Source organism: Mytilus californianus, unplaced genomic scaffold (assembly GCF_021869535.1).
Source record: "Mytilus californianus isolate M0D057914Y unplaced genomic scaffold, xbMytCali1.0.p SCAF_9, whole genome shotgun sequence".
In the NCBI taxonomy this organism is placed as follows: domain Eukaryota; kingdom Metazoa; phylum Mollusca; class Bivalvia; order Mytilida; family Mytilidae; genus Mytilus; species Mytilus californianus.
In genome coordinates this window covers 16,611,659-16,683,747 of record NW_026262745.1, presented here as the reverse complement: position 1 = coordinate 16,683,747, position 72,089 = coordinate 16,611,659, and the positions used below count along the sequence as shown (strand labels likewise).

The window sequence follows — 72,089 nt, the reverse complement described above, 5'->3', positions numbered from 1 at the left end:
TATTATGTTTTTATCATTTCAGTTCGATTTTTCTATGCATGTACAAATATTACAAATAATTAAAATTTCCAACGATTACATCCTTCACAATTACGTTGACATATATACAGCGTTAAAATTTAAAAAAATATATATAAGCAAAGAGGTCTGAACAACCTCGGGTTGTTTAATCAATTACGGAACTATATATACTTATCTTTTAAATTATTTACAATCTGGCAATAATTTCTGCTGACATGAACTTATTAAAGTACCTTCACATTTGTTGTTTCGTTTTTCATAATGTCTGCAACAAAAATTATCCTCTGCAATGACAGTTCCATTTGTGGTATTCACACTACAAAACGAAACACATATGTGAACTAAAACTACATCAAAGATATCAAAATTAAAATTTGGATAAATTTTGTCTGCATAAAACTCATCAGGGATGCTTGATTTAAAACAGCTAAATAAAGAAAAGTTTGTCAATGATATAGCGGCAAATTATACAAATGAGAAATACATGCTATTTCTAGTGCAACAAAAGTTACATAATGAAAGTAAACTAAAATGGCTGATATTTTTGTTCGAGCATATTGTTTTTCTTTAATTGTTTAACATTTCTTACCGATATAACATGTTACTTTTATTATTCTTCCCTTAGTTTATTTATTTTGTATTTACATTGTGTCATAGGTCAAATTTATTTGTTCAGTGTATGTTCAATGGTGTTAATATGTCCTTTGATTGAGTTAAGCTATTTCAGTTGATATTTTATAGTGTGTCTTTCTATGTTGTGATGTTACACTATTGTTTCAGAAAAAGGGTGAAGGTTTGGTACCATTAAAACGTTTAAACCCGTTGCATTTATTTGCACCTGTCCTAAGTCAGGAATCTGATGTTCAGTAGTTGTCGTTTGTTGATGTGGTTCATAAGTGTTTCTCGTTTCTCGTTTTTTTGAAAGATTAGACCGTTGGTTTTCCCGTTTGAATGGTTTTACACTAGTAATTTTTGGGGCCCTTCATAGCTTACTGTTCGGTGTGAGCTAAGGCTCCGTGTTGAAGACCGTACTGTGACCTATAATGGTTTACTTTTATAAATTTTGACTTGGATGGAGAGTTGTCTCATTGGCACTCATACCACATCTTCTTATATCTATATAAAAGATTTGTAAAAGAGTGGCGAAAGATACCAGAGGGCCATTCAAACTCACAAATCGAAAATAAAATGACAACGTCATGGCTAAAAAAGAAAAAGACAAACAGACAAACAATAGCACACAAAACACAACATAAAAAACTGAAGACTAAGCAACACGAACCCCACCAAAAACTGGAGGTGATCTCAGTAGCTAAGCCAAGTAACAGAAATATTGAAAAAAAGACAAATGTTTGCGATAAGCTTCAAATTTATACAATTATTTACCATGATAATAATTCACTTACTTTCTGTTATGTCTACAATATCCGTATTCCTTTGTTACTTGAGTGTGAATATAATTCATTCCAAATATTAAAAGAACAATTTTTTGGCATATGCATAACATATTATAAAACAATGAATGGTTGATTGAAATGGCGTTATTACATGGAATAAATAGATATACATAATTGAATTAAAGGAAATACCTCTATTTCATACATCGGACATTGATACCAGGAAATACTTATTACGTGCATTTCTGTATAATGAATACACATAACTATATATATATGGTTTATATTGTGTCAACAATTGACTTACTATGTAAACCGTACTTTAAAATAAAAATCCGCAAACATGCAGTAATAAAAAGAAGAGAGATAATATTCCAGCTATATAAGAATTGATCCCATCCACTAGGAATGTAATATAATGCTCCCATTCACGACATACAAAACGAACGAAGAATTAATAGTTCAAAAAATTGACGGATCCATCGCTTACAGTCAGTATTGAGTGTTAATGGTTTTTAACTATTCTGTAGTGATCTTTAAAAATATGAATAAAAGGAGATATGTGGTAAACGCAAAGTATACAGCAAACCTAATTCACAAAACAGATATCTAGAGGTCAAGACTGATCTGCAACAGTAGATAAGCGTCTACAGAAAATATAAAGGTCTAAACCGAACCAAGACCAGAAAAGATGTGTTATGTTCATTAACGTTTTATTTATAGAGTTTTTCAAACGTTTTGTTAAGAGCATACATTATGAGGGATTTTATGAGGCATGCCTGTCATGTACAATGAAATCGTTATAATAAGTGTGCAGAAAGAATACAAATGCACAAAGTATATTAAATACAATATCAGCGTTCAAAATGACTTTATGAAGCACTAAAACCAAAAAAAAAAAAAAAAAAAAAAATATGAAAAAAAATATGCAATGCTCTAAATAGAAAAAGGAAATCGTTACATGGCAAAGATAACATGAATTTACAAAGTTATTGAAAGGGCAACAGACAATACAAAAAAAAAAAAAAAAACACTCCTAAAATAAACCAGTCTTATAATTTTGTAAGTCAGACGTGCGTTTCGTCTACATAAGACTCATCAGGAACACTCGAATAAAAAAGATAAAAGCCAAATTTATAACAAAGTTGAGGAGCATTGAGGACCCGAAATTCCGAAAGGTTTTTCCAAAATAAAGCTAAGGTAATCTATCCTCATCAATAGAGCTATTTATCTAAAACAAAGGAATTGCATGAATACTACATGTATTATACTTATATAATAGTGGTTTTCGTTGGTTGGTGGTTGTTATATTTGTTTTTCATTTTTTGGTTTGCCTAAAGCAGGCGGTTGGTTTTCTCTTTCGATTGTTTTGTATTTTGTCATGTCGATACTTTTTATAGCTGACTATACAGTATATGTTTCGAATTGTTGAAGGCCGAACGGTGGCCTATAATTTGTTGCTTACATCCATGTCAGTTGGACTCTGTTGGTTAGTTTACTCATTGGCAATCATACCTGATCTCCTTATTGTTTTAATATTAATATTAATGCTGGGTGTGAAATACAACTTCTAGATTAAATCTTGCAAGTAATCTTTTTTTTCACGCAATATCAGGTTTCGATAAAAATTTATTAAAAAAAAAAAATAAAAGGTAATAAAAATACATTCATAGAAATCAAAAACGTGCCTACATACATTGTGTACCACCATATATAAAACTTACTGAAATATCCCCTAGGTTAAGAAACCAAATAACCATCATTATCAAGGAAATGAATATGTAGTGGTCCAGTTTGTCTTAAATTTTGGAATTAAGAATTACCGTGAGAAATTCTATAGTTAAGGTTAATAAAGGGCGAAGGCGAAATAGAGTAAATTAGATTAGTTAATAAATATCTTTATCCAGGCAAACCTGCTTTTATTTGATCAAGATTCATTATTTCAAAGACGTCCAGTGGTATTGGATCATTTTTTCATGCACGTTTTACTCTCCCCTCGTCATATCATACGAAATACTGAATTGCAGGCCCCTGCTTTTGGACAGGTTCATACAAAATGTGGCGGGATTAAAAATGTTTAGGAGCAACCATGCCATCCGCTTACTTGTAACTGGTTCTAGAATGCTTGGATCAAATTACTAAGAAAATTTTAAACTGATGTTGGGATTTGTGAATGCTGGCTTGCTTTTGACGTGAAAATTTTCTGGTTTGTTGTTTTTTTCCACCTAACTCATTTAAGGCAATATTCATATGCATGTTTTTTTCTACAGAGCCATTTAACTAATTTCTGATAAGATGCCATATAAATATTTCATTTTGCAATATGCACAGGACGGGCTTATCACCACTCTTGACATTTATTTAGCTCACCTGGCCCAAAGGATTGTTGATTTCGACCTTCTGTCTATTTACATCTAAAGTTTCAGGCAATTTCTTATAGGAATCATTGCACTTAAATCACAATTTTGACCCATTTCTGGCATTTTTGCCTACTATCTTGAAAATTATAATAGATAGAGAGAAACTTTGAAAGCAAAAATGATCAGAAAGACAAATTCTGTAAATAAATAAACATTCAAAAAATTGTCAGTCAACTCCTTATTGAAGTTAGTGTCCTTGGCAATTTTCACCATTTCTTTTTAGTTATAGCCTATCATTTTGAAATAATATTGGATCGAGGAAAAACTTTAAATAGCAAAAATGATCCACAAGGCAAAATCTACAAATGAGTCGATATTGATGAAATCGTTGGTCAACTCTTTATATGAATGATGCCCTTAAAGGAAAATTTCTAATATTTAATTTTGTTATAGCCTATTATCTTGAAAAGTTATAAGAAAGATAAACACTCTAAAAGAAAATATGATCAGCAAGACAAGATCTACAAAAAGGTCAGCATTTTGAAGTTGTCAAATGTCTTTTTATGACAGTGATATATAGTTAAAGGTATTCGCATTTCTGTACAAAATATAATTTAGAAAAAGTGGAAAAATGAAAGATATACATGTATGTACTTGTTGAGTCCTGGACGGTAAACTATGTTATAAGTTCTCTAATTCTGTTTGCCATTGTAAACGACAGTATCAATGTGTAATGTGCTGAAAGGAAATCATCAAAGATAAAAAAAAAATCATTAAACCGAATATATTCAGTTGCAATTGCATTTATGTAAATGACTTAATGCCCATGTGTATCTTAATTTTAACTGCCGTTGTGGCAGCGTGATTCGAATGTATGCCTACAAGAAAAAGTAATTATTCATCACATATAAACGTACATCAGGAAGTGCAAAACCTGTGTGAGACGTGCGTAAATTGATTTTTTCCTTGATACATATACTGCAGCCTAAATTGTCGATATATATATATATAGCTGATCATTAGACCCACAGTTTGCAACATTTCTAAGAGAAGGCGTTTATTTGGGAAAAGAAAATGCCCCAACCTTGGCTTTGTAGATGACGTAGAAGAGGTAGCAGCAGCCAATAGGCGTTCACATCAACAGAGAGTTAACATGCTAGTACTAATGATATCGAAATCGCCAATTATTGTCCCGTGATTTCAAGATACACAATATTGAAAAATTCTACTTCCGTTGAAAATCTATGACAAACTATCTGTTCACGTTATGGCTTCTAGTACACTGGAGCACGTTTTATCGACTGCTATACGTTTTAAGCCCGACGAACGACCAGATGATCTTTATCAACGAACAAACGCTCCTCCGACGTGATACCAAATAACTCATCATGTTCGCCGATGCAGAACTGACACCGTCGATTGACAACTTTGTCTTTTTATCATGGATAAGACTTATTCACCCGGATTTTCCATAACTTTTTAAACAATGCTTTGGTACAGAGTTAAGATCAGGAACATTGTCTTCAATAAAACCGGAAGTGTCACAAGGTCATGAGTTATTACTTGAGGAACTCCGGACTTTCGAAGATGCAAAAGTCATGGGAGCAGCTGTTTCAAGCTTTCCATCTAAGTCTAAGTTTGTTCATGGAGAAAATTAGAAATGATCTAATCCATGCACCTTTAAAAACTGACCTTTGTGCAATAAAGCCGGTAGACCTGATCGCCACTTCCTCAGTAAGTGTTCTTTCTTACCTAACAGCGATCGTAAATACATGATGAAAGCTAGACAAATCACAGGAATACTTGATAATATAGAGGATGAATCATCAGACGTTGACGTCGAAAATACTAGTGTTCCATGTACATTTTAACACTCGTTTTCTTATTGATAGCGGTGTAACCGGCAATATAATACGTGCTACTGCAGCAAAACGAATAAGTATCTAACTAACAGCTAGCTTTCAATCAGCACATCAAGCAGATGGATGTTCACCCCTGAAGGTCATGGGGAAGTACACACTTACTTCAAAATTGACGGACACGAACTACACTTCGAAGGTTTAGTAGTCAACTTTGGATGTAGACATCTTAGCTGGTAATCTTTCATGGAAAAAAATGACATTTCTATCCGCCTTGCTAAACGCCAAGTTATACTGGGTAACAAAATGTTATACATATATGGCTCAGTTTAAAACACTTCGAACCATCATACAGTTCGCAAATATTTTTCTTACTCCTGCTCAATCTACAACTATAGTTATTTGGCAAGGCGATTTTCTTGAAATACAATTACCATCTGATATATCCTTTACCGATTATACATTTGCTATTGAACCAAGACTGGAGTCACACATTTCAGCAATACATGCAGAAAATGACTCAAATCTCTGACCTCCTGCATTAACTAACGTTGCTTGTAGAATTCGCATTCCAAATTTGACAAAGCAACCTAATTGTTTAAGACGCAATGAACATTTTTGCCAAAAAAGATCAACATATATACCAGATATAACAAGAGATGCCGTCGAGCCCACTGAACAAACTACAAACAAGATAAATAACTCCCGAGCTGTAAATCATTCACAATCAGTCCAACTGGATCCAGATAATTTATTGTCTCCAAAGATAAAGGAAAAAATTCAGAGATACATGGAATGTATAAGATAATGTTGTTGATCTGACTTTTAAAGATTATAATGGTGACGCCATTCCCTTTCAAGCAAGAAACTACATGGGATCAGTGCCACACCCACAGCACAAAGACCGTGTTTCACAATATTCCTGTAATCAGCTTGTAGAATAACAACAAACATTTATAGCTTGCTGTTCGGTGTGTGCCAATGCTCCGCGTTGAAGGCCGTACCTTGACCTATAATGGTTTACTTTTATAAATTGTAACTTGGATGGAGAGTTGTCTCATTGGCACTCATACCACATCTTCCTAAATCTATTTGATAATTTTGAATCAATCGGTGTTTTCAAACGCCCAGAGGACATTCATACATCAGTCTTTTTTGGTGAAGAAACTTAACAGATGTTAACGTCTAGTAACTGCATTTGCTGACGTCATGCGATACAGCAAACCACAGCCGCAATCATTCCAGATGTTTACTTCACTGAACTTTAACGAGAAAGGTAAATATGTTAGATATACTTACTGGAGGTGTGATGAGATGATTACAGCCATAAAATTTTCTCCTTGACAACATTGATGTACGTTTTGCCAATAAAATTTAATGACAGATTGTAGGTATTCCTATGGGCACCAATTGTGCCCCTTAAATAGCAGACTTGTTCCTGTACTGTTATGAATCACAGTTTATGGCCAAACTCAGTAAAGACCCGTCTAAATTCCATTTAATTGATAAATTCAACAACACTTACCGTTATCTTGATGATATTTTTTCGTTAAATAATCAAGAATTCTCTAAAAATACTGCCGAAATTTACCCAAAACAACTTACTTTAAATAAATCAATTATCAACAGCAATAAGTGTCCTTTCCTATATTTAGATATTTCAGTTTTACACCAGAAACTTTACACAAAATTTTCGAGAAACGGGATGATTTTTCGTTCCCTGTTGTTAATTTTCCCTTTTTGGACGGTGATGTTCTTGAAGTGACGTTTTGGATTTCAATGAGCGTAATCCATGTATTACTGGTAAATTATCAAGTCAGGGATTTCGTTACCACAAATTACTTAAAACGTTTACTAAATGCTTCCATAGGCACAAAGATATTGTTTTGCAAGTTTGGCTGTACCTGTAAAAAACTTATTTCAGACGGAATAGAACATCCTAAATTTACGGTGATGTTGTTAACCGAGCCCGGAAATTTATATACGATCCGGGTAAACTTATCAATACTTTAAATAAAATTATTCTAAAGGATTACCAATTCAACACTGTAATTAGATCTTTGAATATTGATTTTATTGGTATAAATATTGATTTTGTTATCAGTAAATTAAAATCATACTTATAGTTTTGTTATACACATATTCACTTTAAAGGTACTACAATCTTTCGATCCTTCATTTTGGCATTGCACAAGGTCATGTTTTTCTCTAACTGTTAATGACCTTTTTACAAAAAATCCATTGGATGTTGAGTGTGTACTGATTGATATTTTAGTCTTAGATACATGATCTGTTTATTAGTTGTTATTGGCTTTGAACTAGCTGTCAGTAACTGCGAGTTCTCTCAGATCTGTACTTAGTGTCTTTATTTTTGTTAGGGATGAGGGATGGATAAATACCCTGCCACGTCCGGTTTGTGTTTATGTTTGATGTTTTCTGCTTTGTATTGATTTGATAAGTTAAGCCTTTTTAACTGATTTTTTATAGTTTGTTCTTATGTTGTGCTGTTACACCACTGTCCCAGGTTAGGGGGAGGATAGAGCGCTCACAAACATGTTTAACCCCGCCACATTCCTTATGTGCCTGTCCCAAGTCAGGAGTTCAGTGGTTGTCGTTTGTTCCTGTCTGTCACATTTGTTTTTCGTTAATTGTTTTGTTATTAATTAGGCCGTTAGTTTTCTCAATTGAATTGTTTCATATTTTTCATGTCGGGACCTTCTATATCCTACTATACGGTATGGGTTTTTCTCATTGTTGAAGGCCGTACGGTTGCCTATATTTGCTTACATCCACTTTATTTGAACTTTGGTGGATAGCTGTCTCATTGACAATCATATCTCATTGACAATCATATCTCATCTCCTTATTCTTATATTCAAATAGCACACTGGAAATATATTATAGCTACTGACCATATCAAATCCACTGTCATGTGATTCTATGAATTATTGTGGTGTCGTTAACCCCTTTAAGGGTGTACATGTTTATGTTCGTTATGCAATGGGCAAACCAAGTTCTGAAACAGCACTTGTGGAACTTATGTCGTGTTTTGGGTGACTAAGTAGAAGAATGTGTTGTAGCTAAAATAGTTGACGATCTTTCTTGGGGAGGAAATTCAGAAGGTTATTTACTACTAAACTGGACAAGGGTTTTACAGCTCTTATAAAAACAGTTTAACTTTTTCTGCTACAAAAACAGTCATCGCACCCAAAAGTACAACTATTCTGGAAGGGATTTGGCAATCGAGAACTATTTGAGCTTACCCTCATTGCATTTCTAGTTTATCAGTTTGCCAACTTTGAAAATATGTGGGTACAGTCTTGTATAGGAGCATAAAAAGTTCTAGCATGAGTAACTGCTGATTAGGCTTCATTACTAGGTAAACTTGATGGTGTTGGAGCCGGTCATGAACCTAAGGAATCCATACAAGGTAAGACGAAATGACTGGAACGTTTTCACAGGCACAAAAAGCTCTTTCCACTAATCGTTCAATAACTTTGCCGCAACATAATGATCAGCTGTGAAATGTAACCGACGGTTCCGTCAAACAACATAGTTTAGGTGCTACTCTTTACATTACACGTGATAATAAATAAATGTAGCAGGATCTCCCAGTGCAAAGCTGCGTAAAAGCCAATTAACCTGGTTGCCGTGTGAAATTGATGTTCTGTCTATTGCATCAGCTGTTAAGCATTTTAGTCCGTATATCATACAATCAGAACATGCACAGGAGACGTTGTATTTAAGTATCAATATAGAGTGAATTGTTATGTGTTTCGTATATACACTTGTTATACTTTTTGTTTGTATTAAAATGGGCAGAATAATCCCCATCATCACTGGAGGGCAGTCTACCCTATCCAAGTGTTATTTCAACTAGTAAGAATATGTTTTCCTTGCAATCCAAATTCTTATTAATATTTAATGTTTCAAAATGAAAAAAAATTAGAAAAAATGCTAACGCCATAATAGGCTTAATTTTGATGTGTTGAGTCCGTTACTGTTAACTATGTTATAATTATGTTCTCTCTCTCTGTCTGTCATTGTTAAAGGCAGTACCATTGTGTAATGTGTTGATAATAAATTACTATTTAACCGATTATATTCAGTTACATATATGTAAATGACTTAATGCCCATGTGTACCATTATCTTAACTGGTAAAGACATGTAGGAGGTCTTGGGTTCGAAGCATATACCTTAAATTGGTATTTGCTACCTTGTGAACTAGCACGTTAAAATCAGACTCAGTGTGTCGGTGTAATACAAAGCAGGTTTAATATTCATATTACATTTATATGGTTTTGTCCTGAATATGCATTTAATTTGCCGCTGGGCGTGAAAAAGCCATCTACCACCATAGTTCTTTCATATACAAATAAATGCAGATTTTGATGTATATAAATAACATTATAGCATACAAAAACAATAAAACCAGGCACAAAAGAGAAGCCATTTTGAAACCAACAGAAGGCCATAAACAATACCATGTCATTTGTTAAGCACACGGTAGGATACTGATGTGAATTTAATGTGCTGTATGTGTGTTTTATTTTAAATTATAGTCTCATCACTGGTACTTTAAAATGTTCTCGACATTGAATTGTTATAAGTGAAATACTAGTGAATAAGATGCTACAAATTATATTTTGCAACTGTGATGCCACTAATACATGTGGAAACTTATGTTTCGTACATATGTTTCCGTTTTTACTGAAGACAGTGCAAAGAAAGTGCAAAATTGCTCATTTTAAGAAGAAACAGTGTCACTTTGCTTGTTAAATGTGATGCCAATAATATTAGTTTGAACTGCTTTAATGAAGCCTCAGTATATCTACTGGTATTAGAAATGTATGCTAGACATTGCTTCTAGCATTGGCAGCTAAGTATATATTTTGCGAACAGATCTGCGACAGTGTTGAAGAAAAGGGTGAAAGTTCAAAATACAACTTAAAATATATGTTAACCAATTTATTGGTGGAGCCGTAATCACACATACAGAAGATCAATACCAGAAGTGAATTTAGAAGTTGCATCTGCATATATCAACAAGAAGTACATAGATTTCATGAAAATTGAGTTGAAATGGTGAAGATCAATCGAATGTAAACTTATTGGAAGTTTAATTACATGCAGTTTACATAATTTTATTGATTTTTACCTAGATATTTATATTTATTAGAGCTTTGCCTTATACAAAAGTTCAATACAAAAAGATACCATACAGATACCGATCCAGGATTTTGAAAAGGGGTGGGGGCACAGTAGGCAACAGTAGGCAACTTTGGGGGTGGAACAGGTAAAAAAATTGAATTAACCATAAACGTAACTCCATGAGGGGGGCTTCTTCCATAATGATACTCAAAAACTATATTTCCAAATTCCAGTGGTGCTAAATCCAAAATATTTTAAGACAAATATTAGGAAACAATAACCATGTTAGTGCATAACTTTATTTTCTTTATTTACAAAGATTTCACATTTTTTGCATGCAGCGGAATGGCAAACTTGTCCCGAACAGTGTTTAATACTTTATTTTTGAAGCCTATGAACCATTTTGTAATGTGAAATAATTACTTTGAATAGTTCCTATTCAAGATACGATTATAATAATATTATTTATTCACACTGTGAATGTATTTTTAAATTGTCTGATAACAAAGATTAAATCACACACAGAGAGAGAGAGAGAGAGAGAGAGAGAGAGAGAGAGAGAGAGAGAGAGAGAGAGATATGTGCAAGCCTTTATGTACTGTACTTTTTAGATTTAAAAGTAAACAATAGTCATGCTTAACACAAAACAGTCGTCCGGTTAATTGTAATGTTAACGATTTAAAAAAAAAGTAGGAATGCGAGTCCAAAGCATAGTGAAAAAAGCAGACATTTTAGATAAGCAAATGTCGTCTTTTTGGGGACTAATATCAATTTCCTCATTGAAAGTCAATAAGCTAAGGAAATTGATATTGGTCCCTACAAATAAAAAACATATATTCAACAACATCAACACAATTATAAATTTTGGCACCATGGAATACAAGGACATTTCTGATTTATGATCGCTTAATATACTATTACCATAAAAGCTGAGTTTGAAATGCCACTTTCTATTAATTCTTGCGAGTGGAATGATATTTCTTCAGTAAATCCCTTTGTTGTAAAATTTAATAGAATAATTTGTATTATCATAGATCATTTATGAAAAGGTAAATGATCAAAATCGTAAACCTAACTACACACAACGGCAGTGATACAAAAACTGACTGCGAGATGTTCAAAAATGAGAAGGAACCAACAAGTCGACATCATAATGAAAAGTCGTCCTGTTTTTAATCAAATTTAGCGGTAAGGTTACGTAAGACGTTAGGATTTGAAAGGACAACGATCTCTAGCTTAAGTTCTGGTGAAGAAAATGATTTGCTTTATCTAAACAAATTATATAGTTTAAATATATTATATCTAATTTGTGATGATTTAAACAGGTGCAGGTGTTGTTATTATTAAGTAGCTTTTTGTTGGATCTGAATGAAGTAATTGTGTATTTTAATCCTTATATGATGAATGATATTTAACAAAAGGTTTTGTATTAAATAATCAACAGTCTATTTGTTTTTATGCAGTAAAGCTAACTACAGAAAAAGTTGTTGTCCCTCTTTTGTTTTATTTACAACTTACTTTTTCAGTTTTTATTTTTGATCATGGGAGTTCTCCAAGTCCGTCAATAGAAGTTTCTTTTTGAACCCAATAAGTTTTTTTTAGCCTTTTTGTATTTTGGTGTAATAAATGTATTCTTTAAATCACATTCAACCAAAACCTAAAATAAAAAAAAGTGACATTAATACAAGTCGAACATAGGAAATTGGACGTAATGCAGTTTGATTATTTATTTGTTTTACGTTTATAATGATCGTTCTTGCGACAGTTATTAAGGTATTATAACATATGTACGTAGATACTGTAAACATTTGATCAGTTTATTGCATATACAATGTGCGCAATGAATTTACTACTACACATTTGTTATGTTTCCTTTCTTCGTAAGAATAAAATAAACAAAAAACAAATTGAAAATTTGAAATTTGGCTGATTATTTGTCATGGCATTTATTCAACAATATTCAACAATATAAACCAATACAAATTATAGTAACATCAACAAACTTGCCAAAAAGTTAAAACTTGATGACAATTGATCACTGAAGATAAAACAAACAGTGAATGCAAAACAATTTCTAGCTGCTGGGCAGATCCATATCAATGAACAATATTTGAATAAATCACTGCCAATTGAATCATGTTGATGATGACATCCAACGTACTTTCCATATTGACCTGAATGCCATGAAGATAGATATATTTTTTTCATTTTTTACTGCAAATTCCTTGAATTTTCGGTTTTTATTGCATCTGCCGATGCATGTTGATAATTCGGACACTTTTGATGAAACATGATCATCTAATTGGAACATTCAATACATTTGGATCTGTATCCCATGCAACCTGAGAAATAAACTGAAACAGCAGCAATTTTGTTTATTAAAGGGAGGGAGGGTGAGTTGTACTATCTTGTTTAAAAATTGTCGTGGAATGAAAATTGAGCGGGAACACGTGTTTATATATGACCAAAGTCCACGAGGCACTTCAAAGCATATTCTTTCGTATCTTTATATATATGGTTTAAATGGCAAGCCGAAATAACTGGACTGTACATTTAAAACACAATAAACAAATAAATGTATTTTCAATGCAATAAAGCAATTTAATTATTACATCAGTAAATTTTAATAATCAATACAGCGAAAAGAACACAACGGCTAACATTACGGATGAAGGATAAATAGTCAGCATAATAAATATTTCAGTAGACTGACATGTTTTATTGATACCGTTTATTGAACAAGTTGTCACAGATGTTGTTTACGATTACAAGGTTTTAAATGGCTTCCCAGTACTTCGGATGCAGGTACAAACTGTACCAAAATTGCTGCAAGAAAACAAAATAAACAAGTTAATGTGTAAGTACATACTTTTTTTTCATTTGACAGTAACACGGAAAGATTTGTGTTCTCTTTTTCCACCCAATATAGGTTGCACTTCTGTAAATAAAGATAATGCAATTTCCCATAGGAACTCGCCTTACGACTAAAACTGTGCCTCGTTTACTATGAAGATTCGTAAAAAATCATATACTGGAATGGAAAGTTCATGTGCACTACTATTTGTTTTGTTAGGTCAAAATATAAGGTTGTGCGGCATATTTTCAACATTTATATGCCTTGAACTTGTCAGAGTTTAAACTTGTACTAACATTCTGTACTACCCTCCTTTCACTCTGAGTCTGCCTGAGAATTAAATTTTCCGCTATCAAACAGTATTTATACTGGTAAATTTCCCAAGTTGTGTCTCTATGAGTTGAAGCATGGAGATCATATCTGCAAACCAGTAGGTAAAAACGCAAAACATCTTTGAAAAATTAAAATCTTAAAAGAGGCGTGGTTTGTGAATCAGCAGTATTTACAAATGAAACCTACAACTAGCTTAAACACAATTATACAACAGTTGTAAAGAATAATTTGTGAAAGGATTTTTAAAGTATGTATGTATTACAAATAATGTTTATGTACAATAGATTTGGCAAACAAATAGTGATTAGAATAAACAATATTACTATATTTCAGTTGATTGAAATTGTATATTTAAACTGATTATTGATAAAGTTGACAAATGTTGTCGACGGTTACGAGGTATTTTAAACGTTATTCAAATACAGGCACAAAATGTATTAAAATTGCTGCAACAAAAACCAAATAAATGGGTTATTGTGTAGGTACATATTTTTGTCACTTAAAAGTAACAAGGACAGATTTGTGTACTGCAAATAAAAACTTCCTGAACGTGATGTATTGCATACTTTAACCGTATTTTTGTTTAAGATAAAGGCCACCAATAGAAAATCATAATACATTTTCCATAGAAAGGTAAGCAAATAATGAAAGATTTTCGATTCCTTCTATCAAACCAAACGTTCTATATAACATCAACAAATGTATATGCATGTATTTAAATGAAGAAGTTTTTAAAGCGCATTTTTGTGTTTAAACGTATAAAAAAAGTAACATAACAAAAATGCCGAACTCCAAGGAAAATTCAAAACGGAAAGTCCTTTATCAAATGGCAAAATCAAAAGCGCAAACACATCAAACGAATGAGAAGCAACTGTCACATTTCTGGCTTGGTACAGGCATTTCCTTATGTAGAAAAAATCATGGATTAACCTGGTTTTATAGCTAGCTAAACCTCTCACTTGTATGACAGTCGCAACAATGTGTGAGAAAAACAAAAAGTCATAAAAGTAAAAATGACAAAAATTTGGGTACAGCAGTCAAAATTGTGTTATAATCTTAATCAAAGAAAAACAAAATGGCATATAGACACTCTATAGAATATTGGAACTTTTTCTTTAAATGGTGAATTAAAATATCCTATAGTATGCTGTTAAACAAAACTCATTTCATTTACCGAAATTATTTGCTGAATGCCATTTTCATCCCAATCAATTTGAAGTATAATGCATTATCAATATCATACATTACATTGTATATTGATGAGAATTATTAATATACTGGTGCTACGGATGGAATAAGTCTTATTTCCTAAATACTAGCACATGTCGTGTATTTCCTGGCAAGTAAAAATTTGGGGATTAGTCGCATTGAATGATGTCATAATCAAGCAAAACAGATCGGGATTGTGGCTACAAGTTTAATGAACCCGTGATCATCTCTTACTTAGATATTTTATAATGGTTAACAAAAATACTATCAATTTTTGAAGGGACGGCTCAACATGATTGTACCAAACTCTTGGTTCAAAAGCTGCCTTATAAGTAGCAACTATATGTTCAAGAAAAAACAGGATAAGAAATAGATACAAGTCCTGGAATATTACATTAACTTGGAAATATTTACCAATAATCAATTTCCTTGCCCTGTAGGAAAGTTGCTACCCCGAAATGGCAAGTTCTAATAGAATCGAAGATTTTTTTTTATCGTAAAGTTAATTTCTCAACCATCCCTCATTGTCCATTTCTATATTTATGTCAAGAAGCCGATGTAACTGTATGCTTGATGTCGTTTGAACGTGATCCTGTAGAAAGATACAATCAACATAATCACCAAATGCATGTTGATATCATGGTGTTGTGAACGAAAACTTAACGTTTCCGAACTATGTTATATTCAAGCTAGTCTTTCAAAGAATAAGATTGCTTTTGATAGAAAAAAAAAAGGAAATGTAACTAGAATATACATATATGATGTTCTTTTAACCATCGAAATGTACCTCTAGCAACAATTATCAAGTAAGCACGTGATGTAGTGCTGATATCATCCCATTCGTATTTCAAAGTATTGGAAAACAAAAGGTAGGGTATGACAGATACAAAAAGTCATAAAAAGTTAATCGGACTAAATCTGTTTAGTTGTACTTGAGAAAAATGTGATCTTTTTTTAAAGTTCATTCAACATATCGAAAACTTCAAATATCGACAAACAAGAAGTAGGTGTCAGGCAGACATGATAAGTGCTCACAATTTACATTAAATCACTGTCAAGATGCTGACTAATAATGCAGTCATTCTGTTCAGTAGTTCCTCAGAAAGGATTGTCTGAAATATTTGTTGGACGAATGGACAAACAGACGGACGCTCAATGTGAAAACAATATAACACCAACTCTTTGAGTTATGGGGGGGGGGGGGGGGGGTAATATCAGTTGTATATATATTCCTGATCAAGAAAAAAATTAAAATGAGAAAGATAATGATTTGCTGGCCGCAAAAATATGAAAAAAATATCCACAAGTGACAAAATGATGTAGATGTAGGCAACGAATGGTTACTGTGTGGCCTTCAATAATAAACAAAATGACGAAGGAAAAACTGTTCAAAGGGAAAAATCAACAGCCTTATTTATATATTTATAAAATAAACACACAACAAATTTGACACACAGCAACCAATGACATTCACACCAACGGCACAAACGTGGAAGTACATATGATGAGAACCCTTATTTGGCCACATGAAATTGCAAAAATAGTAAATTTATTCAAGTCTTTCAAAATTAAAGTAATTCAATTGATTAATGAAAAAGATAATATAATCTTGACGCTTTAGTGCGGAAAGGTTACTTGTGATGTCTCTATGATGTGATAAAAATGTCGTTATTTACGTATTTGCTGCTTGTTGTTGTACTTTTCTCGATGTCCTCCATCCAATGTCTGTTATTTCTTTGTCTACCATTCGTCTCCAGTTTCCTTTGGTCTTCCTACATTTCTCTTTCCTGTTGTTGTCCACGTCTAGCCGATTCGAAAATCGTTCCATGGGTCTATTCTCAGGATGTGACCTATCCAACTCCAAATCCTGGTCTTAATGGTGTTGTTGATGCTGCACATGTTGGCTCTTTGCAGCAGTTTTGTGTTAGAAATCGTAGTTGGCCAGAATATCTTGAAGATTCTACGCAAGTTTTTATTGTTAAAGGTGTTAATTTTTTCTCAATTTCTCTTGCTTATTTTCAACAGTCTGTCCCATAAAACAACACTGATAGTGCATTGCTTTTTATAAATTTCCTTTTTGGTGTTCCTACTGTATTGGTTCTATGCCCAAATTTGGCTTAGCTTGTAGTTTCTCTTTTTGTAGTAGCTCTATTTCTTCGTTGTCCAATGTAAAAGGCTGGATGTTGTTTACCTTTACACACATTATTTTACTTTTCTTCTTGTTTACTTTTAATCCAGTTGTTGCAGCTATCCATTGTATATCATCAGGAGAGCTATATCATCTGCAATGTCAAGATCTTCTAATATCCTTAATCTTCCCCAGTTAATACCGCGTCTTTTCTGTGTTGTTTCTTTCATTGTCACGTTTCAAACGAGTAAGAAAAGGTATCCCGACATAACAAATCATGCCTGACTGCAAATATAATGTGGAACCATTCCTAAAGTTTACCCTCATGTTCAACTACACAATTGAAGTGATCATAAAATGCTTGTGCCATCCTGATGATTTTACCTGGGATTCCATAATTTGCCGTGATCTTTTTAAAAGTTTCTCGATGAATAGTGTTAAACGTCCTTTTGAAGTCGATATATAAGGGTCTGTTCAATTCACTGCACTGTTCTACTATATTTATTAGAATGAATATTTGGTTGATACAGCCTCGACCTCTTCGGAACCCAGAATGATGTCAATAGCATCTCTAATTATGTTGGTGATAATTCTGCAGAGGAGTTTGCAAGGTACAGATAATAATGTTATTCCTCTCCAGTTGTCACAATCTTCTAAATTTCATTTTATTTAAGAGGTTGATTATAATTCCCTTTTGCCAGTTTGTTGGTATTTCTTCCCTGTGTCAAATCTTTTTAAATAGATGACAAAAGACTTTTGCTATTGTCTTTCTATCAGCTTTTAATAGTTCAGCATGTATATATTGTCTTTACCTGGGTCTTTACCATAACTGATTGCCCTTATACTATGTATTATCTCTTCTATGGTTAGTGGTTCATTATTCATATCAACAACATCTCCATGTCGAATATCTGCTAGCACTGGTGGAGCTTGCGAGTTTAAAATCTCTTCAAAGTGTTCTTTCTATCTCTCTAATTGTTCCTTCTCGTTTGTTATTTCATGTCCATCTTTTGACTTTACAGGTATGCTTCCTCTCATGCCACTGTTGGAAATGTTCTGGCTTAGCATGTATAACTTGTTTGACCTCCCTTGTTTGTCACATCTGCTGCACTTTTTGTTATATTATTTATGAATTTTCTTTTATCATTTCTTGTACAAAATGTTGCCTCTTTGTACTTTTCTTTATAATCTTTCTCCAGCTTTTCTTTCTGCCTTTGTGATCTTGTAACACTATTTTTTTGTTTTATCTGCTTTCGTTCTTGTATTTTGTGTATACTGCACGTTGGCAGTGATTCATTCTGATTGTTTCCTGTCTTTAAAACCCAGTGTTTTCTCGTCAACCTCACATATTGCTTGTTTGTTATCAATTCACTTCTATGCCTTCTGTTTCCCCCAATACCTGTTATCTGTTTCTTAACTCCAGTTTGAACTCCTATGCAACTTTTGGTATCTTTTACATATCTGTGTCATATCATTTCTTCTGTTCCTGATAGGGGCCTCGTTGGCCGAGTGGTCTAAGTAATCGAACTACTGTATCACTAGCCAATCAACACTGAGGTTGTGAGTTCGAGTACCGCACGGGGCAGGTGCACTCGACTCCAATCTTAATTGATTAGGATTGTCAGCGTTCCTACCGAAGGTCGTTGGTTCTCTCCGGGCACTTCGGCTTCCTCCACCAATAAAAACTGACTGCCACCAAACAGCACAATAGTGTTGAAAGTTGCGTTAAACACCAACCAATCAATCAATCAATCTGTCCTGATATATTCTTTGCCGACAAAGTTTTAACTTAACTCTGGAAACTTATTCATGATCGCTACCAACTTCAGCTCCTCTATACGATCTTACATCTTCTAGAGATCTTCTAAACCGTTTGTCAAACGTGATGTGGTCATTCTGATTCTTTTAAATGTTTCCGTCTGATGAAGTCCATGTGTATTTATGAATATATTTGTGTTGGAATATTCTGGAACCAATTAAAAGGTTGTCAGTCTGACAATAGTCTCTAAATAGTTCTCATTCTCATTGATAACACAATGCCCATTCTTCCCATCATACCTCTATATGCAACATTATCTGATCCTATCTTTGCATTTATATCACCCATTGCTGTTATCATATCATATATAGGGATTTTTTCTGTCACATCATTCAAGGTTTGATAGAACTCCTCTAACAGCAAAATATAATGTAAATATCAGTTGCTTCTTCATTTATCAGATAGGCGCGAATCACATGTAAAAACTAACAAAAAAAATAAAGACACCGATATACGAGTATCCAATGTTTTGTAAAAGCTGGTTCAAAGCCAAATACGGCTTAAAAATAAATAATGTTTTCCCTGACTAAAATTCCAATCAATACACATCCAACGGATTAAGTGTAATTTCATCATTAACAGTTTCAGAAAAGCATGAAATTATGAAATGCCAAAATATAAGTATCGCTTGGATGTGGGAAAATAAGTGTTTACAATTGTATAGCAAGACATATTTAGTAATGATTTTAATTATTAAGAACAAAATCAATGTTAGCACTGATAACGACAATACTCAAAGATGTTACTAAAGAGTTAAAATGCTTACCTTTACGAATAAGTTTAATTAAAAAAAGCAATAAAAGAGGGACGAAAGATACCAGAGGGACAGTCAAACTCATAGATAGAAAACAAACTGACAACGCCATGGCCAAAAATCAGACAAATAATAGTACAGATGACACAACATAGAAAACTAAAGACTAAGCAACACGAACCCCACCAAAAACTGGGGGTGATCTCAGGTGCTCCGGAAGGGTAAGCAGATCCTGCTCCACATGTGGCACCCGTCGTGTTGCTTATGTTATTACAAATCCGGTAAATAGTTTAATTCGGTAAGTCACATTCGTGAAAAGGGAAGGGTATTGTAGTTACGACATAAGGAACATATCCGATATCATCTGTGAAACGGTTATTCCATAACGGTCAACCAACTCGTGATGGCGTCCGTAAAATTTACGAATGGATGATTTCAACTTCACCATTTGGAACTCTTGGTTTAATAGCTTCCTTGTGAGCAAATTGGGAGATATATACTCCGTATGCAGGCGCTGCTGGAATGTTGCTACATAGAAATGGAAAGTTCACAATTGGGAAGCTGAAATCATCTCTTTTGTCGTAAAGTTTTGTTTTCAACCGACCCTCATTGTCAATTTCTAGATGTAAGTCAAGATATGAGGCAGACTTAACTGTATCTGTATTATCCTTTATCTCTAGTTCAATGGGATAGATTCGTTCAACATAGTCACCAAATTTTGTATTATTTAGTGAGAGAACATCATCTATATAGCGGAAAGTAGAGTTAAAGGATATTGCTAACTTCTTATATTTCTTCCTAATAACAATAAGTTACGTTGATCGTCTCTTAATTTACGGGCTCTATAAACAACATCTACGTAAAAAAAGAGTGTGATGTCCCATTCAGTTGCAACCAAAACTTACACGAAATTTCTAGCATAATACAAGTCGTTTTACTATTTATTCTTATTTCAAGATATCTCATATAATATATAAGATATCTCATATAATATATAAGATATCTCATATAATATATAAGATATCTTATATAATCTAGTTTTTATAAGGTATCTTATAAACTTTATAAGATATCTTAAATACTTATTAGATATCTTATATGCTTAATAAGATATTTTCTAAAGTTTATAAGATATCTTCTAAAGTATACAAGATATCTTATAAAGTTTATAAGATATATTTTGAATATTTTTAATATAAGATATCTTATATACTTTATAAGATATCTAATAATATTTTATATAATCTTTTTAAATAGATGACAAAAGACTTTTGCTATTGTCACTATATCAGCTTTTAATAGTTCAGCTTGTATATATATTGCCTTTACCTGTGTCTTGACCATTACTGAGTGCCCTTATACTATGTATTATCTCTTCTATGGTCAGTGGTTCAATATTCATATCAACTCATCTAGTTCCTAGAAAATTGGTACCGTTAATGTTATCATTTATATGAATGAGACTTTCACATATTCAATAATTTTATAAAGAAACATATTGACTTTTGTATCATGAATTTAAATAAAACTCTCGGCTAAAGGACGAAGATCAAAATTTAGACTTAACATAACATAGATAACATATCGTTTAACTCATTGACAGATGTACAGTTTACATTAAGTAGAGATTAAGAGGAAACGACTACAGAAATTTTAGGTAAGTGAAAGCTAAGTATATTTCCTTGTGATATAGTTATTAAGAATTTAAAAAAAAGAATTACTTATTAGTAAATAGTGCGAGGCGATTTAAAAACGAAAACATGATCACTATGCATGCCATGAGTAATACAGCATTTCACTGACACATGTGTTATGTATAAATTAAAAACAATATGACCTGAACAAAATGTTTAGTATAGGTTAACGAGTTTACAACAAAAACCAAAATAATACAACACCCATTTTGAAATAAGACTTTTATGTATAAATTCCGTCTATGAATCAAAGAAATAGATAATTAAACAATAACCTAATCACAACAAATGAACATCTATAGAGCAGCATACTGCAAGAAAAATAAAAAAAAATTTCAGACTTATAATTTGAACGCTAGAATTGAGTTCCGGAATATTGAAGGACAGATGTACAAGACATTCATCACATAGCGATGATCTTAGATTATATCAAATTGGAATAAGCACTCAATGATAAAATCCGGACTTTGACTTGGATGGAGAATTGTCTCACTGGCACTCATACCACATCTTCTTATTTATATTTTGACAGGGATTTGTCATCTTCCATTTATCATTTTGAACAAAGGTTTGCATAAAGTAAAAAAGAAATGCATAAAAATACATGTAGACATAAACTAGATAATAAGTTTATCAAAATTATCAAATATGTATTAAAGAAATGTTCAACGCATGTGAGAAAATAGTATGAGATAGTAGACTTAAAGTGTTTGTTCTAATGATAATAAAATTTTATCATGCTTTAAACTGATAATCAAAAAATATAGACCAACTAAGGTGCGATACAAAAAAGAGGGAGAAAATACCAATGGGGGTAATCAAAAACCATATGTAAAAAAATCCAGACATTTTTTTTCGAAATTAATAATATCTAATGAATAATAATGAATAACACCGGGACTGCAACTACGACAAATTTTATACAAACATAGGAGCCTATTGTCAAGATTGTGCTTCAGTTTTGTGTTTGTTTTTGTAATGTGGGTTTTATTACATATTATGTATTAGTGCGGTGACGGAATAGGAAAAAGTCAAATATTAAAAGAGTTTAATTTCACTTCACAATACACGGCTAAAAATTTGCACAGTCATAGAAAAATTATTCTACTTGAATTTAAGATTGGTCGTCAAAAAGTCGTATGGTGCAGTTTTTTTTTATTTTAGCGTTTAGCTAGCAAATTTGACTCCAAATGCAGATCATGAGTGGCATACAGTTTGGCTTTTTATTCAAAGGCTGCATTCAAATATATGTCTTTTTTTGATTTGTTCAAACAAAACACATAATGCTTAATTCATTATGTGAAAAAGATAATCGTAAAAGCCTTTTGATAACAAATTATGAAGGTACAAATTACTGTAAACGGGGACATTTTGTCTTTTACCGTATTCCAACATCATACAATAAAGCGCTAATGAATGAATTATATCGTAACTACTAAAAACTAATAAAACTGCAATTTTTCTTTTCATATACACAAGTTTTTATATGGTAAGATTTTTTAAAACGATATTTTTTTAAACTTTCAAAAATTTCTACTATTCAATCATTATCTTTAAAAACATTCCGGAAAGTTGTGCCCCGTCCCTGATTTGGCTGAATACATAGTTTTCCTCCAAAATTAAGGACTTGATATAACTTGTTTATGAATATGTTTTATTGTTTCGTTGATTTATTTGGGTGTCTGTAATTTATTTTTGAGGTTGTGTTGATATAGTTTTATTCATATAAGAGGCAAAATGCGTTTTCCGGTTGTTTATTTAAGAAATGGGGATCCGACAAAATCCCCAAAGATGACAAAACTGGGAAGTCCGTTGAAAATTGGCTTTAACATTTCAAAGAAGCAAACATTAAATTTAATCCCTTGAATAGTGCTATTTTTATAAAAGCAGAAGTGGGATAATTGTTTTATTTCACTTACAATCAACCGCGGTATTTTGATAGTCGATAGGTGTAATGATGAAATTTGCCCGAAAGTGCGCGGATGATTGTGAATTGATAATTCGTTTGGAAATTGTTTATTATAAAAGTGGACACTAATGATGCACAAGTCAACATAACATAACAGTGTTTACAGTCCATACTGCAATTGGAAATGCAGAACCTTTTCAAAACCTATAGAAAACCATTTTGCTTAGTTCTTTGATTTCAAATTCAGACATATTGAAGATTTCCTGTCTCTCTATAATCCACATGTCAGTCAGTACTTAAATTCATATACCCCAGTGAGCTAGTGATAAAGGATACTAAAGAAACTAGAATGTCTGCTTCATATTTTGACCTTTTCTTTGATATTGACACAGATTGACGACTTCAAACAAAACCTATGACAAACTTTTGATGACAATTTTAACTTTCCAATTGTCAATTTCCCCATGTCTCAATTGTACTATATCCTTTGCGCCATCGTATGGTGTTTTAATTACATGTATCAATTGATGTCTTACGCACGTGCATGTTGAGTCAGTGACTTAATGAACAGGGGTGTACTCCTAACATTTAACTGCTTAAAAATGGCCGCAGATTTCAAAGGGATACTCAAACTTATCGTCCTTCCCTTCGCCTATATCACCCTGCTCAGTCGCCCGTTATTCTCGTATCACGGCTTTGAGACGAGAGCAGGCATTATCAGCGACGTCACAATGTCTGAGGAGAAGTTATCTAGGGAGGAGAAAAAGACCAGTAATAGAACGATAAACAGATAATCGTGTTTTCTTCGTATATAGAATTTGTAAAATATCAGCCACTCGACACAATGTGAAGCTTTTTAGCTCGTTCGCTGCGCTCACTCGCCAAAAAGTTCACATTGTGGCTAGCGGCTGATGTCTAGCGATAGCAATGTGTAGAAAACCCGATAATCTAATTTATTAGTCGACGACAACATCACAACGTCATGGCAAAAGTCGAAGAACGTCGTAAAGACAAACAAAATTCTTCAAAACACTACATAGAAAACTAAAAATCATCACGAACCTTACTGAAAACCGGGGGTTATCTCGGGTGCCATCGGAAGGTGTAGCAGATTCTGCTCCACATTTGACACCTGAGTGTCGAACGTGAAAATGCAGATTTGGTGATACGCACTGACTTTTGAGGAAGAACCGGCGACTGAAATAGACACAAAATAAGTTTTTAGGTCACCATCACGAATAATGTTCATTCAAGCTCTGCCGTGTCTCAACTCACTAGCAGCATCTTTTCGCGGTTGGAGTTCTTAAGATACTAAGTATTAGATCAGATCTGAAAATTTGACATTTGACTTGTGTCCCATTCCTGTTTGTAACATGTTGATAGTTTTGATTCGCATGGCACGTGATGCATGCTGGTGACGCAATCGATCTGAACTATTTTTGAAGTTCTTGGAATTTTTTGTTCGGTAAATTGCTGTTGCCTCTAATGTTTCTTAGAGACATACATATAAAATAGCAGCCGGTTTAAGTCAAGAAATCGAAGTCACGGATATCAAAGGTTGTGTTTTATGTACTATGGTTTGTCTGTGGGTGTGTTTCTTTTATTGGTCATGGCGTTGTCAGTTTATTTTTGACTTATGAGTTTAAATGTCACTCTGGTATCTTTCGTCTCTCTTTGAAATGAATTTATGTTTTTTCATATGCTTGCATATATTGTAATAAAAAAAGCTATAACAAAGGAAAGGGATAAAACACTATAAAACAATATATTCAAGTAAAGGCTTTGTAAGCAAACTTTTCATACAACCACTATATCCTTTACGGGGATTAAAACTTTATTCATTTATTACAAAGACAAGTTTACAGAAACAAGTTTTTTACCACCAGCAGTGCAATATCTATGCTTACTCTAGTTCAGAAATTAAATCAATTATACAGACCAGACAATCGGAAACATTCCACAGACTATAATTATGTGATCATAGCAAGTGTATACTGTCGATCAGAGATGTTTTTTTTCTTGACTTTTGTTGAGAGATATCTAGAGTTGCAAGAAGCAGGACAAACCATTCTTTTCTGGTCAGGGTTAATTTGACATTTGTCCTAGTTACTGTTACTTTTGTTTTATGTCCCCCAATTTTAGATTGATATGGCCAAAGTGTATTTTGCAAATACGAAATGTTTTTGAAATGTCCAATGATGCTGGATAAAAGCACGCTACATGTGGTACAAAAACATTTGACCACCACTCTATTCCAATGCACAACAGGTTAAATGTCCGAAGCTTAACATCGTGTTCGCAATATTATTATAGGATTTGTGGTTTAAGAAATTTGTCGTGTTCTTTAACCACTTTGGACCAATATTGATACTCGAGATTTGCTAAACCTTCCATGTACGAACATATGTATTCCAGCCAAAAGTCAGAACCTTGTAATAACGTTTCCATAATACAAAGGTCATTTGAGGTCTGAATTACTTATTACAGTTACTATGTTTTGGGCGATGTTAAACCATCCGGCATAGAAGTACATTTCTTATCTGGTGTCACTTAGTTTGGGATTGAATAACCGAAACTTTCTCAATATTTAAACAAATAAAAGGCGGTTCTATCATTGAAAATGTCTCTTTAAAGTTGTTAGTCTATTTTATAATAATTCACATTCCTATTAATACATTTTATTTCATACAAAACCTCATGACATTATTTAAACTCAATTATAAGTCTGTTTTGAAATAATTTTTGTTGCCAGTTTTGCATGTACCGAATTCAACGTATATGCCCAAAACTCAAGTTTCCACTTTCATTGGGGTATAATAGATAGTTATATTAACAAATACATATTTTTTCATATTTTTCTTTACATTTTGTATAGTTTTGACGGCCTTTGTTCTTATAATTTGAAAAAGACACATCTTTTTAAACTGAAAATCACCCCCCTTTTTGTAAAGTCGCATACGTTTACTCGGAATTCTCATTTAATGATGAGTTTCCTCTTTTTTGATGAAAAATTGAATAAGGAAGAAGATAGATTCAAGATTTCAATCATTCTACTGCTAAAAGAGTATTTGAATTGGAATTAGATATTCAATTTTGTTTTTCCTTGAAAACGACATGTGACCTTTGATCTTGATTTCTGAAAATCTGCACCATATTTTCTTTTGACGACCAAATTAATCTCAAAGTACACATATTTTCGAATCGAATGGTATATGATATAGCCGTGTACTATTTTTGACGATTAAATTTTTATAATTCCGACTTTGGTCACCGGCCTATATGGATAAAGATCTTAAATCCTTTTGTGAAATTTTCATAAAAGGTAAAAAAAAAAAAAAAAGAAAAGAATTTTGAATGAGTTTTGAAATAAACACAATTAAAGCGAAGTTGACTACATTAGTCGATCGTCGTATTTTGAACTACTTGTACATTGGTACTGGCATAAAAATATAGATATTGTTTGATTCAAATTTGATGTTTAAACATTTTAGAAATAATTTGAAGTTAATGAATATATCTCCCTCATGCAAAGCTCTGATTCTTTGTCCGGGTCTGTCTTTACTTTAGGTCCTTTTTGGTTTAATCAAATGTTCAACATTTTTTACTGGATTTGGTTTTAAAAAATGTGCTTTGCCTCGAGCTTCATTGGTGAGACATTTGTTGTCGAAGTGCGCATCTGGTGCAGTACAATAGGTACCGTGAATACTGTATTGATAATGGCGGGTTTGAAGATTTCATGCTGCGGATAAATCTATTTAAAAAGTTTTAGGACACTAGATTCAGACAATAAAACTGTTCAAAAATCATCATTCAACTCGTTTTAGTAGTAGATTAACAATTTCGATAAATTGTACCGTTTTTGTTTTGGATCAATCAAGTGAACCGACATATTCTGCAGTACGAACAGGTATGAATCAAGATGGATACCAAGATATACTGCGGTTATCTTAAAACCTCATTTGAATAACTTCTTGGTGACGCCGCTGTAGCCGCGAAACATGTTGATACCATAGAAATAATAACTTTGTGGAAGCCATGATAACGCTGTCGCTTTTATAGTATATTTAAACCAAACCGAACGTCATAATGTATTCATTATCTACATCTCTTTCAGGATTTTGTTCGTGTTTTTCTGATTTCCCACAGATTCGTTCCTTTAGTATTACAGAGTGTAGACCCAATTGTACCGATTTCTCTACTTAATCGTATGTAGATGGGAATATCGATACGCAATGAATGGGAAGATAATATATCAGTTTCTTTTTTTTATAGTACGTAAGCACATATATTTCTTATCGGACCAATATTAAACCATCTGTCATTTTAAACCATCAGTTTATGAAGTGAAGATTATCAAAATTAAACCATGTTTATTGATATGTAATAATCAGAAAACAAATATTAATCAAAACTATTCATCATTTGATACGTTGATTGATTGTTGTTTGCATATCGGCCAGTGGAAAATATTTCATGTATATTTAGAACGAGACCAAAGTTAAAATTGATACAATCAGTTGCTTCTGCAGATTGGATTGTTCAGAATGAAGTGCGAGAAATTGACTCTGCCACAAGAAATAAGGGTATGTTTAATAGGGACAGAAATTAATTTTGATTGCACCAGTCCACGTTAGGCAGACCAAACCTTGTTGCATATGTTAACATCCAAGACAGTCGAACGGAAGCATGGATTTTACTATGGATTGTTGACGTTTAGGTGACTACATTTCTACACCTCAGTTAACTATAAGGGTGTCTAGCATAAGTGCAATAGTTTTAACCGGTTACTTTATCAAATGTATTTTTACAATGTAACATTGGATTCAACGTCATAATCGTATTAAATGAAAATGTTCATGTTATAAATTAGAATAATATTACTTATTTTATAAGCGAATTACTGATGAACTTTAAAGTAATGATATCCTACCAGTATGTCCTTAAATAAAAAGCAACATCTGATTTCTTTTGTTATGTGAATTTGATTCATCCAATGCAAGAAAGAGAAAAAAAAGAAAGTGCATAGAAATAAACTTATGAATTAAAAAACATTAATATTTACAGATAAATACAACTCTCTATGGACTTGACAATGCTTTTACCTTGCATTGCCCCTTTAATTCGCAGTGGAAATTTAAAGCAAGGGGAAAATGTAATATATCCGACACATATCAGTGTTTATACGATGTAAATAAATTGCAGAACATTGAATCATGCAGGGACAGACCACATTTTGAAGCGCCTGGTATGTATTCCTCTTCCATGTATAGGTGTAGTGGGTTACAAACAATCACCAATATATGAATCTGTGGTCTTTTTGTTGATATGGGATTCATTTTCTCACATTTCATGTTAATACAGGTTCACTCAATACTATAATTGAGCTTTTTTTTTTGGTTTTTGTCAGAAAATGGAGCTGCAAAAACCGGGACCAATTGTCAGACACGTGGGAAGTTGAGTGCCATAGAAGTAGACGGAAAGTTTCTTCATTAAGCCAAGGATTTAAAAATGTTCCAAACATTGATATATGAATACAAAATATTAGACAACTGTCCACCAAGACCAATATCATTTGTCCTAGTAAAGTCCTTTTGAATATATAAGAAAACTTAATATGATGCACCATGACTTATGTCATCTCCGATGTTAATACTATGAAATGCATATGTATAACAGATATGCTTCTGACATTTAAGAAAGTATCACAATAGTTCTGGATTCTAGCACATACGTGATCTTTTAGATAATAGAACTGCTACTTACAACGACTCATAACTTTCTTTGATTATTAACATTATTTAGTTCTTTCAAAAGAAAAAAAATTGTAAAAGGCAAGTTTCCATCATATCAAATATCTGTACGTTTTTGAAATGTAAATATTTTATCCTAATCCGCCAATTTTAAAATTTTAAAATACAACTCCCAGGTACTTGCATTCCATTGCCTTTGACCATCTAATATTTTTCAAATGAACGTAACACGTGAATGATTCAGAATCAAGAAATACGTATCAAACACAGTTGAACCGTACGTAGTATATTGATTTGATTGTTTAGCTCATACATATTTATATTTTGTTGAATTGTGAATAATTTTTGTAAAATAAGGAGATGTGGTATGATGGCCAATATGACAACTATCCATCAGAAATCAAGGAACGTAGATGTTAGCAACTATAAGTCACCAGAAATGAGTAAAACCCATACATCATATCATCGTTTTTAGCATTGCAGTTGTTTTAAACAAGAAAGAAGATACAAAAAAGTGTGAGTGGGAGTGGTAGAGATTGGTCTACGCAAACTACATAAAAGCAAGGAGATAAGGACAGGCTCATTGGAAGATCAAGCAGTCATTTTACTTCAGTGACATCCGTCAATTTTCACATTTGTTATACATGTATACTGGTTACCCTTTGCAAAAATCGAAGTCACAAACGAAGAAAAGAGAACTGCATTGCGTCTACAATAAAAGACACACATCCGCGACATAAGTAACAGACCGCTCCAGTAAACCACGATGCCGTCCATAAAACTTTCTTTCAGATGACTATAACTTTACTGATGGTTCTAAAACATTCAACAACCCTATCACGGTAAGCAGCAATCCCTTAGAAAAAGATCAACTTGGAGACACATTGAACATACGCCTCTCTGTCGGAATTTGTGGTTTAAATTGAAAATTAACAATGAAAAACGTTAATTTAAAATGATATCCTCTCTCAATACCTAGATGTAAATCAAAACCCGAGGCAGACCTAAATGCATAAAATAGCGGTAAAGGCGGCTTGTTTTGCTTTACCCTGATTCCTTTTGAAGTTAGTATCATTAACAATATATCGGCAAAAAGAAGAGATCAGTTCGTTCACACGTGAGTGACGAACATATATATATAAGTGCCTATAAATAGCAGCACATGACATACAAATCTATGGGAGTGTGGATTAATCAGTACAGAGATTAATTCAATTACACAAATAAAATTATAGATTGCCTAACAATGTTTTTTTAACACACTATTTAGTATGTAAATATAAGAATGTTTAAAATATTTACAAAATGATGAAAATAAACGCAATATTTCGCTAGACTAACTAGCTTTATCAAGCGTGCATCTATCCAGGTGAAATCGGATGTAGATGATAAGAAACTTTTGCAGCTCAATGTATATGTTGCACTTGAATTTAGCTGCCTTGAAAATAATACATAATTTGGATGAAGTTCAAGATTTTTACAAAATTGGTAGTTGAAGTTAGCAACGTCCATCGGCCAATATTACAGGATAAAAAGGACGATGCTGTGTACTAAATTATTCTTTATCTTTCCTGTATCTTTTCTCATCTTTTTCGTTAAGACCATCAGATTCTAAAGTGTGGAGTTGGTGGATCCAAAAATTTTCTCTTCTCCTTCTCGCCGTGGTGTCCCACTCGGTGTTGACTTCTATGATTTGGAAGGTAACATTATCAAAAGAATGTTTCGTTGAACGAAGATGTCTTGTGAGAGGACAGTTTTTGTTTGTTTTGTACCATGAACGATGGTTATTGAGCCGAATATTAAATTTGTCCATAGTTTCTCCCACATACTGAATGCCACATGTGTCACATGTTAATATATAAATTGAGTTCTCCGTTTTACAGTTGGAATTTGAGTAGATGGTATAATTTTGTTTAGTAACGGAGCTGATGAAAGAACTGCTTGTATTGGCAGCTTTACAACACAAGCAGTTCCTTCGACCACATTGTGTGTAGCAACCGGGAGATGGAGTAGGCTGCTTTGCTAATACAGATGTCACTAATTTGTCACGGATGTTTTTAGGTCTTCTGAAGGCCATGACTGGTGGTGAGGAAAATACTTTTTTAAGATTTGAATCATTTTCTATAATTTTCCAATGCTTCTGAACAATGGAAGACACATTTTTAAAATCAGGATGGTAAGTGAGTACAAGGGGTGTTCTGTTAGCTGCTTTATTCTTATCTTTGTACTCTAGAAGTTCTTGGCGACTAGTTTTGTTTGCTCTTTCGAAAGCGCTATCAATGATGTTGTTATTGTATCCTCGAACAACTAGATGTTTACGTAGTTGTCCAAGTCTAGCATTTTGCGTATTTTCAGTAGAGCATATTCTCTTGATTCGCAATGCCTGGCTGAATGGGATGCCACGGGAGCAGTGTTTAGGATGGCAACTTTTAGGAGAAAGGAATTGATGTTTGTCCGTTTGTTTGGTATGAAGGTCCGTTATAATGGTTCCGTTCTTGATGTAACTCGTAGTGTCGAGGAAGTTTATTTTCTCCATAGATGATTCATATGTAAATTTTATTGAATGGTGGAAAGAGTTACAGTGTCCTAGAAATTCATTAAGATGTTCTTGTGAATCTGTCCATTTGAAATCAATATCGTCAATGAATCGGAACCATGATAAGGGCTGGTATGGAGCACTAGCCAAGAGGCGTTTTTCAAGTTGGCCCATAAATATGTTGGCATATGACGGAGCCATTTTTGTGCCCATACTAGTACCGTCTATCTGGAGATAATGTTTTTCATTAAAAGAGAAGTTGTTGTTCTCTAGCACTAGTTTCAGAAGTGTAACAAGGCACTCAGTTGGAGGATTTTTTTCACTACGAGTGTTCCATACCTCTTCACACGCTGCTATTCCTTCGTCTTGTGGAATGTTGGTATATAAAGAAGACACGTCCATGGATGCAAGTATAGTATTGCTTGGTAGAGGATTGAGGCTTTCCATTTTCTTTAGATAATCAGTCGTATCTTGGATGTAAGAGGGTAGTTCTTTCACATGAGGTCTTAGATGATGGTCTACAAATTCTGATATCTTTTCAGTTGGATGACTATTTGCTGAAACCACCTAAGAGTAAAAATGACAACTTGGAGTCATTCATTAACTACGTGAGGTCTGATATAAAGTCCTGTATAACAAATACAAGAAATTATAATTTATCCAAGTCAGAAAGCATTGCTTTGAAAGCGTTAAAAAATCAAGAGGATATCGTAATAAAACCTGCCGACAAAGGGGGCGCTGTGGTTGTCATGAATAAAACATATTACATAGCAGAGGGAAATCGCCAACTTTCAAACTCCATTTTTTTATAAACAATTAACCACAGATCCAACACTAAATACTATTCGAAGGATCAACACCATCCTTCAGGAGATGTTCGACAAAAAGCATATAGACAATGACACCTTTGATTATCTCCGACCTCTTGAGAACGAAGCAAAGGCCGGAAGATTCTATATGTTGCCTAAAATACATAAAACGGGCAATCCAGGTCGACCAATTGTTTCAGCAAATAGTCATCCAACTGAAAAGATATCAGAATTTGTAGACCATCATCTAAGACCTCATGTGAAAGAACTACCCTCTTACATCCAAGATACGACTGATTATCTAAAGAAAATGGAAAGCCTCAATCCTCTTCCAAGCAATACTATACTTGCATCCATGGACGTGTCTTCTTTATATACCAACATTCCACAAGACGAAGGAATAGCAGCGTGTGAAGAGCTATGGAACACTCGTAGTGAAAAAAATCCTCCAACTGAGTGCCTTGTTACACTTCTGAAACTAGTGCTAGAGAACAACAACTTCTCTTTCAATGAAAAACATTATCTCCAGATAGACGGTACTAGTATGGGCACAAAAATGGCCCCGTCATATGCCAACATATTTATGGGCCAACTTGAAAAACGCCTCTTGGCTAGTGCTCCATACCAGCCCTTATCATGGTTCCGATTCATTGACGATATTGATTTCAAATGGACAGATTCACAAGAACATCTTAATGAATTTCTAGGACACTGTAACTCTTTCCACCATTCAATAAAATTTACATATGAATCATCTATGGAGAAAATAAACTTCCTCGACACTACGAGTTACATCAAGAACGGAACCATTATAACGGACCTTCATACCAAACAAACGGACAAACCTCAATTCCTTTCTCCTAAAAGTTGCCATCCTAAACACTGCTCCCGTGGCATCCCATTCAGCCAGGCATTGCGAATCAAGAGAATATGCTCTACTGAAAATACGCAAAATGCTAGACTTGGACAACTACGTAAACATCTAGTTGTTCGAGGATACAATAACAACATCATTGATAGCGCTTTCGAAAGAGCAAACAAAACTAGTCGCCAAGAACTTCTAGAGTACAAAGATAAGAATAAAGCAGCTAACAGAACACCCCTTGTACTCACTTACCATCCTGATTTTAAAAATGTGTCTTCCATTGTTCAGAAGCATTGGAAAATTATAGAAAATGATTCAAATCTTAAAAAAGTATTTTCCTCACCACCAGTCATGGCCTTCAGAAGACCTAAAAACATCCGTGACAAATTAGTGACATCTGTATTAGCAAAGCTGCCTACTCCATCTCCCGGTTGCTACACACAATGTGGTCGAAGGAACTGCCTGTGTTGTAAAGCTGCCAATACAAGCAGTTCTTTCATCAGCTCCGTTACTAAACAAAATTATACCATCTACTCAAATTCCAACTGTAAAACGGAGAACTCAGTTTATATATTAACATGTGACACATGTGGCATTCAGTATGTGGGAGAAACTATGGACAAATTTAATATTCGGCTCAATAACCATCGTTCATGGTACAAAACCAACAAAAACTGTCCTCTCACAAGACATCTTCGTTCAACGAAACATTCTTTTGATAATGTTACCTTCCAAATCATAGAAGTCAATACCGAGTGGGACACCACGGCGAGAAGGAGAAGAGAAAGTTTTTTGATCCACCAACTCCACACTTTAGAACCTGATGGTCTTAACGAAAAAGATGAGAAAAGATACAGGAAAGATAAAGAATAATTTAGTACACAGCATCGTCCTTTTTATCCTGTAATATTGGCCAATGGACGTTGCTAACTTCAACTACCAATTTTGTAAAAATCTTGAACTTCATCCAAATTATGTATTATTTTCAAGGCAGCTAAATTCAAGTGCAACATATACATTGAGCTGCAAAAGTTTCTTATCATCTACATCCGATTTCACCTGGATAGATGCACGCTTGATAAAGCTAGTTAGTCTAGCGAAATATTGCGTTTATTTTCATCATTTTGTAAATATTTTAAACATTCTTATATTTAGATATAAGATATATATAGATTGCCTAACAATGTAATTTTAACACACTATTTAGTATGTAAATATAAGAATGTTTAAAATATTTACAAAATGATGAAAATAAACGCAATATTTCGCTAGACTAACTAGCTTTATCAAGCGTGCATCTATCATGAACGGATCATATAAACCCGAAGGCAAATATAATACAAGCCCAAACGAAAAAATATATAAAAGTCTAAATTGAAAACAACGTTCAAACCTATGATTGCGTTGGATAAAAACCGCAATTTTTATACGTGTGCATGCAAAACAAATTTCTTGGTAGAGGGGTCTAAATACAGCACAAACAACATTTTCCAAAAGACCAAATGAGTGAAAAAGTATATTTTAACAAAACGCATTTGACTAGCAGGTCGAACAACTGATGTTCTTAAACCCTGCTAACTGCCATTGGCGATTGCCAAATAAACGGATCACAAGATGTAGCAAAACAGATCTTATTATTAAATTATTACCAAACAGAAAACAATAAACTTGCGGAAAAGATGGTATACCGCAAACATGAGGTGCAAAAGATTTGAACACCATATCCGGATTTCGACAATTAATGTCTCTTCAGTGATGTTAGGAATCGAAACGGTATTTGGAAGGCCATATAATTTACCTCAATTTAGGATAGACTCTTGAATTTTGAAAGAGTCAAAATAGGATGAACGGATCATACAAACCCGAAGGCAAATATAATACAAGCCCAAACGAAAAAATATAAACAAGTCTAAATTGAAAACAACGTTCAAACCTATGATTGCGTTGGATAAAAACCGCAATTTTTATACGTGTGCATGCAAAACAAATTTCTTGGTAGAGGGGTCTAAATACAGCACAAACAACATTTTCCAAAAGACCAAATGAGTGAAAAAGTATATTTTAACAAAACGCATTTGACTAGCAGGTCGAACAACTGATGTTCTTAAACCCTGCTGACTGCCATTGGCGATTGCCAAATAAACGGATCACAAGATGTAGCAAAACAGATCTTATTATTAAATTATTACCAAACAGAAAACAATAAACTTGCGGAAAAAATGGTATACCGCAAACATGAGGTGCAAAAGATTTGAACACCATATCCGGATTTCGACAATTAATGTCTCTTCAGTGATGTTAGGAATCGAAACGGTATTTGGAAGGCCATATAATTTACCTCAATTTAGGATAGACTCTTGAATTTTGAAAGAGTCAAAATAGGATGAACGGATCATACAAACCCGAAGGCAAATATAATACAAGCCCAAACGAAAAAATATAAACAAGTCTAAATTGAAAACAACGTTCAAACCTATGATTGCGTTGGATAAAAACCGCAATTTTTATACGTGTGCATGCAAAAACAAATTTCTTGGTAGAGGGGTCTAAATACAGCACAAACAACATTTTCCAAAAGACCAAATGAGTGAAAAAGTATATTTTAACAAAACGCATTTGACTAGCAGGTCGAACAACTGATGTTCTTAAACCCTGCTAACTGCCATTGGCGATTGCCAAATAAACGGATCACAAGATGTAGCAAAACAGATCTTATTATTAAATTATTACCAAACAGAAAACAATAAACTTGCGGAAAAGATGGTATACCGCAAACATGAGGTGCAAAAGATTTGAACACCATATCCGGATTTCGACAATTAATGTCTCTTCAGTGATGTTAGGAATCGAAACGGTATTTGGAAGGCCATATAATTTACCTCAATTTAGGATAGACTCTTGAATTTTGAAAGAGTCAAAATAGGATGAACGGATCATACAAACCCGAAGGCAAATATAATACAAGCCCAAACGAAAAAATATAAACAAGTCTAAATTGAAAACAACGTTCAAACCTATGATTGCGTTGGATAAAAACCGCAATTTTTATACGTGTGCATGCAAAACAAATTTCTTGGTAGAGGGGTCTAAATACAGCACAAACAACATTTTCCAAAAGACCAAATGAGTGAAAAAGTATATTTTAACAAAACGCATTTGACTAGCAGGTCGAACAACTGATGTTCTTAAACCCTGCTGACTGCCATTGGCGATTGCCAAATAAACGGATCACAAGATGTAGCAAAACAGATCTTATTATTAAATTATTACCAAACAGAAAACAATAAACTTGCGGAAAAAATGGTATACCGCAAACATGAGGTGCAAAAGATTTGAACACCATATCCGGATTTCGACAATTAATGTCTCTTCAGTGATGTTAGGAATCGAAACGGTATTTGGAAGGTCATATAATTTACCTCAATTTAGGATAGACTCTTGAATTTTGAAAGAGTCAAAATAGGATGAACGGATCATACAAACCCGAAGGCAAATATAATACAAGCCCAAACGAAAAAATATAAACAAGTCTAAATTGAAAACAACGTTCAAACCTATGATTGCGTTGGATAAAAACCGCAATTTTTATACGTGTGCATGCAAAAACAAATTTCTTGGTAGAGGGGTCTAAATACAGCACAAACAACATTTTCCAAAAGACCAAATGAGTGAAAAAGTATATTTTAACAAAACGCATTTGACTAGCAAGTCGAACAACTGATGTTCTTAAACCCTGCTGACTGCCATTGGCGATTGCCAAATAAACGGATCACAAGATGTAGCAAAACAGATCTTATTATTAAATTATTACCAAACAGAAAACAATAAACTTGCGGAAAAGATGGTATACCGCAAACATGAGGTGCAAAAGATTTGAACACCATATCCGGATTTCGACAATTAATGTCTCTTCAGTGATGTTAGGAATCGAAACGGTATTTGGAAGGCCATATAATTTACCTCAATTTGGGATAGACTCTTGAATTTTGAAAGAGTCAAAATAGGATGTACGGATCATACAAACCCGAAGGCAAATATAATACAAGCCCAAACGAAAAAATATAAACAAGTCTAAATTGAAAACAACGTTCAAACCTATGATTGCGTTGGATAAAAACCGCAATTTTTATACGTGTGCATGCAAAACAAATTTCTTGGTAGAGGGGTCTAAATACAGCACGAACAACATTTTCCAAAAGACCAAATGAGTGAAAAAGTATATTTTAACAAAACGCATTTGACTAGCAGGTCGAACAACTGATGTTCTTAAACCCTGCTGACTGCCATTGGCGATTGCCAAATAAACGGATCACAAGATGTAGCAAAACAGATCTTATTATTAAATTATTACCAAACAGAAAACAATAAACTTGCGGAAAAGATGGTATACCGCAAACATGAGGTGCAAAAGATTTGAACACCATATCCGGATTTCGACAATTAATGTCTCTTCAGTGATGTTAGGAATCGAAACGGTATTTGGAAGGCCATATAATTTACCTCAATTTAGGATAGACTCTTGAATTTTGAAAGAGTCAAAATAGGATGAACGGATCATACAAACCCGAAGGCAAATATAATACAAGCCCAAACGAAAAAATATAAACAAGTCTAAATTGAAAACAACGTTCAAACCTATGATTGCGTTGGATAAAAACCGCAATTTTTATACGTGTGCATGCAAAACAAATTTCTTGGTAGAGGGGTCTAAATACAGCACAAACAACAATTTTCAAAAGACCAAATGAGTGAAAAAGTATATTTTAACAAAACGCATTTAACTAGCAGGTCGAACAACTGATGTTCTTAAACCCTGCTGACTGCCATTGGCGATTGCCAAATAAACGGATCACAAGATGTAGCAAAACAGATCTTATTATTAAATTATTACCAAACAGAAAACAATAAACTTGCGGAAAAGATGGTATACCGCAAACATGAGGTGCAAAAGATTTGAACACCATATCCGGATTTCGACAATTAATGTCTCTTCAGTGATGTTAGGAATCGAAACGGTATTTGGAAGGCCATATAATTTACCTCAATTTAGGATAGACTCTTGAATTTTGAAAGAGTCAAAATAGGATGAACGGATCATACAAACCCGAAGGCAAATATAATACAAGCCCAAACGAAAAAATATAAACAAGTCTAAATTGAAAACAACGTTCAAACCTATGATTGCGTTGGATAAAAACCGCAATTTTTATACGTGTGCATGCAAAACAAATTTCTTGGTAGAGGGGTCTAAATACAGCACAAACAACATTTTCCAAAAGACCAAATGAGTGAAAAAGTATATTTTAACAAAACGCATTTGACTAGCAGGTCGAACAACTGATGTTCTTAAACCCTGCTAACTGCCATTGGCGATTGCCAAATAAACGGATCACAAGATGTAGCAAAACAGATCTTATTATTAAATTATTACCAAACAGAAAACAATAAACTTGCGGAAAAGATGGTATACCGCAAACATGAGGTGCAAAAGATTTGAACACCATATCCGGATTTCGACAATTAATGTCTCTTCAGTGATGTTAGGAATCGAAACGGTATTTGGAAGGCCATATAATTTACCTCAATTTAGGATAGACTCTTGAATTTTGAAAGAGTCAAAATAGGATGAACGGATTATACAAACCCGAAGGCAAATATAAAACAAGCCCAAACGAAAAAATATAAACAAGTCTAAATTGAAAACAACGTTCAAACCTATGATTGCGTTGGATAAAAACCGCAATTTTTATACGTGTGCATGCAAAACAAATTTCTTGGTAGAGGGGTCTAAATACAGCACAAACAACATTTTCCAAAAGACCAAATGAGTGAAAAAGTATATTTTAACAAAACGCATTTGACTAGCAGGTCGAACAACTGATGTTCTTAAACCCTGCTGACTGCCATTGGCGATTGCCAAATAAACGGATCACAAGATGTAGCAAAACAGATCTTATTATTAAATTATTACCAAACAGAAAACAATAAACTTGCGGAAAAGATGGTATACCGCAAACATGAGGTGCAAAAGATTTGAACACCATATCCGGATTTCGACAATTAATGTCTCTTCAGTGATGTTAGGAATCGAAACGGTATTTGGAAGGCCATATAATTTACCTCAATTTAGGATAGACTCTTGAATTTTGAAAGAGTCAAAATAGGATGAACGGATTATACAAACCCGAAGGCAAATATAATACAAGCCCAAACGAAAAAATATAAACAAGTCTAAATTGAAAACAACGTTCAAACCTATGATTGCGTTGGATAAAAACCGCAATTTTTATACGTGTGCATGCAAAACAAATTTCTTGGTAGAGGGGTCTAAATACAGCACAAACAACATTTTCCAAAAGACCAAATGAGTGAAAAAGTATATTTTAACAAAACGCATTTGACTAGCAGGTCGAACAACTGATGTTCTTAAACCCTGCTGACTGCCATTGGCGATTGCCAAATAAACGGATCACAAGATGTAGCAAAACAGATCTTATTATTAAATTATTACCAAACAGAAAACAATAAACTTGCGGAAAAGATGGTATACCGCAAACATGAGGTGCAAAAGATTTGAACACCATATCCGGATTTCGACAATTAATGTCTCTTCAGTGATGTTAGGAATCGAAACGGTATTTGGAAGGCCATATAATTTACCTCAATTTAGGATAGACTCTTGAATTTTGAAAGAGTCAAAATAGGATGAACGGATCATACAAACCCGAAGGCAAATATAATACAAGCCCAAACGAAAAAATATAAACAAGTCTAAATTGAAAACAACGTTCAAACCTATGATTGCGTTGGATAAAAACCGCAATTTTTATACGTGTGCATGCAAAACAAATTTCTTGGTAGAGGGGTCTAAATACAGCACAAACAACATTTTCCAAAAGACCAAATGAGTGAAAAAGTATATTTTAACAAAACGCATTTGACTAGCAGGTCGAACAACTGATGTTCTTAAACCCTGCTGACTGCCATTGGCGATTGCCAAATAAACGGATCACAAGATGTAGCAAAACAGATCTTATTATTAAATTATTACCAAACAGAAAACAATAAACTTGCGGAAAAGATGGTATACCGCAAACATGAGGTGCAAAAGATTTGAACACCATATCCGGATTTCGACAATTAATGTCTCTTCAGTGATGTTAGGAATCGAAACGGTATTTGGAAGGCCATATAATTTACCTCAATTTAGGATAGACTCTTGAATTTTGAAAGAGTCAAAATAGGATGAACGGATTATACAAACCCGAAGGCAAATATAATACAAGCCCAAACGAAAAAATATAAACAAGTCTAAATTGAAAACAACGTTCAAACCTATGATTGCGTTGGATAAAAACCGCAATTTTTATACGTGTGCATGCAAAACAAATTTCTTGGTAGAGGGGTCTAAATACAGCACAAACAACATTTTCCAAAAGACCAAATGAGTGAAAAAGTATATTTTAACAAAACGCATTTGACTAGCAGGTCGAACAACTGATGTTCTTAAACCCTGCTGACTGCCATTGGCGATTGCCAAATAAACGGATCACAAGATGTAGTAAAACAGATCTTATTATTAAATTATTACCAAACAGAAAACAATAAACTTGCGGAAAAGATGGTATACCGCAAACATGAGGTGCAAAAGATTTGAACACCATATCCGGATTTCGACAATTAATGTCTCTTCAGTGATGTTAGGAATCGAAACGGTATTTGGAAGGCCATATAATTTACCTCAATTTAGGATAGACTCTTGAATTTTGAAAGAGTCAAAATAGGATGAACGGATCATACAAACCCAAAGGCAAATATAATACAAGCCCAAACGAAAAAATATAAACAAGTCTAAATTGAAAACAACGTTCAAACCGATGATTGCGTTGGATAAAAACCGCACTTTTTATACGTGTGCATGCAAAACAAATTTCTTGGTAGAGGGGTGTAAATACAGCACAAACAACATTTTCCAAAAGACCAAATGAGTGAAAAAGTATATTTTAACAAAACGCATTTGACTAGCAGGTCGAACAACTGATGTTCTTAAACCCTGCTGACTGCCATTGGCGATTGCCAAATAAACGGATCACAAGATGTAGCAAAACAGATCTTATTATTAAATTATTACCAAACAGAAAACAATAAACTTGCGGAAAAGATGGTATACCGCAAACATGAGGTGCAAAAGATTTGAACACCATATCCGGATTTCGACAATTAATGTCTCTTCAGTGATGTTAGGAATCGAAACGGTATTTGGAAGGCCATATAATTTACCTCAATTTAGGATAGACTCTTGAATTTTGAAAGAGTCAAAATAGGATGAACGGATCATACAAACCCGAAGGCAAATATAATACAAGCCCAAACGAAAAAATATAAACAAGTCTAAATTGAAAACAACGTTCAAACCTATGATTGCGTTGGATAAAAACCGCAATTTTTATACGTGTGCATGCAAAACAAATTTCTTGGTAGAGGGGTCTAAATACAGCACAAACAACATTTTCCAAAAGACCAAATGAGTGAAAAAGTATATTTTAACAAAACGCATTTGACTAGCAGGTCGAACAACTGATGTTCTTAAACCCTGCTGACTGCCATTGGCGATTGCCAAATAAACGGATCACAAGATGTAGCAAAACAGATCTTATTATTAAATTATTACCAAACAGAAAACAATAAACTTGCGGAAAAGATGGTATACCGCAAACATGAGGTGCAAAATATTTGAACACCATATCCGGATTTCGACAATTAATGTCTCTTCAGTGATGTTAGGAATCGAAACGGTATTTGGAAGGCCATATAATTTACCTCAATTTAGGATAGACTCTTGAATTTTGAAAGAGTCAAAATAGGATGAACGGATCATACAAACCCGAAGGCAAATATAATACAAGCCCAAACGAAAAAATATAAACAAGTCTAAATTGAAAACAACGTTCAAACCTATGATTGCGTTGGATAAAAACCGCAATTTTTATACGTGTGCATGCAAAACAAATTTCTTGGTAGAGGGGTCTAAATACAGCACAAACAACATTTTCCAAAAGACCAAATGAGTGAAAAAGTATATTTTAACAAAACGCATTTGACTAGCAGGTCGAACAACTGATGTTCTTAAACCCTGCTGACTGCCATTGGCGATTGCCAAATAAACGGATCACAAGATGTAGCAAAACAGATCTTATTATTAAATTATTACCAAACAGAAAACAATAAACTTGCGGAAAAGATGGTATACCGCAAACATGAGGTGCAAAAGATTTGAACACCATATCCGGATTTCGACAATTAATGTCTCTTCAGTGATGTTAGGAATCGAAACGGTATTTGGAAGGCCATATAATTTACCTCAATTTAGGATAGACTCTTGAATTTTGAAAGAGTCAAAATAGGATGAACGGATCATACAAACCCGAAGGCAAATATAATACAAGCCCAAACGAAAAAATATAAACAAGTCTAAATTGAAAACAACGTTCAAACCTATGATTGCGTTGGATAAAAACAGCAATTTTTATACGTGTGCATGCAAAACAAATTTCTTGGTAGAGGGGTCTAAATACAGCACAAACAACATTTTCCAAAAGACCAAATGAGTGAAAAAGTATATTTTGACAAAACGCATTTGACTAGCAGGTCGAACAACTGATGTTCATAAACCCTGCTGACTGCCATTGGCGATTGCCAAATAAACGGATCACAAGATGTAGCAAAACAGATCTTATTATTAAATTATTACCAAACAGAAAACAATAAACTTGCGGAAAAGATGGTATACCGCAAACATGAGGTGCAAAAGATTTGAACACCATATCCGGATTTCGACAATTAATGTCTCTTCAGTGATGTTAGGAATCGAAACGGTATTTGGAAGGCCATATAATTTACCTCAATTTAGGATAGACTCTTGAATTTATTATATAAAGGCAACCAACAGACCAAAACAAAATTGTCAATAAAAAGAAGAAGGGCCTGATGGCAATAAAACAAGATTCGGCATTTATTTCATGTAACCTGTCATATTTAACAAAGATGACCCATTTGTTTCAATCTGTTATCAAATTCAGAATAAGAAATACTTGTCTAAACATTCGAAAATCATGTCCCTATATATTCTATTGCATAAAGATATGGACTCTAACAGAACTTTGGAATTTTTTAGCATGTACAAATGTATGTCGAAATGCGCATCTTCGATAAAACTAACACCATTCATGTTATTAACAAGTCTTGTATGTGGTTGCTATGTAAAATTCTATATTTTACGATACTGTTTTCGAATATAGTTTTGTTTGGTTTTACTTTTATTTTACTGTCATATTTGTAAAAGCTGTCATAAGAGGTTTATTAAGTATGTTGCTTTAAATCCTGGTCTTGGTTTGACTTGACTTTTGTTTGTTTTTTTATCAGCTCTGTAAAGAATAGGTTTTCGACTTACAAATATTTTGGCCTAGAGCCTCACTGAATAGATATAATTATTGATGCGTATCTGGTGCATTGAAATTGGTACAGTCAGTGTTATTTCAAATAAACTTGGAAGTTAAGTGGCTGGCTTACACCTTATGCCTTATATTATTCAAATAGATTTGTGTTGTTCTCATGTTGTAAACAAAAGTCAGTATCCTTATCCTTATCTGAATGTATATTAAAAGTCTATTCAAGCAAATAAACTTATACAGTTTTGGCAGGTCTGTTAAATCATTTAAGTATTTGCATTTTAATATTTAGAATATTTTGGTTTTTCGAGTTTTGGTATTGAAAAGTACCAGATCATGTCACTTACCGTGTGCACGGGAATCAGTATTATACTTTTAAAAAATCAGATGATTTTAAATTCCAATGCTGCAGACTACTATTTTCTAATCAGATAATGTTGGGGTTTTTTTTTGTCTTTTAAAATTAGATATCATTCCAAACTGTACTTTCACCGGGATACCTTGTTAATTTTTATCTTCAAATATGGGTTTTAGAAAGATGTAGAAATGCCTTGTTCATTTAATTTTAACATGTGGGTTTAAGATAGATATGGAGCAATGTTATTCGTTATAAATATGTATACGTTACCCGAACAAATATTTCGCACACAATTGTGTTTTAAGAAATGTAATAAATAAGAAAACAAATCAAGGTCAGTCTGTCATCATCGCAGCGCGGCAAAGTTTCGAAAAATTAATACGTGTGCAATTTTTGTAGGGTATAAAATACAAATAGTTGGAAATTTAGAAGGTGTACAATGTGCGAGTGATCGTTATCAACCCTTTATTTTCTGGACAAATGGTAGTAGCAGTTGCAAATTTGAAAAATCAATTTGCGCCGGCGAAGGACAAATACCTTTTTCATTGGGTACAACCAAAGCAGACAGTACGTGTAGATGTGACTACACACAGGGATACGATTTTGTCGTTAGACCAAGAAATACATGCTTCTGTATTCCCTCTGAAGAAGACTGTTCTTGTTTCATCAGGCAATGTCCTAGTGGATTTGTACTTTCTCCAGGTATAACATATATACATATTAAGTAATGTTAAGTGTGGATTATAATCTAACCGTCATCGATGTGTTCTTTTTAAATGTTGTGAACGTTTGTAATTAAAAACGCACATCATACGCATTTTTTGTATCAATAAATAAACTCTTCTAGTGATATTTGCAATGAATGTTTACTCTTTTGTGTATACATGTTTTGATTCTAGTATGTGGAGGTCAAATAATTAACCCTTAATAAGGATGTTTGTTTTGTTTTTAAAGGTAACGTTAGTCATCTAAAGAGCATAAGATTTAGACATTGTCCATCCAAATTTCAATAACTTCAATATGCTTATAATATTTTAGATTAAAGTTTCACATTTTGTTATGGTCTCTTATTATTTTTAGTTTGTTCCAATATATTAACAGAAGATTATCAAATACAGAAATTTTCCGATAAAGAGGTAGGCTCTTTGGTCAAAATCTGATAAAATAATCCAATGTCCTAATTTAGCACCCAGTTTACAAATGTCAATAAATAAACATTTCAATCAACCCTAAATATTGTAGCTTTAGGTAGTGTTGGTTCAATATCGGCAAATTCACATGTTTATGTGAAATTGTGCATGAAAGGACATGCTTACCGATAATTAATAATTTTGTATCTATTTTAAAAAAACAAAGCTTACATCTTTTGGTCTGTTGTGGATGGTTGTTTCATTGACAATCGTACCACATCTTCGTATTTATATTGCATTCGTACAAAACAAATATTTATTTGAACTAACAAAAAAAAAACCAACGTACAAGAATGTGGGTTGTGTATTGTTACAAATATCGCATCATTTTATTATTAAAAAATCACATATATGTATCAATGAATATGTGTAGAGATCTAGATCTGAGACTTAAATTTGTCCAGTTCTTTGGTTGACCAAGTGTGAAGCATCTGTAAAAAAATATCAGACTAATGAATGAGAAAAATAACCAAACATGATTATAGATAAATATGTGCATGTATTTGTAAACACATATAAAAGTACATTCAAGCAATTTAACAAAATTGCTCAAAACAAACGCTCTAATTATCATTAAGAAAGTGGAGTCCTACATAAACTTAATTTATACAGAATGCGGATAGCTCTTAATTGGGAGTACAGTACTTCTCTTCAAATAAACATCCCATATTCCATATGTACAAAAATAGTATAGAGTCATCTCTTAAAGGGAGCACAGTTCTCTGCAAATTAACATCTCCATATTCCGTATCAGTATACACACCTCTCTTATTATATATTAAAACTTAAAAAGAGGCGCACAAGAAGTTAAAATTACAGGAGAAATACTCAAATAAGATTAGCATCAACACGTAACACATAGACACTGCTTTGGAAAGTCTGAGTAAAATGCTAGATTATCTGAACCAGTTGTTCAAAGAGTTAATTGGATATTTCTATTCTAATTAATCTACAATGCAAGGTTTAAATTGTTCAATCAAATCAACGATAGCCGGCTAAAAAGATGCCGATACTCATTTTGGCACACCGAGTACACCTTTATATATACAAAAAAAAACAAAAAAAAAAACAAATGTGTAACCGTTCTCAACTGTATATGTGGAACTATCCAGCTGTACCCAATTGTGGGCGAAAGCGTAAACCCCGCTAGAACCTGGCGTCTAGAATAAAAAATAACACTTTTCCCAACTTAATAGTTGTTACTAATAGCAAATGTATCGCGGGTAAAGGGGCTTATGATTTATCAAAATATCTGAAAATACACTAATGTATACCCAAATCGTCAAAGTCGAAGATCTTACTAATGAAATCACTGCTAGAATTTGTCTGGGCAACCAATCAACTAATAAATCAATATTACACAGAAGACAAGAATGAAATAAAGAAAACACAAATCACTGAAGCAATGACTTCATACTGCCAATTTTGACAATTCTAATGACATTCTGATTAATATCTAAATATAGTTTTACAAATTTGTTCTTAAGGTTTGAACACCAGTGTCTTCAGTAATTAATCTACATCTTTTAGCTCTCTAAAGTATGAGACCTTTATCAACCTCATTCCACATACAGTTAAATTTTAGGTAGCCTCATCTAGTAAAATACCAGCTCCAGCGTGATCACTTACATACGTGTAAATAATACGCTCTGGTAGTCCGCACCAAGGGGAACTAACTCTAGGTGATACATTATCAATATTTTGACACCAAAAGTGAAGCTTATCATAAGCCTAAGGTTGCACTTAAGTGCGGAGATTTTCAAATTTATGAACAGGCATATCAATGGCTCCATTCCAAAAGGTTCCAGGTAAAACCTAAACAGTCCAAAAACTTGAATCGGGTGCCTTTGACTTTTTTTTTCATTCACAAGAAAACCTGCGTGTTTAAGATAATTTTGCAAATGTACACTTGCCTACTCACAACTCTAGAAATCATCACAAATCCACAGACCTCCAAAAGGAGACTAAAGAAACTAAGGGTCTTATTTCTTTGTTAATATATAAATAGCGCTGCTAGAACTGAAAATACGAAAAGTCGTATCTTAATACTAAATTTTTAAGAAAAACCCTGAATATATGAAAATTGGATTGAATATTTATATGATAATATTCGCTGGTAAGATCAAATCTAAGGTCGCATCCTCTTCGTGACTGTCAGCACAAAAGGCCTCAACCAGTCCCCGCCATATTGGCTAGTCTTTTGCCTTCTTCTCAATCTCCTTCCAGGTGTAAAACAATTGAAACAAGAAAACCAATGGTCTAATCTATATAAAACAACGAAAAACGAGAAACGCTTATAAACCAAACCAACAATCGACAACCACTGAACAACAGGCTCCTGACTTAGGACGTGTGCAAATAAATGCAGCGAGTTAACCTTATTCTCTGAATCAATCTAGTCGAATGCTTCATAAACACTTAAGCCTGGCAAAAGTTCTAAATGCGGTCCAGATAACGGAGTCTCTTTTAAAAGAAAAGCGGATTTTATCCCTTCTCCTTTGAAGTCAACTTTTGTCTGCAGTTTTTCTGTAACTCCGAAACTATAGAGGCACGTTGTTTTTCTACAACAATGTCTATTTTGGTATTAAAAAAAAAAATAAAATACTGCACTGAATTGGTTAGTGTTTTTGAGATTCTGCACATTTGTATGGTTTGAACAGTTATCTTTTCCTCCAGAGTTGGACACTTCATGAAAAGGTGTAAGAAAAGGTAAAATTAAAAAAAAAATATCCACTTCCCGAATATCTACGGGCTTATAAAACTACATTTCAAACATAAATTCAAATGACACAAATCGAAATTGACCTCTAAATTTAGCATTTTTTCATAAACGTGTTTAATAATGCAGCTGGATTATGCAACAAATGTAGATGAGGATATCCACAAATATTCCTGACCTATGCCAGAAAATGACATTACTTGAAAAATTCAGAGCCTCAACTATCTTGTAACATGAATTAACCGAAATGTGGTATTCAAAATATAGGACAAACAGGACGTGATTTTTTCATATAATCACAAGAACATCCATATCTATATTTAAAAGAAAAAAGGTAGACATCCATTGTTGTGCAAGCTGGGTCAAATACCAGTTAGTAAATTACACAATATTGTTTTTCAACACAAGATTTGAGTGTACACGCATCATAACAGCTTGTTGTCACCATACACAGCTGTTCCCTCGTATTACAAACCTGAAGATCATAAAAGCCATATTCTAAATTACCTAGTATTTTGAATGACTAGACCGTTCTGTATTTTGATAATATAGAGCCCCTATAATTTCATACACGTATAAAAAGCCAGAAGAAGTTTCATTTTTGATTATACGTCAGTTACAACAGACGTCAGTATAGAAAACAATGATCTTTCATGAAACATCGAATTTTAAATATGATCCATATGGTCATGTAATAACAGGGGACCTCAAAATCGTTCAAGACCAAGAGGTTATAACCTTTCTGAAAAAGGACTAAAATATCGTCCTTTGTCGAACACTAATCGCTCTTTCGTCCTGTTATAAAATATGATGTAAACGGGAGAAATCTGACAAAAATCACTCGATTCCTATGTGAATGAATGTTTGAATATTGGGGAGATATCACATTTCGAAAATAATTTAAAAATCAATAAAAGGGTTAGTAATGCGCTCATTTTCAAGATAAAAACAAAATTCAAGTACTAGCAAAGCGGTTTGTTTTCGAACCGGCCTACAAAGCAGCCAACAATGTGGTGGTGGTGGTGTGACGTAAATACTAAACGAAAGTTCCTAAGAGTGAAATATAAATGTTTCCTCATTCAAGGCCGTGCGCTCTACAGAGAGTCAAATAGTAAATAATTATGTCACTACCACATTTCAGCTTTAGACCTCATCTGAACATTGGAAGGTTCCTACTATGTACTGGCTGCCAAAACTACAGAAAAAACCTTCAAATTTCGTTTCATGTCATTTTATAGTTAGTGTTCTACGACTAATCTGTCTGTACCATGTGTCCTGTTAACTAGTTCCCTTTCTTCTATTAAATTACGTACTATTCAGGAAAGTCTGTGTCTGTCGTCGCGTAGTCGAGCATTAGATTTCAATGAAGGTAATTTATGTATACATGGGAAGTGATTAAATCAGGAATTTCCTTACCACAAATTAATTAGAATTTTTATCAAATTCTTTCATAGATACAAATATTTAGTAATAAAGTTTGGCTGCACCTGCATAATTCATTTTAAAACGGGATATCACATCCTAATTTTTACGGTCATGTTGTTTATAGAGACCGTAAACTTAGCTACAAAATCCAATTAAACTCATTGATCCTTTGAATAAATTTATTCTAAAAGGTAATAAATTTAACACAGTAATAAAATCTTTAAATGTTGATTTCATTTGATCTAAGATTTATTTTTTTGGTGTTTAGACGTAAACTTATTATAACGAATTAAAAGAATTTTCTTCTTCAGATTATAAATGTGCATCAGTGGAGGAGTTGCTTGCAAACTCACAGTGTCCAATACCAACTATAAGTGTGTAAGATAACATATTTATAAATGAATTATTTTAATTGTCATTCCTTGAAAATAGAAAGGGAGATTGTCAAAAATCTACAAAAACACCAGACAAATGCTGATGGGAAGTCCTTTTGGGATGTGCAGCATGCATAATCATCGGCGTCTGCTCATGATCTATTACCTATGTTATGAAAATCCTCTCTATCTGCATTAAACACGTTAAAAACGCTACAGGAACTTTTGTGCTTGACCTGTTTGTTGCCTGTTGCAAGGCAATTGAAAGATCATGGTTATTCGAACGCCTTATTTCCAATAGGAGTTAAAATACTATTTTATTGTTGCTTCCTTCTCGTAATGAATATTCATTAAATTTATCAATTAATTAATTTAGCAATAACAACCAATCAATCAAATTCATACTAAGAGGGAAAATAATGGAAACAAACATTGTAAGAATGGCCAGTGTCAATGAAATTCAGTACACGAAAGTGAAGGTGCAATACCATATTGTCGAGTAAAATTGCTCGAAAGCAACGGAAACGCTTGACTAGCAACAAATCGCTATGTTTGTGGGATGTAACATACCTTAATTTATCAAAAGACTGAATAGACCTATGCGTTGAAGATTGGAAGCAATATTTGCGTCAAGAAGAAGTCATTTCCGGTATCAGCTAGATCTCGTAAATATCACTTTCCGTATTGGAACTTTGATCCGTATTTTTGTGTGCATCTTTAGTTTTTTTACGCTTATTATTAATGATGATAAAATTTGTTATAGTTATTTACTATGACTAATTTGTAATGTTGAAAAATATTGCTTTGTCAAGTCGTGTATCGTTTTTTTTTGTTAACTAGTATATATCCCATTTTTAAAGATATTCGAGAAATTTCATTTTTCAATTTGATAAACTAACTGCTTACATGGAAGCTATTGGATTAAGAGATCGTGAGAGAGAGTAATTCTTGCGAGGTTTGCAGACTTGGTTGACCGTTTTGAAATAGATACTCACTGATATGTTTCATTTGTCCTATCCGCCATTATGTCCTTCTTTCCTTATTCGTGACGTCATCGAATGTTACTAATCACCAGTTTATTGACTGAAATCACAACACGACGGTTTTCATCAACAAAACAGGAAACATGTACCCTTTTCTAGCACGTGCTTTCACTTTGGGTTTTTAGTTTTTCTGTGAAATGTTTGTTGGATTTTTCTTTCCAGCCACGACTATGTTTGCTGATCCTTTGTGACTTTTTAACTTTTTATGAAGATTGCATAAAAATCGCAGATCTACCTATACATTAATTTGCCAACAAAGACAAATCATCTGTGAAATGACTTAATCGAATGAAAATTAAACATTGAATGTTTTATGTGCAGCTTGAGAAAACACATCTGAACGACATATTAACGTTGTTTTTTTCATATATAAGAGCGACTCATTGTTTAATAGCATCACTTTTTAAAAATATATAATTTGTCAGGAATTCGATGCAAACTAATTTTATATTCACAAAAAATGTAATAATTGGTGAATATGCATAGATTAATCAACCCTTTTTATTTACATCGTCAATTTACAGTTTTTTATTACTGAAATAACTTTACGTATTGTTTACAATTCGAACACAGTCCTAATTAACACTGAAAATTGAGCACGGTGTGTAACCTTCAATTGTCCTAACGACACACGAAAGAGGTTTGGTCAGATCTTATGCAGCCAAAGTGATCCCGAAATTACTTGTTCCTATACATGTTGATGAACATACAAAACTATTGCCAATAACTGTACTTAATAAAGTATTTATTAACATATGTTACCAATTCAAATATGTACGAGCAAAATTTCCTGACATTACTTGTACCAAGTAACTAAAATAAGTATCATTACCAAATAGGCTGACAAAGGACATCTCATCCATCTAATGTTAACGACTGTCACATCTGCAGCAGGATTTATTTACCGTTCCGAAACACATGGGATCACCCTTGTTTTTGGATTCGTGTTGCTCAGTCTTTAGTTTTTATGTAGTTTATTGTAGAATGCTGTTTGTTATTTCGACATTTTATATTTCTGTCATAATGTTGTCGGTCTCTCTTCTTCTGCAATTGTTTTGTTGGCCAGTTTGCTAGATTAATTTGTATGTTTGTTTGAATTTTTAAGTCAGTTGTGTTTTATGTCTGTGATGTATGTTTACATAGTTTTGGCTGCTTGATTCCAATTATAGTCACATTAACCTCGGTCTGTTTGGGTTGTTTAACCATTTTGTCAATATAACGGGACAATAAACAACTTTCATACAATTGGAAAGTAGCTAGCTATTAAACCAGGTTTAACCCACCATTTCCTTCGAAAAATGCCTGTACTAAGTCAGAAATATGGCAGTTGTTTTTCACTTTTTTCTTTGATTAATAACGTTTGATTTTGTCAGTTTTAATGGAGTTACCCTTTTCGAATTTGCCTTGGGGTTCAGTAATTTTGTTATACTTTTTGTTTTCAGTTGTGAGTGCTGATTCCGACTGTGATCACTCCCCTTTTGTAACCTTGCTTAAATGAGTTGCATCCAAAGTTCTTTTTCAATTGCAAAACATATTAACGGAACATACACAATCTAAATGGACATGTATCATTTATATCAGGCAAAATGATTAAGCCCTTGATTCTTGGACGACGGTATCCTCTTCACTAACAGTTTGTTAGCAGAAGTACCGATTCAATTCTTAAGGGCATACAATACAGAAAAGATCCCTAGTTGATTTTCCTAATGATTTTGACACAAAGTCCATTTTGTTAAGCACTATCGAAATATGCAGAGAAAAATTATCCCATTATGACTTACCTTCCGAGATATTTCAGCTTGAGTTTTGTATGTTTCATGCAAAAACACAAATTTACATTTTTCAATACTTTTCCAAAAAATTTACACCACTTTTAATCGGAAAGAGGTATTATCACCGGGTTTTTTGAAAATTGTTCCTTTATTTACTTGCCTTTCGGGCAGTCCTTACAATGAAAGTTTAATGAGTTAGAATTTTGAAGAATCATATTATATCGGAAATATAAAGCAGAAGACATTTTTCTTTCTAATAAAAATGCACACAGAAAACTTTATATCGTTGATTCTTTCTTGCAATTTAATATAACATTTTATAAGTAGTACATATTCGATCGCAAAAGAAAAAAATGGGGGTTCTTGGGTTCATTTTTTGTCAGCTAGAAAAAGAAATAATTTTTTGTTAAAATAATTGAGATAATATTTATCCTTGTGGCGCTAAATTACGTTGCAGTGTATTTTTAATGCAATATTGTTGTGCAGCTTTCCCCGCCGTACATCAAAACTCAATACGAACAACTGTCATATACGAATTTATTGATAATAGAAAACCAAGCAGTCTTCATTTTCATCGAATTGTATGCCCGCGGAGTAGATATTGCAGTAAACTTCATGTACATTTTCCATAAAAAAATACTTTTAAATTCACGTAACCGATTTGATGAAGTTAGTGATTTTTCTGCAAAAATAAGGAGATGTAGTATGATTGCAGTGAGACAACTATCCACCAAAGTTGAAATGAAGTGGATGTAAGCAATTATAGGCAACCATACGGCCTTCAACAATGAGAAAAACCCATACCGTATAGTCGGCTATAAAAAGGACAGACATGAAATATATGAAACAATTCAATTGAGAAAACTAACCGCATAATTTATAACAAAATATTTTACGAAAAACATATATGACAGACATGAACTAACGACAACCACAGAACTACAGGCTCCTGACTTTGTACAGGCACATACATAATGTAGTGGGGTTAAACATGTATGTGGGCGCTCAACCCTTTCACTAACCTGGGACAGTGGTGTTACAACACAACGAAAGAACAAACTATAAAAATCAGTTGAAAAGGGTTTATCTCATCAGATCGAAAAAAAGCACAAAAACATAAGAAAACACAGACCGGACGTGACAGGGTATTTATACATTCCAAACAACAAAAAAGACACAAAGACCAGATCTAAGAGTACTTGCAGTTACTGATAGCTAGTTCAAATCCAATAACAACTAATAAAACAATCATGTACAAGTATCAAAAATATTAATCAGTACACATCCAACATTCAATGGATATAGTGTAAAGACGTCATTAACAGTCAGAGAAAAACATGACCTTGTGCAATGCCAAAATATAGGTATCGACAGATTGGAGTACCGTGAAATTGCATATGTGCATAACAATAATAATTAGTAAGGTTTTAATTTACTGATATAAAAATCAATTTTTATACCAATAAAACAATATTCAAAGGGCTAATTACAGTATTGAATTGGTAACACTTTAGAATAAGTTTATTTAAAAGATTGCTGATTTTATCCGGATCTTGTCTAAGTTTCCGGGCTCGGTAAACAACATCTCCGTAAAATTTAGGATATGCTATTCCGTTTGAAATAAGTTAACTACAATTTGCCAAATTTGAAATATAAATCTTTGTATCTATGGAAGAATTTAGTAAATATTTAAAGTAATATGTGGTAACGAAATCCCTGACTTAATTAATTACCAGTTATACATAGATTATGCTCATTGAAATCCAAAACGTCACTACAGACACGGGCATAGCGAACCAGTTAGGATACATAAACACCGTAAGACGGTGTTAAAGGAACAACACCGTTTAAAAATGGAAAATTAACAACAGTGAAAGTAAAATCATCCCTTTTGTCGTAAATTTTTGTGTAGAGTTTCTGGTGTAAAACTGACCCATCTAAATCTAGGAAAGGATAGTTATTGCTGTTAATATTTGATTTATTTAAAGTAAGTTCCTTTGTATGCTTGTCATTAGCAACGTTGCGACAACAATTTTCGTTTTGATAAATGTTTTATATTTATTTTTTTTGCATTTGATGATTTCATATCACTTTTAAAATTTTCTTAATATTATCAGAGAAGATACTGAAACACAGATCCTGTCCAAAAATGAGCCAGGTTATTCTCATGATTATAATGATGGTAGGTATTACTTTCGGTATACAATTTCTTAACACAATGTTGTCTCTTTATACAAGCGTTATTTATAAAAAAAAATTTCGAAAAAGACTTTGTTCGACAGTATAGATATTGTTTGTGTTCCATGTCTTTGTACGTTAATTTTTAGAAGTCTAGTCTGATGATTTGTTGTTCTGTCTAATATATTTGGTGACTCTTGCTGTCCTATTTAGGCATTATTGTTCGATAAAAAAATATATTTTTCATCGTTAAACATTTACCTTTTAGTTTAATAATTAGCAGCATGATTCTACATGTGCATAAAGCCCTAAAAATGTATCGTTAATTTACACAGAGCCTTTTACCTATCGGTCAGTTTTTGGTGTTATTCATGTCGCAAGGTGTATACGTATTATTTCTAAGGACTGAAGACCAGATAAAAAAAACTTTTTTATCCAAAGAGGATTCTAATGAATATTCATATTATAAACGTATGTTATTTTACTTTTCAACCTATTGGATAACGCTGATCACGTTAACTAAATGGTAACAGAATTTGAAATTTTGAATCATATACAAGCAATATTTAAGAAAATACAAATCCCCTTTTTGAATATATATTAAACTTGTTTCTGGACTTATAAAGGCAAGTCATGTTCTAAAGTGACATACATTATTCATAAAATTAATCATATTAGGGAAATGTCAATAGTTACTGGGAATTTTTTGAGTTTATAATTTTATCCCAATTTTCTTTGAAAATCATTTTAAACAACAAAAAAATACATTGTTATTTTTTACAGTTCCTGTCCTAAAAATTGTCGTCTCGGTGCTGATTTTGCTGGTTATAGGTAACTTTTTTAATCATATTTGCTGACATATCTTAGATTTAATAATTAATGTTTTTATTTGATTTGTAAGGTCATAATAAATTAATGCCAGAAGATGTCAGAATATATAGTCCGATACTGGCCGATAATATCGTTCGGTCTGCCTTAACAGAAATAAGGTTTAGCTAGCTATAAAACCAGGTTTAATCCACCATTTTCTACATAAGGAAATTCCTGTACCAAGTCAGGAATATGACAGTTGTTTTCCATTCGAATGATTTGTTTCAGCTTTTGATTTTGCCATTTGATAAAGGACTTTCCGTTTTGAATTTTCCATTGAGTCCGGTATCTTTGTTATATTACTTTCTTTCTGTACTTCCGCTCATAAAAAACCCCGTACGAACGAAACTACTGTAATTGAGTGTATTTCCGGATTAAAAAACTCATCAAAGATACCAGGTGTATAAGTTGTTACGCCTGGTGCATGTTTCGTCTACATCAGACTCTGCATCACCCTCCATGCGAATCCACCCTGTCAACATGTCACAATCGGGAATAGCACACCATCGGTAAAATTTATACAGACTTTCCGTCCATAAAGCAATGATACATTTTATTGGAAACAACATAGTTTGAAGATTTGTTTACCAAATATTTGATAAATTTAGACGACAGTATTTTACCGATATTTAAATCTCATAAATCGATTAAGAAGACCAATCAAGATAACAAACAAAAACTGAGGTAATCCGTCAAATTAATTCGTGATGGTGACTGTTAAACTCACTTAGTGTCGATTTCAGTCTTTTAACTTCATATCTCTGTTGGAGCATTTTTCATGGAAGGAGCACTAAAGGAGTCCATATAGTTTGAACATGTAAGACCGGAAAGTATAAATCAAAATATGTAAACGCAATACGATGAGGCTGATTGTATGCTTATGCAGAGAAATGGAAAGTTTACAATTTGATAGTTGAAATCATCAAGTTTGTCATTTATTCTAGTTTGAAGTGGTCCAACTGTGTTAATATCGAGGAGGAAAAGATCAAGATATTAAACAAACCTTCTAGTTTTGGTAGTATCCTTAATCTCAAATTCACTTGGATATATGAGATGCAAGATTCAAGCAATCACTGAAATGTTGGTTATTGAGCGAGAAAACTTCATCATTATATCTAAAGGTGACATTAAAGAACCTTGCAAAATGATTTTTTTTTGTTCTTTTTCTTAAAGGAATGTTTTTCTGAATTCTACTTTAAATGAGCTCAAAACGAAGTCGGTTAGTAGGATTGCACAATAAGTACCTATTGGAATACCAACTTTCTTTTGTATCTACGATTCCAATTTTTTTTAGAAAAAGCCCTGTTCAACGAGACGATGTATTTGATATTTCAAATGAGCGTGGGTAATATTATAGTGTTACTAACTTGCTAATTATGTATTGGCCTATGTATTGATTCAAGGTCTGCTGTATTGGCCCTCGGCCCGTTAGAGAACCGTATAGCCGAGGGCTAATACAGCTGACCCAGAATCAATACAGGGCCAATACAGAATCAGCAAGTTCGTAACACTTTTATTAAATAATCAAAACAGTCCATATGGCTGGTCCGTATGGCCAGCTCTTATGACAGGAAGTAGCTACAGCTGGTCCGTATCGCCAGTTATTTTGACAGGAAATAAATACAGCTGGTCCGTATGAAAACACCTATTAACCGTGCCAAACAGCCATATTAAACGTATGGTTAACATAAGTTGATCTTTTAAATTGCATATTAGTCATGCTGATTATAGCATATTGGGGCCAATTTAAACTTATTATCTATTAAAATTGAATCGTAGAAGAAACAAAAGTTTTGATATTACTACGACATTGTAAATTGTAAAGATTTTGATCCCAGATTTAGCAGTACGTAGATCTGTAGATTAATTTAGAATATACATCTGACACTGCTGGTTAAGTATATTTTATTACAATATAATTGAGAGCTATACAAACTGTTTATTTTCTTTTTAATTAACAGCATCTTAAAAATGAAGAAGAGAAATAGTTAAGTGGTTATCTCAAGTCAAATCATAAAAACATTTGTTTTGATAGAACTATAAACAATTAAGAAAAAACTATTTCATGCAAGAGCATGATTTTAATTTTGTAAAAATGTTGTTCTTGTTTTTCAGGTATTTGTTGCGTGCAAATCATTGGTATTCTTATCATTGGTAAGAAACACTATATTATGTCTAAACTTACAGCAACTTATTTTGCCAGAACAACACATTTGATTTCAGTATTATTTTCCCTAATGGAGCAAAAAGATGGTAAAAGTATATCCTTGAACTCTTTTATCACACTAAGGAAATATATCATATGTCGCTTTCATCAACTGTCGTATTGACCTTAGATGAATTTGGGTATTTTTGTCAGGTCCCTTTTGGTCATATAGCACTTTGCGTGTTTAGGTCTGATACATTCTGTTCTTTTAAATGTTTAGGTTTGAACCTTCCTTATAAAGGTAAATCCAGAAAAGAGCTCAGTCATTATCGCTGTCTTAGTCAATACCACTGTCCTGTGGGCAGTCCATATATCACGATAATGACCAGTTTTTCAATAATTATTATGTAATTACAACACTTAATTTCAAATTTACTCTTGGTATTTTCTTCCTCTGTTTTTAAAAACTGGTAAAGAGGGATAAAACAAACTTACTTACTGAGAGGTGACACAAATTCTTGTTAATAAAAATTCTAAATTCCAAAGTATATTCAAAAAGAGAGCAGTCCATAAAACCTGATACAATGAAACGCTCGACTATATCAACCAACAGAATGACTGGAAAACATTTGTCATATTCCTGACTTGGTACAGGTACTTTCCGAAAAATGATGGGATAAACCTAGTTTTATAGACAAATTGATTTTGTCCTTATAATTTAACAATAAGTGCATATTATTTTCCTTAAAGAACAGATTGATTAAATTTAAGTCAGTTCACCTGAATGCAGTACCATTATGCTTTTTCTTGTAAATGCAAGAGCCAAACAAACCAAACATAAAGTATTACAGTTCTGCGAAAATATAAAAAGCAAAGTCAGGCTTAAAAACAGTAACTTGTGTCAAATCGAAAGGAGTTAGAAAGCCTTTTCTAAAAGGAAATTTTAGTTTGCAAACTGCTTCCCTCGAAATATTTGAACAATATTTTGCAATTTCTGTATTTTTCTATTTATTTTAAACTTCAAGAAAACATTTGTGTATTTCAATGAAATTAGAAGACGATCAATTTTACCATTGTAATTAGTATTATAGATCTATTTCTTTTCTTGAAGATCATGCGTCCCTCATTTTGATTCAATTAATCTTTTGAATATCACTCAAGCCTTTAAGCGAAACGTCATAACATATGAGAGCAATAAACAGAAGTTTTAGGGAAGAAAACGACTAGAACTTATAGCTAACACTTTATCAGGTAAAACTTGTTGAAAGAAATAGAACCCTTCGATTAACACGTCAATGTGTATACACTGACTAGAATGCGCATGGTAGTTACCTTGACTAAATTGTATTGTTAATACAGCAATATGTGCAATACAGAATCAATTTGAGTGTTAAAAAAAACAACATTTGTATTCACATGCAGTAAACTCAGTAATACGAATTACGAATTTATTGTTTGAATCTCTGATTTACGTTTCGTCCCCGAGGGTATCACCAGCCCAGTAGTCAGCACTTCGGTGTTGACATGAATATCATTTATATGGTCATTTTTATAAATTTCCTGTTACAAAACTTTGAATTTTTCGAAAAACTAAGGATTTTCTTATCCAAGGAATAGATTACCTTAGCCGTATTTAGCACAGCTTTTAGGAATTTTGGGTCCTCAATCCTCTTCAACTTTGTACTTGTTTGGCTTTATAACTATTTTGATCTGAGCGTCATTGATGAGTCTTATGAAGACGAAACGCGCGTCTGGCGTATTAAATTATAATCCTGGTACCTTTGATAACTATTTACAGTAGCCAATGATTTTGAGCACAAAGTTCTGAAGCATAGTACTGGGTATTTAACATTGAATTAACACTTGCGATATATTACCACCTCTTATTCATGTACAATTTCACAGTTTGCAACTTTAGAAACAAAATCTGCAGGCGGAGTATCTTTGAACACCAGATTAGCTCTCTAGTTTGGATTTAAAATTTTGATTAGGATTTTGTGTAAACAATAAATGGGAGTGCGTATTCAATGTTTAAATGAAATAACAAAAATATCAATAAGAAAGTTTGTAAGAGTCTTGGCATGATTTGCAACAAAATCCTCAATTTCAATAAAATGCATAAATATTCTTGTTGTGAACGAGGTTTTCCTCCAGTATAATACAAAAAGTCACGTATCTTTTAATCGATTTCGTTTTGATATTATTGCATGTTAGAAAATTCCGTTATGAAAAAAACCTACAGAAGGCGCCATTAACCTAACATATTTATTTTAAGATTTATAACATTTATGACTTAAGTATATGTTGTTGTGTCATTTTACAGAAGGCATTTACAAAAGAAATATCTATGAGGATGAAAAACAGATGCTAACAGCAATACCAATACGTATGAAACAATATATACGATTTATATAAAGATACCAATACAATTTTGAATTCTATGTATAGATTATGTGCCTATGATAGTGTATAAACAAATGCCTGCAACTTACACATCGGACCTTTAAAGATGTACTAAAGATACAATTATAATAATAATATAGTATAACAGGCGATAAATATTAAACAATATATAAATAAAATACACTGATTTTGTTTCTAAGTGCACGATATATAGCCCATTTAATGCCTTTGTCAAACATGCCATTTTTGATTACAAATTAACAGTTTAAACTGATTTCCTTAAAAAATCCATCAAAAATATATGGTCATTAAATGTCTTTACCTTTTTCGTTTAAGATGAAAACACAAGCGATATGGAAAGTTTGAAAGACAATTTAATGAAATTTAAACCTACTCATGCTTCAGAAGAAATTTTACTCGCGATCACAGAAAACCCGTGCGTTTTAATTACTGGACCCTTCGGATCAGGAAAGACCGCTATTGCATACCACATAATTTCAAGGCTAGAAAAGGAAGGCTACGAAATAACCGTTGCTTCGGATCCAGAGCAAATTGTAAGACGTTTCCATCGAAATCAAAGACAGCTTTTTCTAATGGATGATATACTAGGAAAATACTCGTCAAATATACCTGACATCATTGCTAAATTGGAAAAGTGCGGGTCAGCTATAAATACAATATTTGAAAAAAGTGATACCGTTAAGGTGCTTATAACATGCAGAACATACATTTTTCAACTATACGCACAGTATTTTGAATCTTTGAGAGAGCATGTATCATTTATTCACAAAAATCTAATTGCGGAAAACCTACGATTAAAATTGGAAGAACGAAAAGAAATTTATAAGTCTTACTTTGAATCCGATCCACCAGAACTAATTTCTGATGATATTTTGATATTGTATCATTTTTATCCATTAATTTGTTCGTCCCATAACAAGGAATATGTGTTAGAATACTTCAAACATCCCAAAAAAATTGTATCTGCAGAAATTTCTGGCTTCAAAAGACTTTCCGACACTGGTTATCTCGCGTTAGCAATTCTTGTCGTCTTGAACAATAGAGTAGAAAATAAAATGCTTCTTGATATGATCAATTCTAAGAAAACTGATCATATTATTTTTAAAGACATTTGTGATGAATCGTGTTTCGATCAATACCCATCTAAAAGTATGTTGCTCATGACATTTACGTCATTAAAAGGCGAATTTATCAAGGGTGACGACACGTTCTTGTCTTTTTTATGTCCTGAATTGTTTGATATTGTCGCAATGTGTATAGGAGGATCATTTATAAAAAGTATTCTAACACACAGCAGTAGTGTATTTATCAAAGAAAAACTACGGCTATTTTCATCACAAACAGATGGTTGCCGCCATGCTATTACCGTACAACAGAACATGGAAGATCACTTTTATCGTCGTCTTACATCTGACATGAATAATAATTTCATTGATGATGTTTTATGTAATCACCTATTCCATTCAGCGGAAAACAGAGCAAAATTTCTCATTCATGTTAGAAAACAAGTGAAAGTAAAGATGCTTGAAGACAGAGAAACTGAGTCAAACGTACTTCATATTGTTTCATTAGTAGGATATTCAGATGTTATTAGACATTTTCTCAGATACAGTGATTGTCCAGATATCAATAAGAAAAATAAAAGGGGAGAAACACCCCTCCATATAGCATGTAAAAACAGACATGTTCGTATTGTTGAATGTCTCATAAAAGGTGGAGCTGACAGAGATATTAAAGATAAGGATAAAAAGACTGCACTTCATTATGGATGTGAAACAGGTGATATAAATATTGTTAGACTACTTACCAGGAATGATGTTATATCAATTAATGAAAAAGACGCGAAAGGTATGGCACCCATTCACATAGCTTGTGAAAAGGGACATGAAGATGTAATTAAGTACCTGATTGAAAAGAAAGCCAAGATAGATGAATCAGACAAAATAGACAGAACACCGCTGCATTAAGCATGTACACATAGTATGTATAATATTGTGGAAATGTTAATATTGAATAATGCGCGTGTAAACAAACCTGATAGACAAGGTTATACACCTCTTCATATTGCTCGTGAATGTAAGATCGAGGAAGTAGTTAAACTATTAGTAAACCATAAAGCAGTTCAACATAGCAAAACCAAACTAGGACAAAAACCAAAGGATACTATTTTTCAAAATAGATTTGGTACTAAATCAAAAGGTTTACATCAGAGCAAGAATAATTAGTACAAGGCACAGTTTTTTTGTGATATTGTTGTATTTTAAATATTCTATTTTGAGCTGTCCTTGCATTGTATATATTAATATTATTTAATGAATAACATTCATACAATATAAAATTTTCAAATGTTATATATTATAAGCAGAGAGAGACATATGTTATATATACGATAACTATTTTACATTTGGTAATTGAAATGCAAAATATTTTACCACTTTCAAAAGTATGCATATCTCAAATAGTTATTTTAGATCTATATCACAAATAAGGACGTTGCAGATCAGCTGACAAACAATGTTTTCGTATTTTTACAACGAGTGTAGATTCAGAGCGTGTGAAAAGAGTCATAATATACTTGTAATGAAATATTTCATTTGAATTGATGATGATTTCGCTAAATTTTCTAATTATACTTTTTTGTCATGAACAGTATAATCAAAAACCATGAGTAAATAATAAAAGACAACACCATATGCAAAAACAAAAGAGAAACGATAAAAAGGCAAATAACATTCCACAAAATACTACGCAAAAAATATACTAAAGATTGGCGAACAGGAACTCTAACAGAAACCAAAAAAGGTTTCAGGAGTTTTGGAAGTTCATACAGTTTATACTCCACAAGTGGCACCCGTCGTAAAGTTACAAATGCCAACAACTGCTTAGTATGCATTAAAGACCGGGGCTAGGGTATTGTTGAGAATAGTACGAAGTAATAACGTTACGTTTCCCGTACTTACGTTCACATGTTTGTGACGTTATTTGTACCTTTTATGGGCTTCGCCATTGTAAATAATATACGCAAAGTAAACACAACACAAAGTACATATACGACTTACTTAGTTTATTCCATACATTTATGGTGCCGTGACTAGGATAATCTTTGAGCACGCTTTGAAATATCTGAAGCAGTCAATACATATGTTTCTACAGACATTATTGATAGTGAACCGTTAACACCCGCGCACCTGTTGTATGGACGCCGAGTTACAACATTACCGTATCCACGTACCGAAATTGACAACATTAAAGATTATCTACACTTATTGAACATTCTTGGAACCGTTGGAAATTTGAGTACTTAACCTCACTTCGAGAATTTCATAAAAAGACCGGAGACAATAAGATTAACATTAAAGTAGGAGATGTAGTTCAAGTGCATGACGATAAACCGCGAATAAAATGGAAAACAGCAGTAGTTGAGGAAGTTGTTACTGGTAACGATGGTTTAGTGCGTTCGGCGATAATCAGAACGAACAGTGGTCGAACTTCACGTCCGATCGTCAAACTCTATCCTCTAGAAATAAACGAAGTACCACCATCTGATGAATATGTGGACGAACCAAACAACGAAGAAATACCGACAAGAACATTGCCCGTGCGGAAGGCATCAATTCGTGCAAAGGAAAGAATAAAATCATGGACTCGTTAAAGTTTAATTCAAATTCCTATTTTTTGTGTTATGAAAAGACAGTAATTCCTGCAAGTGTAAAATTAAATTTCTTTTCTTTATTGATGAACATTAAAAGTAATATTCCATTGTTTTGTACATAATACACTTTGCGGCCCCAGTATGTTGAGAAAAGTACGAAGTAATAACGTTACGTTTCCTGTACTTACGTTTACATGTTTGTTACGTTATTTGTACCTTGTATGGGCTTCGCCATTGTAAATAATATACGCAAAGTAAACACAACGCAAAGTGCATATACGACTTACTTTAATAGTTTATTCCATACAGGTATTAAAGAGAGACAATCCATGAAAATATGGATATAGTCAAATTTATGGCAGGGTTTAGGTCTATGGAACATTGTTTGATATTTCTTATTCATTACTTACTTTTTTACTTTAAAATAATTACAGAGGTGGGAACATAAACAAGAATTATTTAGAGCCAAACAGTTTGAAAAAAATAATCTAATTAATATGTAAATCATTTTAAAATGAAATGAGGTTCAAATTCAAATCTGGTGATTGACAGATAGGGAGGAGATTCCCATTGCAACAGCTTTATGTTTATATTTACACAGGAAGTGTACAACATGTGAATAAATTCATGTCTAGATTATACTTCATGCACTTATGTACTGATAATCTACTTACCAACCAACATGGAAATAAATATTATTATCCTAGTCAGTCTATCAAGACATCCAAAGAATGGTCACTAATAAATGTATTTAACACCACAGGAATTATATATAATCTCTATAAGTACGAGTTTCAATTTCACAGGTAAACCATGTAGTCACTTTTTCGTTTTTTTTTTTAAACCATGAACAGAACAAGATAGCTTATGAGGTCTGGATTTAAAAAGAAAGGTAAATTATGAAGAATTATTAATTGTAAAACTTATGACTTGCAAAATGGTTATTCCCATAGGTGGCCCATGTATGGGATGCTATCAAGATTGGGGTGCCAGTTTCGCACAAGTTTCAATACACAGATTGGCATTATATCTCGTTTATGCCATACAAATTTTCTGAATTTTGGATCACGTGCCGAAGCTTGCAATTGTCTTTCCTGATATCTATCATCTCTCCAAACATCTCGATGGCACATCATTGTCCAAAAGTATTTATATTTTTCCTTTTTCAAGCTGTTATTTCTCCTATGTCTTTGCTGACACTCCGTCTCCCACAACAATTGTCTGTTGCTTTCATCAGTAATACATGGTTTACACAAACAGAAAGGACATTCGTTACTATCTTCATTTTGCTGAATAACAAATCTGTTTTCATCTGTTTCCTCATATGCATTGTAATCATCATTTTCAGGAATTTGATCAGTTTGAGTTGTTTCATTGACACATGTTGCTTGTTCATCATTTAATTCTTTTACCTCCCAGTTATAGTATCCAAACAAATTTAGAATTGTTTCTTTCTGTTCTTCATTTACAAAAAGTGATAATATTGTGCTCTCAGTTGACATATTTGCAGAGATGACCACACTTCTATGTAGAAACTAATGTAAACATCAGCTTTCCCTCTAAAATTGTTATCTAAGATTTATGGACAGTATCATATTCTATCACAAAGCATGGATGAATTCCTAGGGCATTTTATTTATTTTATTTATTTTGTGTGTAGAACAGATGAGATTCCACAGGCATAATAAATATTAGAGTTTTATCTATGACTTTTATATGTAAAAATTAATCAAGGTGTTGTCCTGCTGTGATCCCTGGTTATTTTTATGTAGCATTTTACTCAGGAGTCAGTGCAGGATAAATTAAATAATTTCAATGATTTTCTTAAAATAATTCATATCATTGATTTCTTCTTTTTATTTAACATGTTTAAAGGAAAGAGGAAAACAAGTCCGAAAAAAAAATATTTCAATAAGCAAGTAAGATCATTTCTTCATGATCATTACAGAACTCCTGTTGATACCCTGTAGATACAGGCTCATATACCATGTAGGTATCCAGTTTCCAACTTATATTTAGATCCATTTTTTATAAGTTGTCAATACCTAAATGATGGAAAAGGAATCTAAAAGACCTCTTTGTTTAAAAATTTCTATACCTTGTGATGATAGTAAGAAATAATCTGTACTGGATAAATTACAACATGTCCGAAGTATAATAGTCAAAGAGATGAATCATCCTGTTAATAATGCTAACATTTTTGAGAATATTCTTGATGAATTTATTTCAACACACAGTCTGGACGACTCTGAGACCAAATTGGAAAATATGAATTTAAACACATTTATTCAGGTGAAAAAGAAGGATGTTGATAAGCGACTTTTTGTGACAGCTGAAACTTTTTTACAGAAATTGGTCAGTGTTTTAGAAAATCATTCTTCATTTTGTACAGGTCACTTTAATGTTAAAAAACTACCTCAGAAAGAACATGAAGCAGCGATTAGCTTTACATGTGACAAGGATAAGCATCATTCTGTACTTTGGTCATCATTTCCGTATTTGCCAAATGGAGAATACATGGTTATTCAAGAATCTTCCATGGATATGAATGCAGTGGGATGTTATCGGTACATTACGACAGATTTTCACAGGGGGCCAATATTGGACATATCAACAAGTCTAAACAAAGCTACATGTTTAATAATTATAAACAGTTTTTTGATGAGGAGTACAATGGCAGCATTGAAACAGCATTGATGGAAGAAGTTGGCATGTATGAAGACTTTACAAGTATCGACATTATATGACTGATGCCCGCCATGGTTAGAGAAAAAACGCTAAGGATACAAGTGTTGTAGCCATTGGAGAGAAAATGCACAAGGTACTGAAATGAGAACATGTTACTAAGGCAGACGACTTTGTATCACAGAGACACGAGAAACTTGGAACACAATATACCAGTACTTAGAAGATGATGATGTAAAAGTGGGTATTTATTCACATGACAGAAACATGAGTATAAATAAGTTTACATGCGATTCTGATGAAGTAAACCAGAATGATTCATGGCATGAAATAAAAGCTGTGTGAAGTGCCATAAAACAAAATTATCCTCTGAGCCAAAATATTTACGTGATAAAACATGGTCAGACCAGCTTGAGGACAAGGTAGAATCAGCAGCCACTCACTTTCATTGGGCAATTTGTAATTGCAAACAAAATCATAAAGAGCTGAATGATCTTTTGCTTAATGTTGTGGAACATTACAAAAACAACCATACTAAATGTCATCCAGACTCGAGATGCAAAAGAGATCTTAATTATGAACCTAAAAGGATAGTCCTCACATGACCTGTAGCAGAAAAACTTCGTATAGGTGTGATCCATAATTCTGTAATTTTCAAAAGTCCAGATCATTTTGTTCTTGCGCGGGATACATCATATATAGAACGTTATAACAATACAATGAACATGTTTCAGGACAAGAGAATTGTGTTTAGTGATACAAATTATAACACAAGAGCCTGTTTAGCAGTCTGTCACTGGAATGAAAATGTGGACAGACGCTTTGCATCTATTTGGAATCCTGAAAGGAAAAATGCACAAAGCAGCATGAAAGGAAAGAAAAATTACAAACCGCCATCTTACACTTATAGGAACAATATATGGAAAAGACAAATAATCTCTATTTATCTGTGACCATATTTCTCATTTACAAGACAGTTTTCAGAACTATAAAGTTCTTTATAATGTTCAGATACATCTACATAAACATTTGGAACTATGGCAAAACAATTAAGAAAGTGGATTTATTCAATTGTTATTTTTCATTCTTCATAATTAATCATGTAAATAATGTGTACAGTAAGTTATTTTATTTACATACATTTCCTTCCATTTCAACATGTGTTATTGTTTACATTATCATCATCAGCTGTTTAAACCATTTCTTATCTATCTAAGGACCGCCCATATCCAAATAGGCTTAATTGCTGTAGGGGTGTAAAATTTTCTAGGTCATCCATGGTCTTTAAGGTAGATATATACGCCATAAAACAACCATATCACATGGCTATATGTACTACTGGATTCTTACATGTCATAGGGAACATGACATTTGCCCCTACTGCTGATATTCCTTCCTTTGGCACTGAATTCTTACGGGTTTAAATATTCGAGTTATATAATAATAATTTTGTTTTCTGAGCAATATTTTGGATATAAAGTTGCCATAAATCCGAAATTTTAATATGTTCATGAAACATTAGCTTTTTACCTTATTATAAACTTTAGAATTGAAACGGGAAATGTTTCAAAGATACATTTAAACATCTTTAGTTCCGTAGGGTGTAATATTTTGACATGTCCACCGTCCATCCTTCAGTCCGTCGATGAACCAGTCCATTCGTCAGTCTTGTTCTTGTGATAGCAACTCCTCTAAAACGTGCAAAAGAATTTCATGAAACTTTGTAGATTCTTAGAAAATATTAATATGTAGATATACATTTCGTCAGAAAATTATGATTCAATATTTTCTAGGAGTTATGCCCCTTAGAGCCTAGAATTATGGTTTAAATATGCTACTGCAACGGTTTCTCATCGAAACTTGTCAGAAACCACACAACAGAATTTCATGAAAGTTTGTAGATAGTTAGGATAAACTATGTAGATGTGCATACCGACAGAAAGTTATGATTCAATTTTTTCTTGGAATAATATGCTTCTCTAAACTCAGAATTTCGGCCTAAATATACTATTTCAAAGTTTGTCATATCAACTTCTCTGTAACAACACAACAGATTTCATGAAACTTTATAGATAATAAACATAATTTGTAGATGTGCATATCGACAGGAAATTATGATTAACTATGAGTTATGCCCTTTGAACTTGAATATTGGCCTATACTACTGCAACAGTTTGTCATTGCAACTCCTCTGACACAACAAAACAGGATTTCCGGAAACTTTGTAAATAGTTAGGACATACTTTGTAGAGGGACGAATTGACAGGTAATTATCATTCAATATTTTGTCTAGGAGTTATGCCCCCTTTGAACTTAGAAGTTTGGCCTTAATATATATATATAGCTACTTCAACAGTTTCTAATCGCAACTCCTTGAAACCACACAACAGAATTTCATAAAGCTTTGTATATAATAAGGAACCAAAATGAAGATGTGCATATCTACAAGAAATTTTCATCAGTTGACTTTTGTAGGAGTAATGAGTCTTTGAACTTAGGAATCTGTTGATATTTGGTTCGACCAGTGACAATGATATTTATTTCTACTCTTCTATGATTCAGGTCTTTTTGTAAAGAGACATATTTAGGTATTCCAAAAATGATTTATAATTCTTACGAATTTTAAGAAGGATATTTTACGTAATTGTATTATTGACATCTTGTGATATCCGGAATTGAGTTACGATCATCAGTTTTACCCTGTCACTTGGATAATTAAATCTGTTTAACTGTTTAATAGAATAACGTACGTTATCGAAGAAGTTTCGTAATAATATGTAATATTTCCAAAAAAATGTATCTAACAGACTACATATCATTCCTATATTTATGTTAATACAGTCCTCGAATAGGAATTTTCCTAGATTGTCGTTAAATCGACATTTTAGTAGGTAATGACTGATATCTCTTGTTAAACGATACGCAGGAACGATATTTTATGTAGAACGGCATTATTCCATACGCATGGGTTAAATGGTATGAACAACTTGTCAGTTATACTTAGTGATCATTTAAGGGATATATATTGTTCATTATTGCAAAGGATATTTCCTCTGACATCAAATGGAACTTACAAATTGGGTACACACTCTGTTAGGCATTTGATTGAAAATTATTAATTAACCTTGTTTGCGCCTAACTGCTAAGGTCCCCCCCCCCCCCCCCTGTTTCGAAATATAAGGATTCTTAACTTTAATTTTTTTAGTCCTATTACTATGATTATAGCTGTATTTTTGTCGAGCCTGCGACTTTTGTCGCAAAAGTGAGACATAGCGATCCTACATTCCGTCGGCGTCGTCGTCGTCGTCGGCGGCGTCCACAAATATTCACTCTGTGGTTAAAGTTTTTGAAATTTTAATAACTTTTTTAAATTATCCTGTATTTCAACCAAACTTGCACAGAAGCTTGTTTATGATCATAAGATAGTATCCAGAAGTTAATTTTGTAAAAAAATAATCCTGTTTGTCCGTATTTTACTCATAAATGGACTTAGTTAACATTACATTCACTCTGTGGTTAAAGTTTTTCAAATTTTAATAACTTTCTTAAACTATCCTAGATTTGAACCAAACTTGGACAGAAGCTTGTTTATAATCATAAGATAGTATCCAGAAGAATATTGTATAAAAAAAAATCCTGTTTATCCGTATTTTACTCATATATGGACTTACTTTTTCTGCCAGTTAACATAACATTCACTCTGTGGTTAAAGTTTTTAAAATTTTAATAGCTTTCTTAAACTATCCTGGATTTGTACCACATTTGGACAGAAGCTGGTTTGTGATCATAAGATAGTATTCAAAAGTAAATTTTGTTAAAACAAAATCCTGTTTATCCGTATTTTACTTATAAATGGACTTTCTGCCAGTTAACATTACATTCACTCTGTGGTTAAAGCTTTCAAAATTTTCTTAAACTATCCTGGATTTGTACCAAACTTGGACAAAAGCTTGTTTATGATCAAAAGCTAGTATCTAGAAGGAAATTTTGTAAAAATTTATTTCCTGTTTTTCCGTATACATGTATTACTTATAAATGGACTTAGTTTTATTCCAGTTAACATTACGTACAGTCTGCAGTTAAAGTTTTTAAAACATTTATTAGATTCATAAACCTTCTTGGATTTTTACCAAACTTGAACAGAAGCTTCTTACAATCAAAAGATAGTATCTAGAGGAAATTTTTTAATAATTTTTTCCCCCATTTTTGTTGAGCCTGCGACTAACAGCAAAGTAGGCGAGACACTGGGTTCCGCGGAACCTTGACGAATTTTTTCAAATTTTTAAGATTCATATTCGCCTTCATTTTCGAAAAGTGATCTTAAAAACGTAATATATAAGTTTGATAGGTTAATTAGGAAAGTGTCAATTTCAGTTTCCATTGAACATTTATATATTTGATTCATATGTCGTCTTCATATACCTTATATATATTATAAACAATTTTATTGGTTATACATTATCACGTGACATAATTCAGTTATTTTTCATTTTAATGGAAGGAAGCACGAATAACCCTAAAAATTTTACACCCATCGGTGAATAACCGTATTATTCACCGGGGGATAACATTTTCAAATCAGTTTTACATATGTTCAGTGGGTTATATGTAACATATACAATAAATATTATAATGTTTAAATTGTTTGAATTGCGTTTTTTTTTATGTACACGCACATATATGTTCATAACAAGTATGACATTTATTATTCATTTTAACATGATTTAGGTCGCCGGTTCAATGATACTACCTCTCCTTGCCAATCTCTTCTTATTTTCATATGAGTCGGAGTTCCTTCAGACACTTGTCAAAAACAAGAAAATCAAAGAAGCCCAATCATTTAATTTCACATTCAGATATATTGATGATGTTCTTTTCATTAACAATCCAAACTTTTCTGATTGAGTTCCATTAATATATCCTCCAGAACTAGAAATTAAAGAAACAACAGACACGGCTTCCTCCGCCTCATTTTGAGACTTATACCTCGAATTTGACATAAGTGGCCATCTCAATACCAGAATCTTTGACAAGCGAGACGATTTTAATTTTGAAATTATAAATTTTCCCCACCTTAGCAGCAATATACCAACTTTCCCTGCATATGAAATATACATTTTCCAACTAATTCGATATTCAAGAGCTTGCAGCTGCTACTCAGACTTTATAAAACGTCACCAGTGTCTGAGCAGAAAGTTGATGAGCCAAGGTTATGTCAAAGAACGTCTTGTGCTGTTTCTAAAAATGTTCATTGGAAGATACCAAGACCTTGTTGATAAATATTCCGTATCTACCTTACAAATAATACATGATGGTCTTGAATTATAGATTCTAGGTACTGACGTTGTTTATCAT

General features: G+C 33.0%; 2 protein-coding genes across 4 annotated transcripts in view; one reads left to right on the top strand and one right to left on the bottom strand.

The window, feature by feature from the left end:
- The window catches only part of LOC127714255 (uncharacterized), a 10,186-nt gene extending 9,855 nt beyond the window's left edge, over positions 1-331 (bottom strand). The window contains exon 1 of the mRNA XM_052220319.1: positions 255-331. The gene's annotated coding sequence lies outside the window, so the exon portion shown is untranslated. The remainder of the gene's footprint in view (positions 1-254) is intronic.
- A 13,222-nt stretch (positions 332-13,553) lies between these two features.
- Positions 13,554-64,156, top strand: LOC127715391 (uncharacterized). 3 transcript variants are annotated; one of them, XM_052221429.1, is made up of 11 exons: positions 13,554-13,647; positions 21,491-21,544; positions 27,605-27,761; positions 28,555-28,735; positions 44,656-44,958; positions 49,902-49,968; positions 54,897-54,961; positions 55,741-55,788; positions 57,943-57,981; positions 60,297-60,359; positions 60,713-64,156. In XM_052221429.1, exons 3-11 carry the CDS (start codon positions 27,723-27,725, stop codon positions 62,362-62,364), a joined length of 2,457 nt encoding a protein of 818 aa, XP_052077389.1. In that variant the 5' UTR covers positions 13,554-13,647; positions 21,491-21,544; positions 27,605-27,722; the 3' UTR covers positions 62,365-64,156. The 3 variants fall into 3 exon arrangements, with proteins under 3 accessions (XP_052077389.1, XP_052077391.1, XP_052077390.1); XM_052221430.1 differs by lacking the exon at positions 13,554-13,647 and adding an exon at positions 14,566-14,610; XM_052221431.1 differs by lacking the exon at positions 60,297-60,359.
- The last annotated feature ends 7,933 nt before the right edge of the window (positions 64,157-72,089 follow it).

Bases quoted from the DNA above. Each gene is read 5' to 3' on its own strand.
- LOC127715391 (XM_052221429.1), top strand. From the start codon at position 27,723: ATGAATGGGAAGATAATATATCAGTTTCTTTTTTTTATA. The intron at 49,969-54,896 runs GTAAGATAACAT...TAATATTATCAG, and splicing joins CCAATACCAACTATAAGTGT to AGAAGATACTGAAACACAGA. The intron at 57,982-60,296 runs GTAAGAAACACT...GTCATTTTACAG, and splicing joins CATTGGTATTCTTATCATTG to AAGGCATTTACAAAAGAAAT.